The following is a 72,089-nucleotide window of genomic DNA, read 5'->3' as shown; positions in this document are numbered from 1 at the left end:
GACTAAAAGAAAAAATACATATCATCTAATTTAGATGCAATCATATAGCCGAAGCTAATAGCATTCATCAAGGCATTTAAAAGATACAAGATAACCCCTTTAAAATTCCACAGCCGCACACCCCTCAAGATATGACCATTAAGCACAAGTTCAAAAGAACTCTCTCCCATTAGATGTCATTCCCAAGGGAACAACAAGAGCGACCTTAATTTCAAAGAAAATAAGGATTTTTATTGGACACTAAAAACCATGAGAATGATTTTTTTATATCCAAAAACTCAATCAAATTAATCACAAGTAAACCCATGATTAATTTAATCGAAATACGCAATCAAATTAAACACAAAAGTGATCAACTTAATTGATTATGCTCGACATAAGAGAACTTACGGAGCATACGACTAACATACCCATCAGAAAATGAATAGTATAGTCGTTCATATACTCAACATAAGAGGAATCTTACGGAGTATGAAAATACTCAACTAGATTAATTACAAGAGAACCCATAATTAATCTAATTGGAATACACAATCAAACTAATTACAAAAGTAATCAATTTAATTGTCATTTGTTTTGCTCGACATAAAAAGACTTATGGAGCAATAACTAAATAATCAAACAAGATGATTAATTTAGTTCAAGAATGTTCAACATAAAGTATCATACAGAACAACCAATAAAGCTAATCAAAAAATAATCAACTTGGTTATATCGTGCTCAACATAAGACACATTACGGAGCCTCACAGTATTACATAAAATATGGATCAGTGAAGATCAATACTGTGGAATACATAAGGATTCATTCTATCTTCCATCACTATTTGCATAACGATTTTTAATAGACATAATCCTTGAACACAGAAGATTTTAACCTATCTTCCATCAAAGAATTGACAATATAGGCTTAACTTTTGTATATGTCAAAAGTCTATTCATCCTTAATACATGAATACCGATCATGAACGACTTTACTTTTGACAAAATATGGGACAACATAGTTCACAAACGTAAACACCAATATCTCATAACAAATTGCAATCTAACAAATCATAAAGATTAAATACTGCAAACCATCATCCTCCAAATATTTTTAGAATTTAATACCAATAAACCTAAAAAAAAAAAGAAGATGAAAAATAATATCTATGTGTAGTCACAATCATTGCTATTTCAAGCACTAGTTATTCTTCCAACTAAACCAAAAAGAAGACATACTAGGCAACAATATCTTTGAGAAATTCCTTATCATTCCCGAACTCCTTGTCCTCAACAGCCTTTGGAATATAAGGTTCGTGGAGGAAGGAGTCAATACCAACAAACCGTCTTGGCTGATGATGTCGAACCAGGGCCTTCTGAATTTCCAAAGATCTTAAAACGCAAGCCTTTATTTCACTAATCTCCTTTCTTACTTCCTTCAACTCATCAAGAACATCGGAAAACTTCTGAGAGTTAGAAGGGACAACCCTTGGCTTTCTTATATTCCTCCTCTTTCTTTTCAAGGAAGGAGTTACTAAAGATTTCTCTTTTTCCTTGATTGATGGCTTAACAATCATATTGACATCTTTTCCATCCAAAGACATGATGCTTAGAGAACAGTTATAAACAACTGGTTTTTTGTGAGTGGAATTCACAATCTCATTAAGCAGTCTTAAGATATAAAAGATACCAGAGAGGAAAAAGGATAGGGTTCGCAACCTTTAAATAGGTTCATGGACACCCAATTCTAAACCCTATAAAGAGTAGAATTGTCGATAATAACCCTTTACTTTATTTGATAGACAGGAAAAAAAAACCTAAGAAAAAAACTTTTCCTAAAGCCTGAGCGGTACACAATCTTATCTCTTTTTGATCAGAAACATGAGACAAGATTTACCAAACAACACAATTAATTTGTGCTGTGGTGAACAACAATTTGTCCACCATTTTCCTCTTGAGAGGAATCCTCAGACTTCTGTCTATCAAAGCGATTTGACCATACCTTCTTCTCTAATGGTCTTATTTTGTCTTTGGAAACCAACTTCTTAGACGAAGATAAAATCCTATATACCTCAGCAGTCTTATGAGCAAGTTTAAGCTTCCTTGCCAATCGATTTGATCTTCGTTGAAGTTTGTTGGCGTGCTTCACTTGATGTTTGTACTTGTAACATCTTGATAGTTCATGAACCTTGTGAGAACAAAACGAGCACGTCAAACTTGGATAGTATTCAGGCATATGTGGTGTGAAAGCAGCCAGACACGTAGTAGATCCTGAAACATTACAACCACAGTTTCCAAAGGATGGGTCAATTGATTCTTCCAGCTTGATTGGATTCTCTTCTTCACCGAAACCATCAAGGTTGATATATGTATTGCTACAATTATTAAAATTAATGTTTTCACATAGAAGACCAACACTTGATTTCCTATCTTCATCAGAATCATAGATCTCAGACATCTCATCAAGTGTTACAGCAAGACCTTTGTTCCCAATGTATTTTCTACGATTTGGGCACTCGTTTTCAAAATGACCAAAACCTTTATACTTAAAGCACTGTGGCATATCCTCGTCATCAGCCTCGTCAGCATCCCTGTTTTTAGGAGGGACGCGATTGTAAGGTTTATCTGACGACCTAGGTTTGTCTCTTGAAAACCGTTTACTTCTCTTCAATAGAAGGTCCCTAAACTGTCTTGTGATCATGGAGATTGATTTATCAATATCTTCATCCGAAAAATCACCCTCAGACTGATCATCCTCAGAGACATAAACACTTTTACTTTTATCAAGTAACTTAGTGTTCTTCTGTGCTTTAAAGGAAACATCCTTTCCGATTTTGGATGTATGCTCATGATCAAATATCTTTAGCTTTCCAACCAATGTATTTCTAAAAATATTATCAAGGTTATTTCCCTCAACGATGGAATGCTTCTTAGACTCGTATCTAGATGGCAGCGATCTGAGAATTTTAATCATAATGTCCTTTTCAGGAATAGTCTTACCCAATGCAAAAGATGCATTAACAATTTCAGACACTTTGTGATTAAACTTATCAAATGAATCTTCATCTGCCATACGAAGGTTCTCCCAATCGGAATTAAGGTTTTGAATCCTAGCTTCCTTTTCACTGGAGTTACCTTCAAATACGGTTTCTAATATATCCCAAGCATCTTTAGACCTAGTGCAATTTGACACATGGTGCTGAAGATTTGGGGTAATGGCATGTATGATGGCATTCAAACCGTCAAAATTTTACTTTGTAGCAAGTATCTCGGCAGGATTATATTCACCAATATTCTTGGGAACGTTTACATCTCCAACTGCCACAACGGGAGCATCATAGCCATTAACAACATATACCCACGATTGAAAATCACGTGTTTGAAGAAAAGCTCGCATAGCAATTTTCCACCATAAGTAATTAGAGCCATCGAAGACTGATGGTACGTTAATAGAGATAACACCTCTGTCCATAGAGTCAGATCGCTACGAACACAGACTTTTGAGGTCTTGAACGTGTTTGCTTGCTCTGATACCAATTGAAAAAGCGGGGGTCTAACAACACCACCCAATATTTCGCTTAGCAATCTGTATGGACTAAATCCGAAATACTTTCTAGAGAATCAACTAGACAGTCAGATTCAATCTAGGTAAAAGTATCTCAAGGAGTTAATATCTCTCTTTTGTTTTGATTTACTCAAGCTAATAGAAATCAGCGAATCTTTAATCAAACACAAGGAATAACTTGGACGGTACCAAAGACCAATGTACAAGGACCAATCAATGACAATCAACAACCAAAGGTTGTATTACTCTAATTGATGATCTAACACACAACCTGCATTATTTCAGTTATAAAGATAAAACAATATAATGCGGAAACTGAAATAACACAGACACCAGAAATTTTGTTAACGAGGAAACCGCAAATGCAGAAAACCTCGGGACCTAATCCAGATTGAACACACACTGTATTAAGCCGCTACAGACACTAGCCTACTCCAAGCTAACTTCGGACTGAACTGTAGTTGAACCCCAATAAGTCTCCCACTGATCCAAGGTACAGTTGTACTTCCTACGCCTCAGATCCCAGCAGGATATTGCACACTTGATTCCCTTAGCTGATCTCACCCACAACTAAGAGTTGCTACGACCCAAAATTGCAGGGTTTGACAATAAATAAATCTGTCTCACACAGACAAGTCTATCAAAGGATCAAACTGTCTCCCACAGAAAAACCCTAAAGTTTTTGTTCCATCTTTTGATAATATCAAGGTGAACATGAACCAATTGATAATCCGGTGTTATATTCCCGAAGAACAGCCTAGATAAATCAATCACCTCACAACAATCTTAATCGTATGGTAGCGAAGCAAGATGTTGTGGAATCACAAACAATGAGACGAAGATGTTTGTGACTACTTTTTATATCTTGCCTATCAGAGATATTAATCTCAAGCCAATCAATCTGATTGTACTCGTACGATAGAAGATGCAAGATCAGATCACACAACTAGTATCGGTCTGGCTTCACAATCCCAATGAAGTCTTTAAGTCGTTAACCTGGTTTTAGAAGAAGAAAACCAAAGGTTAAAGGAGAAACGACTCGAGCACGCAAACTAGTATCACACGTGAGGTGTGGGGATTAGTTTTGCAGAGTTTCTAGATGTCCCATTATATAGTATTTCAAATCAGGGTTTCGCCTTGGTCACAAAGCAAACAATATCCACCGTTAGATGAAAACCTGATTTAGATTCAAGCTAATATTTCTCAACCGTTAGATCGAAAACTTAGCTTGTTATACACAAATGAAATGCACGCTTCTAGGTTTGTTAACCGTACCAAACGTGTACATTGTTGGTTCAACAATAGTTAACCAAAAGGTTAGCCATATGAGAATTTCATACCAACCATATTCTTCTTCACCATAACTAGTTCAAGTGACTCAAATGAATTAGTTAGAGAGTTTTTCAATTGCAAGGAAATCTTATGTACTACACAAGACACAATTGAAGCAAAGATGAGTTGATTCACTTGAATCGGTTCATGACTTTATAGCCACGGTTTGCAATCTGCATTCCTTAGTCTTTATAAGTTTAAGTTCATAAATCATCTTCATATATATAACCTTCTTAAGTTCGCACACTAGGTTCACGGACTTAAGCAACCAGGCAGAGTTTACAAACTCCAGCAGAAAATCTCGGAAAAGACTTTCCGCCGGTTCGTGGACTGGATTCGCGGACTGGTACTCACGCAACAAGTTTGTCAACTCCAGCAAAATTTCTCGGGAATGAGAAGTTCGGCATTTCGCGGACTTGGAAACAAGCCATTCTTCCGGTTTCTCTTGATCAGCAAAATTCGCAAACTTTGGTTCAAGGGATAGGACTTATTCACATATATGTTTCCACAACAATACTTATGTCCATTATTGGTTATGTAATCTAAACTCTCATTCCAACCATTGAAACATTCTTAGAGGACGTTATATAGTTGTTACACCATTTCTCGTCAAAACAATTTTCAAAGTGATTGAAACATATCATGACTTTCGTCACTAGGTAAACATAAACATGGTCGAAGCGAAACGCTTACCAACACATATTTCAAGATATAGATAGGCGAGGTATACTCGGCTCGAAATAACAAATGTGTATAATCTAAGTCTATATATAGTATACGACTTTTTGTCTCAAAAAGTAGGAGATAGAGTAGATAGAATTTTAAGTGACAGATAAGTTCAAGTCTTCACATACTTTTTTGTCGAGAAGTTCCACCGGTTCCTTGAGTAGTTCTTTTTCTTGTATGATGAATCGCCATGAAGTCCTTGAGCTCAACTACACTTTCTATCCTAGTCCGAGACTTATCTATAGTAGACTAGAAATCAAAACTTATAGTTTTGATCACTAACATTGACAAACATGCTTGAGATAGAAACGCATGCGAGTTCGACCGAGCAATGATCTAACACCATCAATCATGAACGAAAAAGATAAATCTCCGGTACCTTCTTCCTTGAAAAGAAAAAGGAGGAATGTAAGGAAACCAAGGGTTGTCCTTTCAAATCTTCAGAAGTTTTCTGGTGTTGTTGAAGAGTTGAAGGAAACAAGAAAGGAGATGCAGCAAATAAAGGATATTGTTTTTAGGACTCTTGAAATTCAGAAGGCCCTGGTTTGGCATCAGTCAAGAAGGTTTGTTGAAATTGACTCCTTTATTCATGAACCTCATGTTCTAATGGCTGTTGACGACAAGGAGTTAGGGGACGATAAATAATTCTTCAAAGGTCTTAATGTCTAGGAAACTTCTTATGAGATTTTTTTCCTCGTGTTTTAAGAATGATAACTAGGGTTTGTAATAACAGTTATTGTGAGTACACATAGCTATTACCAACAATTTTCATCTTGCAATGTTTTTAGATTTATTTATTTAAATTCTAAAGTTTATTTGGAAGATAATTTTGCAGTATTAATTGTTAGAGCATTGCTTGGTCGAACTCGCATGCGTTGCTATCTCAAGCATGTTTGTCAATGTTAGTGATCAAATCTATAAGTATTGATACAATTGGACTTTGTCACTGTGTAATAATACTATGACACTGTATAACAATGATCGAGACCGATGCTTTCTCATTGTTATAGCTACGGATCTTCAACAACAGTGATGCTAAACTTACAACCTTTGGGATCATTGAATACTTGGAAGCGACGAAGATTTCGAGGAATGTTGAAGATTAGACATGTGGAATATGATCTACTAAAGTTTCTTTATGCTTTTGTGTTCCATATGTATTGATAGTTTTGTCACTAAAATTGACAAAGGGGGAGATTGTTAGAGCATTGCTCGGTCGAACTCGCATGCGTTGTTATCTCAAGCATGTTTGTCAATGTTAGTGATCAAAACTATAAGTCTTGATTTCAAGTCTATTATAGCTAAGTCTCGGACTAGGATAAAAAGTGTAATTGAGCTCAAGGACTTCATGGAGATTCATCATACAAGAAGAAGAAATACTCAAGGAACTGGTGGAACTTATCAACAAAAAGGTACGTGAATACTTGAACTTATCTATCACTCAAAAGTCTATCTACTTTATCTCCTATTCTTTGAGACAAGAAGTCGTATGCTATATATATATATATATACTTTGATTATACACATTTGGTATTTCGAGCCGAGTATACCTCGCCTATCTATATCTCGAAATATGAGTTGGTAAGCTTTTCGCTTTAACCAAGTTTATCTTTACCATGTGACGAAAGTCATGATATGTTTCAATCATCTTGAAAATTGCTTTGACGATAAATGGTGTAACAACTATATAAAGTCCTCTAAGAATGTTTCAATGATTGAAATGAGAGTTTAGACTACATAACCAATGGTGGACATAAGCATTATTGTGGAAACACATTTATGCATAAGTCCTATTCCTTGAACCAAAGTTTGCGAACTTTGTTGATCAAGAGAACCGGAAGAATGGCGTGATCCAAGTCCGCGAACTGCCGAAGTTCTCAAACCCGAGAATTTCTGTTGGAGTTGACAAACTACTTGCGTGAAACTAAGTCCACGAACTGGCGAAGTTCCCATGCCCGATAATTTCTGCTGGAGTTTGTAAACTTTGCCCGGTAACTTAAGTCCGCTAACCTAGTCTGCGAACTTGAGAAGGTTATATATCTGAAGATGATTTCTGAACTTAAACTTAAAAAGACTAAGGAATGCAGTTTGCAAACCGTGTCTATAAAAGTTCATGAACCGATTCAAGTGAATCAAATCATCTTTGCTTCAACTGTGTCTTGTGTAGTACATAAGATTTCCTTGCAATTGAACAACTCTCAAACTAGTCATTTGAAGTCATTTGAACTAGTTATGGTGAAGAAGAACATGGTTGATATGAAATGCTCATATGGCTAACCTTTTGGTTAATTATTGTTGAACCAACAAGTGCATACGTTTGGGTACGATTAACAAACCTAGAAGCATGCATTGTCAAGTGTGTATAGCAATCTAAGTTTTCAATCTAACGGTTGAGAAATATTAGCTTGAATCTAAATCAGGTTTTCATCTGACGGTGGATATTGCTTGCTTTGTTACCAAGGTAACCTAATTGCAAACCCTGATTTGAAAGACTATATAAGGGGAACTCTAGTATATGTGCAAAAATAATCCCCACACCTCGCGTGTGATACTAGTTTGCATACTAGAGTCGATTCTCCTTTAACCTTTGGTTTTCTTCTTCTAAAACCAGGTTAACGACTTAAAGACTTCATTGGGATTGTGAAGCCAGACCGATACTACTTTTATAGTAGCTGTGTGATCTGATCTTCAATCTTCTATCGTACGAGTACAATCAGATTGATTGGATTGAGATTGATATCTCCGATAGGCAAGATATAAAAAGTAATCACAAATATCTTCGTCTCATTGTTTGTGATTCAGCAACATCTTGTTTCGCTACCATACAATTAAGATTGTTGTGAGGTGATTGATAACTCTAGGTTGTTCTTCAGGAATATAAGACCGGATTATCAATTGGTTCCTGTTCACCTTGATTATTATCAAAAGACGGAACAAAACCTTTTAGGGTTTATGTGTGGGAGACAGATTTATCCTTTGATAGACTTGTATGTGTGAGACAGATTTGTTTATTGTCAAGTCTTCGACTTTGGGTCGTAGCAACTCTTGGTTGTGGGTGTGATCATCTAATGGAATCAAGTGCGCAGTATCCTGCTGGGATCAGAGGCGTAGGGAGTACAATTGTACCTTGGATCAGTGGGAAACTGATTGGGGTTCAACTACAGTCCATTTCGAAGTTAACTTGGAGTAGGCTAGTGTCTGTAGCGGCTTAATACAGTGTGTGTTCAATCTGGACTAGGTCCCGGGGTTTTTCTGCATTTGCGGTTTCCTCGTTAACAAAATTTCTGGTGTCTGTGTTATTTCAATTTCCGCATTATGTTTTTTTATCTTTATAATTGAAATAATACAGGTTGTGCATTAGATCATCAATTAGAGTAATCCAACCTTTGGTTGTTGATTGTCATTGATTGATCCTTGGATATTGGTCTTTGGTACCATCTAAGTTATTCCTTGCATTTGATTAGAATTCGCAGTTCCTGCTTGAGTAAATCAAATCAAGAGAGATATATAAACTCGTTGATATACTTTTAATTGATTGAGTCTTGTTGATTCTCTTAAAAGTATATTCGAGTTTGTCCATACAGATTGCTAAGCGAAATATTAGGTGGTGTTGTTAGACCCCCTCTTTTTCATTAATCTTTATTGGTTTCATATATTGCAAAAAATTATTATCGGATATGTGTGTTTGCGTCCGTGAACTATGATTGTCCCATATATGTCAAAAGTTAAGTCTATTATATGTCATTATGCAAATATTGATGAAAGATATAATGGACTTTTGATAACAAATATTAAGTCTATGGTATCATTATGCAAATATTGATGAACATAGAATGAATCTTTGTATATTCCACGGTATTGATCTTTCACTGATCCACTTCTTTGTGTAAGTATTGTGTAGCTCCGTAAGTTCTCTTATGTTGAGCATTTCCGATTAAATTAATCATGGGTTCTCTTGTGGTTAATTTAGTTGAGTTTTATGGATACAAATTCATGTTTCATGTGATTTTTTAATGTCCAAAGAAATCCTTTTTTTTTCTTGCAAAAGTAAGGTCGCTCTTATTTTTCTCTCGGGAGTGACATTTATATGGGAGAGTTCTTAGTTGAACTTGTGCTTAATTGCCAAATCTTTGTGGGGAGTGTGGCTGTGGAATATTGTAGGAGTTATCTAGTATCTTTATAAACTCTTGATGAGTACACTAAGTTTCGACTATGTGAAATCATCGAAAAAAAGTTGATATGTTCTCTTTTAGTCATGAAGTATCCCTATGAGAATTTCATTATGATCCCGCTAGTTTTCGTACCTTTGCCAATTTATATTGACGAAAAGGGGGGAATTGTTGTGTAATTCACACTACAAATATATTGTGAGATGAAGTATTGACTAGGGGGGAGTGATACATATCACCATAGTATTGTTGTCAAAGTTGTGATACAATTGTACTTTGATGTCGTGTAATAATACTATGACATTGTATAACAATAATTGAGAGCTACTGTTTTCACATTGTTATAGCTACGGATCTTCAACAACTATGATGCTGAGTTGAACAAGTTCAGAATCACTGGAGTACTTGGATGTGACAAAGATTTAGAGTAATGTTGAAGAACCAAGGAAATCAAGCATTTGGATGAGAAGCTACAAATTTTATTTATTTTGCAATCCATATGTATTGATAGTTTTGTCACTAAAATTGACAAAGGGAAAGATTGTTAGAGCACTGCTCAGTCGAACTCGTAAGCGTTGTTATCTCAAGCTTGTTTGCCAAGTTTAGTTGCCAAAACTATAAGTCTTGATTTCTAGTCTACTTATAGATAAGTCTCGGATTAGGATAAAAAGTGTAGTTGAGCTTTAGACTTCATGGCGTTCATCGATTGAAGACAAAGAACTACTAATGGGAGCTTGTGGAACTTCATCAACAAAAGGTATGTGGAGACTTGAACTCATCTGTCACTCAAAAGTCTATCTACTATATCTCCTATTTGAGACAAAAGTCGTATAGCTATATAGACTTCAATTATACACATTTGATATTTCGAGCTGAGTTTAACTCGCTTACATATTTCTCGAAATATGTGTTGGTAAGCTTTCGCTTTAACCAAGTTCATCTTATATTCTTAAAGAAATCAAAAGATGATCATGTGAAAATCGCCTGGTAACATCTTACATGATTTGTGTGAGACAGTCATTTGATGTAGACTCAGAATGTTTCGTATTGATCTATCAATCACTTGAAAATTGCTTTGAAGCTAATAGTTTGTGTGAGATAGCTATTGTCGTCTTCTAAGAATGTTTCAATAATTGAAATGGGAGTTTAGAACAATTAACCATGATTAGATATAGCACAGTATGCGTACTTGTATGCTAACTGTTGCAAGTTATTCCAAGTCTAGGAACCATAATATGCATACCCGTATGCGTACTGGTTGGTTTATTGAAAGTCCGGGAACTTAGTATGCATACCCGTATGCGTACCGGCGTAAGTTCAAACCTTGGAATTCAAATGAGTTTGGGGGTATGCATACCCGTTCACATACTGGCAAACCCAAACTAAGTCCGGCCACTTAGGTATGGGTACCTGTTTGCATACTTGAGTAAGTTATGTTCTAAAATCGGTTTGTTCATGAACTAATACATATATATATTAAGGAATGCAATCTTTTGGAAACCGTGTCTATAATGTTCACGAATTGATTCGAGTGAATAAAAATCGATTTTACTTCAATTGTGCCTTGTATACTTCTTTGAGAATACAAACAATTGAACAACTCTAGAAATAGTTTCGTTTGAGTCATTTGAACTAGTTATGTTAAGATGAACAAGGTTGATATGAAACTGTTCATATGGCTAACTTTGTTTAACTATTGTTGAGCCAACATGGTGTACACGTTTAGGTACGGTTACCATATCTAAATGAAGTCACTTTTCATCTGTGTGTAACAAGCTAAGTTCGATCTAACGGTTGAAAGATATTAGCTTGAGTCTAATCAGGTTTTCATCTAACGATAAATATTGAATGCTTTGTTACCAAGGTAACATTGATTGCAAACCATGATTTGAAGACTATATAAGGGAGAACTCTGGCAACTGGGAAACCTAATCCCCACACTTCCTTTGTGATACTAGTTGCGACTAGAGTTGATTCTCCTTTAACCTAGGTTTTTCCTAAAACCATTATAGGTTAACGACTAAAAGAATTCATTGGGATTGTGAATCCAGACCCAACTATTTTCTCTGTAGTTACTTGTTCTGATCTTGCTGTATTGTATCGTATTGAGTATTATCTTCTCTAAGATTTTCTCGAGATTTAAACTCAATAGGATAGATAAAAAGTAGTCACAAACATCTTCGTCTCATCGTTTCTGATTCCACAATATCTTGTTTCGCTACCATACGATTAAGATTATTGTGAGGTGATTGATATTACTAGGCTGTTATTCGGGAATATAAGCCTGGTGTATCAATTGGTTCATGTTCACCTTGATTTATCAAAAGACGAAACAAAACTCGTAGGTATTTCTGTGGGAGACATATTTATATATTCAATAGAATTTTCTGTGTGAGACAGATTGGTTTATCAAGTCATCGACTTTGGGTCGTAGCAACTCTTTGTTGCGGGTGAGACCAGCTAAGGGAATCAAGTGCGTAGAGTCATGTTGGGATTCAGAGGCATAAGGAACGCGACTGTACCTTGATCAGTGTGAGATTGGTTAGGGCTTAACTACATTCCAGTCCGAAGTTAACTTGGATTAGGCTAGTGTCTGTAGCGACTTAATACAGTGTGGTGGTATTCAAATCTGGACTGGGTCCCTGGGTTTTTCTGCATTTGCGGTTTCCTCGTTAACAAAACTTATGGTGTCGGTGTTATATATTTATTTTTCGCATTATATTTGTTTATATGAATTGAAATATCACAGGTTGTGCGTAAGTTCAATCAATTGTGAATGCAACCTTTGGTTGTTGATTGAATTGATTGACACTTGGATATTGGTATTTGATACCGTCCAAGTTGTTTCTTATATTAATCAGGCTCACGAATTTCCATCAGTATAATTTACTGATTACATTAAGAAACGGAGATATAATTCTTAAATAGATTTCTTGATTGAGCTCGCTTTGTTAGTTGGTGCTCTCAGGATTATTTTGGAGTTAGTCCAAACAGATTGCCTAAACGAAATATTGGGTGTGGTTGTTAGACCCCCGTTTTTTCACAAGCTGGTTCCAGTAATCAAATTATAATTGTAGCAGAAGATGCTCCAGAAAATAAGGAGTAATCTTCTTAGGTGGAAGGTGCAACGGAGGATGATGATGCAGATCATGGGTAGTATTAGAATAAGATAAAGAAAAATTTAATACCTTGTGCACCCTTATTTTCTCTGGTAGTTTAGTTAGTATAAACATGAATCCTGTTAGAGAATTGCTCGGTCGAACTCGCATGCGTTGCTATCTCAAGCATGTTTGTCAATGTTAGTGATCAAAACTATAAGTCTTGATTTCTAGTCTACTATAGCTAAGTCTCGGACTAGGATAGTGATTTAAGATTTTCCGTGGTTGTAGTAATGAGGTTCAAACTCTCGGACTTGTGAAGGATAATTTTTTAGAAAATAAATATATATACAAATATTGACAAATTGGTAGAGAGGTACTGGGACTAATGATTCGGCCAATCTTCATAACATAAGGCTTAATGATTTATTCTCAACAATAATAGCTCAAAACATATATGGACTCTTATTTTGCCAAAGTCGATTCTCAAAACATTGGTTGTAAATGTTAAGCATGGAACATCAAATCACCTAAGCTAAGCATGACCCATCTAATCAAATAACACCCAATTTAATCAAATCATATTTCACTTAATTTTTAATGCAAAAGTCTTAAAAGAATTAATAAAATTACCCATTTATGAAGCTCGGCCTCCTCCGTCGCCCCAGTGTTGGGGTTTAACTCATCATAGTAAAAATGCTCTCAAAATATTTCATTGATGCTCAAAAGTGTTTTACAATGAAGAGAAATACAAGAAATTGATGTAAAACAGAACTCTGCGACCCACAGAAGGCGTCCAGAATCAACGACAGAGTTGAGGTGCTGTTGTCGTTGAAGAACTACGACCCACAAAGGACAGTCGATGTTGCTGTTGAAGAACGACTGCTTCTGGGAGTCCGTTCTTCGTGTTCTTCAGGCGTGTTAATGGCAGCAGCAGCAGCAGGTAACTTCTCTGCAACTCCTCCTGCGCCTCTCTGCTCGCCTCCAAACCTCCCCAAACTCTCGACAGCCTCTCTAGTACTCCCAGGGAACATATTTATACACCTACAGCTCGTTGAATCTCCCTCAATTACTCCATATAATCTTCATTACTCGGTGTTTAAAGAAAATATTTTCCGAATATTTTCTTCCCTGAAATGATTCTCCACGCGTAAACAGCCTCTGATACTCCCTTATTTAGCTTCTACACGGTACAAAAGTGTGCTAGAGTCCTCCATGCATCATCATAACACGTCCGAATCCCTCAAAAAATCCTCTCAAACCCGTGACTGCCATGTTCTCTGATGATGACTTGTTTAGCCGATTCTAGCCAAATTCGATCGATTCTGACACCCATACTGTATTTCTTAAGCTATATCACATCTTCCTACCAATTTTTAGCCATTGAATCGCACCACAACACCTTCATTTTGTTGATTGAAAATCTGCCAGAGAGAGAATATATTTTCCCGCCAAAAATGAATTTTGAATTATGAGAAGAAAAGTGTCCTCCCCCTAATCCTGTACGGGTGTCCCTTTAGCAATTGGGGTGGAAATAGTAATTTTTCTGGGTTCCTCCGGTACATTTCTGGGACGCTTCCGGTGCATTTCTGGGGTGCCTTTAGTACTTTTCTCCGGGGTGTAAATCATCACTTTTTTGAGCTCATTTCGCCGCAAAGGCTTATTTCTCTAAAAACATCTACAAAAACACAAAATAACACAATAAGTACTTAATCAAGTCTAACAATACAGAATATTGAGAACAAAATAGACACATAAATGCGTCTATCAAATACCCCCAAACTTATTATTTGCTAGTCCTCGAGCAAAATTTATTCTTGAAAAGTGACCGAGTTAATCTCGGGTGGGTTTATCAGAGGTGTACCCACAAAAACCAATACTCCAGACCCTAGCTATCTACGCAGAACCTTGGAAAGCACTAAAGAACCTCCTTGGTTGGCATACAATTATTGACTCTAAGAGGAAGAACCCTGATGCGAAATTCCAATTGCTGTACACGAGTTTGCACTCAAGCATACTAAAATTCATATAAGTGACAGAGCTCTACTAAGATAGTTTCACGATGGACATCATACTCGGAGTCAGACTAATCACATGAAAAGATTAAGAAGATGGAAAAAGAAAAATGTAGATGGTTGAAAAGTGAACGGTGTTTCCCATATCTGTCTGAAGGCCTCTGCCAAGATGAACCTAACCTAAATGACTGAGATACCGGTCTGACTAATATTAACACACTGGCATATACAAGGGAACCAGTGGTCAATAACTTAAATCTAGATCAACAAACTGGCAAATACAAGGGAACCAGCAGTTGACTACACATAACAATAACCATTTTTTTTTTTTTTTTTTTTTAACTTAACGGCATGAATAGATTTTGGATCCAAGCGCATGCTTCTTGTCAGCAGATTACACGATAGTTCCCACGGGTCCTGCATTCCACGCTTGCTTAGGCGACGGAAACAGGGAGAACACACGCATATTGCTATCCAAGTGTTAATACTTATTCCGATTGGTCTAACTGGTCCGGTCTTTTTTTTTTTTTTTTTTGAAAAAGGTAACTCAGTCACTCTATTTCACCCTAGAAAAGGTAACAACTTGAATCGTGTGCCCCACCAAATCACTTGAAACAAAAGAAAACTAAAAATAGAAAGTGAAAAGGACTCGACAAGATATGGCGAACTATCATGTTATTTCTAACACCTGAGCTCTGTGCTTTTATGAATAGACTCTATAGATGTTTCCATCTAGTCAGATTGGTTCCTCAACTCCTAAAACAAAAATGTTTCTATCCACTTAGATTGGTTAGTGCTATCCTAAATACGCATAAATTTCTAGGCTCTGGAGTTTATTTATTGCAACTAAAAAGTTTCTCCCATACCCCCAAACTTAAATCTAACATTGTCCTCAATGTTCTAAAGATGAAACTAAAAGCATGAACAAGGAGAAACTGTTACCATTTGAAGCGAAAGAGTTAAGGAAAGATATTACCGTGTTGCATGAGATTGGGTTACCTCCCAAGAAGTGCTAAGTTTAAAGTCTTCAGCCAGACTTAGGAAAGGATTAGTCAACTCGAACCATAAAGTAACAGTCGAAATAACTGTGGGTCTTCAAAACGAAAAAGAGCTGACCAAAGGAAACTGCAGTGAACCAAGAAAATGTACAAGACTAGCATGCCCTTACCTAGTTTCCTGATAACTATCGCTAATTGTGGTTCAGGTTCAGGTTCTATGAAAGGGTCTAAATAGAATATTTTCATTGGCTGCGTTTCTTCATAGGTTGGATCCAAATTATTAGGTCTTAGAGTCTGTAAAAACTCAAATAAGAACTTAGAATCACAAAATAATAACCTAAATAATTGCGGATCCTCTAAGTCAATCAGATATGACTTACATAGTTGACCACAATGAGAGTAGTGGTCATTCTTAGGAAAATGTGTCGATTCCATTAACCTAAAGTACTTAGGCTTAGTCTCAGAACTTAATAAGTGACACATTTGAAATCTATACGTTCCCACAATTGGAAGAAAACTATTTGGTGGGAAAACAAAATCAATCTTGGTATTATTGCATGGGTTAACCACATCAATCAGAGGATGGGTTTCTAACATTTGAGACTCTTGTTGGATATCATTAGGTTCTGGAAAACGATTATGAAGATAATCTTGTAAGATGGTTGAGGCATTGATGTCAAGTCCCAAGTGAGGGACCTTACTAAGAGTTTAAAGCACATGGAGAATGATACTCACCCCCAAACTTAGAGTTTTCGGCGTCTCTAGATAGACTAGTCATAACCTCCCTAATTTCTAGGTCGGCAATTGATTTTTCTAAGTCAGGTTCATCCTCGCTAATCTCTACGAGTTCATCTAAGACTATTGTTTCTAAATCGTTTGACTCGATCTCAAGATAAACTGGTTCCTCTAAACCATCATCGGTTTCGTAAACAGGACATACTACATCGTCTGAAACGGGGGTATCTCTAGTCAAATCCTCGTCCTTTTGAATAGGTGAATAATTTTTAAAATTATTAGGATCTGAATCAGAAATAATATAATCATTATAAGGCTCAACTGGGGTAACAAATTCCTGATCACTATTCCCACATATTTCAGATTCTTCATCATCACTATCCTCATCATCATGATACAATTTTTGAAATTCAAGAATTCTCAATCTTTGTTCCAAACTACATGGTCTATGTTTATAATATTTCTCATAGATCGTTAGAGGTGATTCCTCAATAAAAGTTGGAGTATCCATATATCGCTGCCCACGCATATATTCACCAAGAGTCATTTCCGAAGACGTCTCTTGATAACGAGAATTTCTAGACATATATTCTCGCAACGTCATCGCAGGTGGCGTCTCCTCAAAAGGATTCATCACCGAAGAAATATAAACTACAGAGGGATTCTATACAATCACAAACAAGGCCGACTCGACTCCACCAAAGCAAACCTAAAGATTTCTAGCAAACAAAAAGCATGATGGCTCCACTTAGATTGTTTCTAGACCAGCTTCTATCTTTCGAAAGGGAATTCGTTGTAATTTGAGCAAACCCCTCTGGAATCAATCCGAGTCAAAGTAAGTTGAATTGAGGCGAGGGAAGCTCAGTGGAGCTTTGATACCCAAGGCCTCACCGCTATCACAAGGCGGCGCAGTCACGCATTCAACTCACAGAAACCATCATGAACTTTGGAGTGTGCTTAAAGAGCAACCAATATTTTCGAACGAGTTTCCTATTAAGCTCGTTACCCTATCGGTCTCGTTCTATTCCAAATTTTAAAGCTTAGGTTCGCGTTCGGTTTTGTTTTCCTAAGGCGGGCAAGAAGGAAACGGTGATGAAATCCGAGTCCTTATCTTGATTTGGCCAGGCCTTGCCCTTTACTAGGAATTTAAAGACATTCCGGTTCGTCCTCAAACAATTATCACCTTAAGGCAGACAGTAACCCGCTTGCAGGAGATTCGCGGGTGGATTGGACTTACCTCCCGTACCAGATGGGCGATGAACCGTTGTCGTCGACTCGGGCCACGACTCTTATGCCGTGTGCGAACCCGAGGGGCCGAGACGATATAGTAATCGTCGTCCTTCCCTGCAAACAGTTTGTATTTAATTTTTTTTTTTTTAATTTATAACCCTTCCGTAGGGTTTTAAAAATAATGTCCAAAGTCCAGAATAAAGTCCAAATAAAAAAGAAAGTCCAAAATAAAAAAAATTACAGTTTTCCTCACACACTCTAAAAAAAAAATTAAAAATTAAATCCTAAAATTGTCCTTTTTTCTTCTCTTTTCGCTTTTCGCTTTAAGCTTTTTCCTCTCCAAGTCCTTAGTGCTCCACTTCGAACCTGTAAATCAAAGACAAAAAGACAAAGTAAAAAGGAACAAATAATTCTAAAAAAAAATAGTAAACCTAAAAAAAAAAAATATTCTACCTAAGCACAAATCCGCGTCGGCGGCGCCAAAATGATTAAATATTTTCCGTGGTTGTAGTAATGAGGTTCAAACTCTCGGACTTGTGAAGGATAATTTTTTAGAAAATAAATATATATACAAATATTGACAAATTGGTAGAGAGGTACTGGGACTAATGATTCGGCCAATCTTCATAACATAAGGCTTAATGATTTATTCTCAACAATAATAGCTCAAAACATATATGGACTCTTATTTTGCCAAAGTCGATTCTCAAAACATTGGTTGTAAATGTTAAGCATGGAACATCAAATCACCTAAGCTAAGCATGACCCATCTAATCAAATAACACCCAATTTAATCAAATCATATTTCACTTAATTTTTAATGCAAAAGTCTTAAAAAGAATTAATAAAATTACCCATTTATGAAGCTCGGCCTCCTCCGTCGCCCCAGTGTTGGGGTTTAACTCATCATAGTAAAAATGCTCTCAAAATATTTCATTGATGCTCAAAAGTATTTTACAATGAAGAGAAATACAAGAAATTGATGTAAAACAGAACTCTGCGACCCACAGAAGGCGTCCAGAATCAACGACAGAGTTGAGGTGCTGTTGTCGTTGAAGAACTACGACCCACAAAGGACAGTCGATGTTGCTGTTGAAGAACGACTGCTTCTGGGAGTCCGTTCTTCGTGTTCTTCAGGCGTGTTAATGGCAGCAGCAGCAGCAGGTAACTTCTCTGCAACTCCTCCTGCGCCTCTCTGCTCGCCTCCAAACCTCCCCAAACTCTCGACAGCCTCTCTAGTACTCCCAGGGAACATATTTATACACCTACAGCTCGTTGAATCTCCCTCAATTACTCCATATAATCTTCATTACTCGGTGTTTAAAGAAAATATTTTCCGAATATTTTCTTCCCTGAAATGATTCTCCACGCGTAAACAGCCTCTGATACTCCCTTATTTAGCTTCTACACGGTACAAAAGTGTGCTAGAGTCCTCCATGCATCATCATAACACGTCCGAATCCCTCAAAAAATCCTCTCAAACCCGTGACTGCCATGTTCTCTGATGATGACTTGTTTAGCCGATTCTAGCCAAATTCGATCGATTCTGACACCCATACTGTATTTCTTAAGCTATATCACATCTTCCTACCAATTTTTAGCCATTGAATCGCACCACAACACCTTCATTTTGTTGATTGAAAATCTGCCAGAGAGAGAATATATTTTCCCGCCAAAAATGAATTTTGAATTATGAGAAGAAAAGTGTCCTCCCCCTAATCCTGTACGGGTGTCCCTTTAGCAATTGGGGTGGAAATAGTAATTTTTCTGGGTTCCTCCGGTACATTTCTGGGACGCTTCCGGTGCATTTCTGGGGTGCCTTTAGTACTTTTCTCCGGGGTGTAAATCATCACTTTTTTGAGCTCATTTCGCCGCAAAGGCTTATTTCTCTAAAAACATCTACAAAAACACAAAATAACACAATAAGTACTTAATCAAGTCTAACAATACAGAATATTGAGAACAAAATAGACACATAAATGCGTCTATCAGATAGAAAGTGTAGTTGAGCTCAAGGACTTCACGGCGATTCATCATACAAGAAGAAGAACTACTCAAGGAACCGGTGGAACTTCTCGACAAAAAGGTATGTGAAGACTTGAACTTATCTGTCACTCAAAAGTCTATCTACTACTTCTTGAGACAAAAAGTCGTATGCTATATATAGACTTAGATTATACACATTTGGTATTTCGAGTCGAGTATACCTCGCCTATCTGTATCTCTAAATATGTGTTGGTAAGCGTTTCGCTTCGACTTTGTATATCTTTACCTAGTGACCTAAGTCATGATATGTTTCAATCACTTTGAAAATAACTTTGACGAGAAATGATGTAACAGCTATATAACGTCCTCTAAGAATGTTTCAATGGTTAGAATGAGAGTTTAGATTACATAACCAATGATGGACATAAGTATTGTTGTGGAAACACATATGTGCATAAGTCCTATCCCTTGAACCAAAGTTTGCGAACTTTGTTGATCAAGAGAAACCGGAAGAATGGCTTGTTTCCAAGTCCACGAACTCAGTCCGCGAACTTCTCATCCCTAGAAATTCTGCTGGAGTTGACAAACTTGTTACGTGAGTACCAGTCCGCGAACCGGCGGAAAGTATTTGCCGAGATTTTCTGCTGGAGTTTGTAAACTCTTCCCGGTTGCTTAAGTCCGCGAACCTAGTGTGCGAACTTAAGAAGGTTATATATCTGAAGATGATTCTGAACTTAAACTTATAAAGACTAAGGAATGCAATTTGCAAACCGTGGATATAAAGTTCATGATCCGATACGAGTGAATCAAATAATCTTTGCTTCAATTGTGTCTTGTGTAGTACATAAGATTTCCTTGCAATTGAACAACTCTCTAACTAGTTCATTTGAGTCATTTGAACTAGTTATGGTGAAGAAGAATATGGTTTGTATGAAATGCTCATATGGCTAACCTTTTGGTTAACTATTGTTGAACCAACAATGTACATGTTTGGGTACGGTTAACAAACCTAGAAGCGTGCATTTCATTTGTGTATAACAAGATAAGTTTTCTATTTAAAGGTTGAGAAATATTAGCTTGAATCTAAATCAGGTTTTAATCTAACGGTGGATATTGTTTTCTTTGTGACCAAGGCGAAACCCTGATTTGAAAGACTATATAAGGGGACATCTAGCAACTCTGCAAAACTAATCCCCACACTTCACGTGTGATGCGTGCTAGAGTCGTTTCTCCTTTAACCTTTGGTTTTCTTCTTATAAAACCAGGTTAACGACTTAAAAACTTCATTGGGATTGTGAAGCCAGACCGATACCACTTTTATCGTAGTTGTGTGGTATGATCTTTCATCTTCTATCGTACGAGTACAATCAGATTGATTTGCTTGAGATTAATATCTCTGATAGGCAAGATATAAAAAGTAGTCACAAACATCTTCGTCTCATTGTTTGTTATTCCGCAACATCTTGTTTCGCTACCATACGATTAAGATTGTTGTGAGGTGATTGATTTATCTAGGATGTTCTTCGGGAATATAAGACCGGATTATCAATTGGTTCCTGTTCACCTTGATTATTATCAAAAGACGGAACAAAAACTTTAGGGTTTTTCTGTGGGAGACAAATTGATCCTTTGATAGACTTGTCTGTGTGAGATAATTTTTTTAATTGTCAAAGCCTGCGATTTTGGGTCGTAGCAACTCTTAGTTGTGGGTAAGATCAGCTAAGGGAATCAAGTGCGCAGTATCCTGCTGGGATCAGAGGCGTAGGGAGTACAACTGTACCTTGGATCAGTGGGAGACTGATTGGGGTTCAATTACAGTCCAGTTTGAAATTAGCTTGGAGTAGGCTAGTATCTTTAGCGGCTTAATACAGTGTGTGTTCAATCTGGACTAGGTCCCGGGGTTTTTCTGCATTTGTGGTTTCCTCGTTAACAAAATTTCTGGTGTCTGTGTTATTTCAGCTTCTGCATTATATTGTTTTATCTTTATGATTGAAATAATACAGGTTGTGCGTTAGATCATCAATTAGAGTAATCCAACCTTTGTTTGTTGATTGTCATTGATGGATCCTTGGATATTGGTCTTTGGTACCATCCAAGTTATTCCTTGTATTTGATTAGTACTCGCAGTTTCTATTTGAGGAAATCAAATCAAGAGAGAGAGATATAAACTCGTTGATGTACTTTTAATTGATTGAGTCTTGTTGATTCTCTTAAAAGTATATTCGAGTTTGTCCATACTGATTGGTAAGCGAAATATTGGGTGGTGTTGTTAGACCCCGCTTTTTCAATTGGTATCAGAGCAGACAAACACGTTTAAGACCTTACAAGTCTGGGTTTGTAGAGATCTGAATCTATGGACAGTAGTGCTATCTCAATAAATGCACCACCAGATCCAGGGATTTCAGAATTCTCTTCCATGTCTGATTTTTTAATATCTATGGAAGAAAATCTATTTATAGCTCCACCAGGTACAAAATCCCTTGAAATCTTTTCTGAAATTGAAAAGAAACTTGAAACCCTGTCTTCTGATGTTGACATGTTTCTCCAGAATGAGCAAGAATCTCTTGAAAGGCTAAACCAAGCTATGAAAAATAATATTTATGTAGATGTTGACATTGATTCAATTATCAATGAGAGTTGTGCTCCTCCTCTGGGATCTTCTAGCCTGCAAGATTCTGCTCAAGAGGAGTTTAATTCCCAGTCACATAAACACCTTGTTACAAATAAATTTTGTCATCTCCTAATTCTTGACAATTGATATCAAGACAGGTTCAGCCAAAACTTTTTTCGAGAACAATCTCTGATAGGATGGAGAAAGGGATATCAGATCTTTAATATCTTGATTCTGATGATACTATTGTATAATCCTATGATAATTATGTTCTGGAAACATCTCAGGTCTTCGGGATGCAGGAGATGTTGGAAAGAAGCTCTCTCATGGTGTTATGGTGTTCAGTCACTGTTAGACTAATGTCCTCCTTATACCAAACACGTCCTTAGGGGTCACACAAGCGGTTCACACGTGTTGGTTCAGGAACTGTCTCATGAACGAGTCCAGTGCGCGAACGTGGCTAGTGTTTTGTTTAAACACCAAAAAGGGAAAAAACCCTCTTCCTCGTTCTTTTCATCTTCATCTTTCACAGTTCAAGAACTTGAGAGAAACACCAACAGTTCGCATACCTCTTCATTCTTCTTGCTTGATTTCTCAATCATTTTTCAAAGTGTTTATATCTTTGAAATCGGAAGAGGACGCTGCATCTTGGGTCGACAATGGTTTGTGGTTTCAAGTTCCTAATCGTAGTTCACCATTAGCATCAGTCCGCGAACCAAGTAAGTTTCTCTACCTTGTTTTGGAGTCTTATTGCCATGGAACATAGAAGAACTAGACAAGTAGGTATCTCAAGCCGACAACCAAGAGATGAATCTTTTTTTGATCCAAGTATAGGTGCTAGCTTTATTAATCCCAGAGATCGTGAACTGTACTTAGAATTCATGAACAAAACACCCATTCGTGAACGGTACTTTGACCCATATAAAATTAGAGTTCCTCATTTGGACGACTTCTTTAATCATCATCATTGGGGAATCATTCACAGACCCTTAGGTACTGTTCATGCTGAAATAGTTGCTCAGTTCTATGCAAACATTCACGGGGAAAATACTGATGACTACTCCTTCAAAACTATGGTAGGAGGTACTGTTATTATCGTGAATAGGTCAACCATCTTATGCTTGCTAGATGCACCCATTGGAGGTGCTAGGTTTCCTCCACCTGAGTATGAGAGACTGTCACTAGAAAATCTTTCCAATATCTTGTTTGATCAAAACCTTGTTCGAAATGATGGTATGGTGTTTGTAAAAGGAGATAGTCTACATCTCAAAGTTGCTGCAAAACTCATTGTGGCAAATATGATGCCAAGTACCTGTGATAGCAATCATTGGACCAGGGATCTTACTGAGTTCATTTACCTTATTGTTGAAAGAAGGTAACTTGATTTTTGTGGAATTATCATTAACTCTATGATTAGTGTCAGACACAGTGACAGGAAACCTGGGTTACCTTGCCTCATCTCAAGGATTTGTGCTAACTCCAATCTTCAGATGATTGGGTCCAATCTTGGAGGACCAGCTGTGCTGAAGATGTCTAGTATTGAAAACATAAGGCCGTCTACTGTCAGAAACGTCCCATGAAATCCATCTGTCTCAGCTGCTGATGAAATTGCTCGTCTCCAAGAAGAACTTTCCCAAGCAAGAGAAGAAAATGATGTTCTCCGAGAGAAAGTTGAATATGCCGGAGATGCTTTTCCGGAACTCTTGGAAAAATTCTATGAGATTGAAAGAGATTATTACGGTTTGAGTGATTAGTACCTGAACTTATTATTCTGTTTATTGTTCTCGTGTCAGTTTGAACTTATCTTAATACTTTATGGGCTGTAATAACTTTTATGTTTAGCTTTTGAATGTCTATATTTCAAAATTAACTTGCTACATAAAATGCCCATATGTTGTCTAATGTTAACTCTTTCACCTGTCGATATGCGAATATTGATACAAGATCGATGAACTCTTGACAACAAATACAAAAGTTAAGCTTAAATTGTCAATTCTTTGATGGAAGATAGGTTAAAATCTTTTGTGTTCAAGGATTATGTCTGTTAAATATCGTTATGCAAATAGTGATAGAAGATAGAATGAATCCTTGTGTATTCCACAGTATTGATCTTCATTGATCCATATTTTATATAATACTGTGAGGCTCTGTACTGTGTCTTATGTTGAGCACGATACAGCCAAGTTGATTAATTTTTGATTAGCTTTGTTGGTTGTTCCGTAAGATACTTTATGTTGAGCATTATTGAACTAAATTAATCATCTTGTTAGGTTATTTAGTTATTACTCCATAAGTCTTTTTATGTCGAGAAAAAAAAATGACAATTAAATTGATTACTTTTGTAATTAGTTTGATTGTGTATTCCAATTAGATTAATTATGGGTTCTCTTGTAATTAATCTAGTTGAGTATTTTCATACTCCGTAAGATTCCTCTTATGTGAGTATATGAACGACTATCTTATTCATTTTCTAATGGTTATATTAGTCGTATGCTCCGTAAGTTCTCTTATGTCGAGCATAATCAATTAAGTTGATCACTTTTGTGTTTAATTTGATTGTGTATTCCGATTAAATTAATCATGGGTTTACTTGTGATTAATTTGATTGAGTTTTTGGATATAGAAAATCATTCTCATGGTTTTTGGTGTCCATTCAAAATCCTTCTTTTCTTTTGAAATTAAGGTCGCTCATGTTGTTCCCTTGGGAATTACATCAAATGGGGGAGAGTTCTTTTGAACTTGTGATTAATGATCATATTTTGAGGGGTGTGCGGCTGTGGATTTGTAAAGGAGTTATCTTGTATCTTTAAACTCCTTGATGAATGCTAGTAGCTTCGGCTATATGATTGCATCTAAATTAGATGGTGTGTATTTTCTTTGAGTCATGAAATGTCTCTTACGGAAATTTCATTATGATCCCGTTCTTGTACCTTTGCCAATTTTATTAACAAAAAGGGGGAGAATTAGTATGTAGTTCACACTACAAATACATATGGTTTTTGGACCATTGTGTAAAGGGGAGTGGTTTCCATGTGAGATGCAGTATTGACTAGGGAGAGGGGGTGATACATATCACCATAGTATTATTATTGAAGTTGTGATACAATTGGAATTTGACACTGTGTAATAATACTATGACACTGTATAACAATGATCGAGACCGATGCTTTCTCATTGTTATAGCTACGGATCTTCAACAACGGTGATGCTAAACTTACAACCTTTGGGATCATTGGAGTACTTGGAAGTGACAAAGATTTAGAGGAATGTTGAAGATTAGACATGTGTAATAGGAGCTACTAAAGTTTATTTATCTTTTTTGTATTCCATATGTTTTGATAGTTTTGTCACTAAAATTGACAAAGGGGGAGATTGTTAGAGCATTGCTCGGTCGAACTCGCATGCGTTTCTATCTCAAGCATGTTTGTCAATGTTAGTGATCAAAACTATAAGTCTTGATTTATAGTCTACTATAGCTAAGTCCCGGACTAGGATAGAAAGAGTAGTTGAGCTCAAGGACTTCATGTCGATTCATTATACAAGAATAAGAACTACTCAAGGAACCGGTGGAGCTTCTCGACAAAAAGGTATGTGAAGACTTGAACTTATCTGTCACTCAAAAGTATATCTACTCTATCTCCTACTTCTTGAGATAAAAAGTTGTATGCTATATATAGACTTAGATTATACACATTTGGTATTTCGAGCTGAGTATACCTCACCTATCTATAGCTCGAAATATGTGTTGGTAAGCGTTTCGCTTCGACCTTGTTTATCTTTACCTAGTGACGTAAGTCATGATATGTTTCAATCACTTTGAAAATTTCTTTGACGAGAAATGGTGTAACAACTGTATAACGTCCTCTAAGAATGTTTCAATGGTTGGAATGAAAGTTTAGATTACATAATCAATGATGGACATAAGTATTGTTGTGGAAACACATATGTGCATAAGTCCTATCCCTTGAACCAAAATTTGCGAACTTTTTTGATCAAGAAAAACCGGAAGAATGGCTTATTGCCAAGTCCGCGAACTCAGTACGCGAACTTCCGAACTTCTCATCCCGAGAAATTATGCTGGAGTTGACAAACTTGTTACGTGAGTACCAGCCCGCGAATCGACTGAAAGTCTTTGCCGAGATTTTCTGCTGGAGTTTGTAAACTCTGCCTGGTTGCTTAAGTCCGCGAACCTAGTGTGCGAACTTAAGAAGGTTATATGTCTGAAGATGATTCTGAACTTAAACTTATAAAGACTAAGGAATGCAATTTGCAAACCGTGGATATAAAGTTCATGAACCAATTCGAGTGAATCAAATCATCTTTGCTTCAATTGTGTCTTGTGTAGTACATAAGATTTCTTTGCAATTTAACAACTCTCTAACTAGTTCATTTGAGTCATTTGAACTAGTTATGGTGAAGAAGAATATGGTTGGTATGAAATGCTCATATGGCTAACCTTTTGGTTAACTATTGTTGAACCAACAATGTACACGTTTGGGTATGGCTAACAAACCTAGAAGCGTGCATTTCATTTGTGTATAACAAGCTAAGTTTTCGATCTAACGGTTGAGAAATATTAGCTTGAATCTAAATCAGGTTTTCATCTAACGGTGGATATTGTTTGTTTTATGACCAAGGCGAAACCCTGATTTGAAAGACTATATAAGAGGATATCTAGCAACTCTGCAAAACTAATCCCCACACCTCACGTGTGATACTAGTTTGCATGCTAGAGTCGTTTCTCCTTTAACCTTTGATTTTCTTCTTATAAAACCAGGTTAACGACTTAAAGACTTCATTGAGATTGTGAAGCCAGACCAATACTACTTTTATCGTAGTTGTGTGGTCTGATCTTGCATCTTCTATCGTACGAGTACAATCATATTGATTGGATTGAGATTAATATCTCCGATAGGCAAGATATAAAAAGTAGTCACAAAATATTCGTCTCATTGTTTGTGATTCTGCAACATCTTGTTTCGCTACCATACGATTAAGATTGTTGTGAGGTGATTGATTTATCTAGGCTGTTCTTCGGGAATATAAGACCGGATTATCAATTGGTTCTTTTTCACCTTGATTATTATCAAAATACGGAACAAAAACTTTAGGGTTTTTCTGTGGGAGATAAATTGATCCTTTGATAGACTTGTCTGTGTGAGACAAATTTGTTTATTGTCAAAGCCTGCGATTTTGGGTCGTAGCAACTCTTAGTTGTGGGTGAGATCAGCTAAGGGAATCAAGTGTGCAGTATCCTGCTGGGATCAAAGGCGTAGGGAGTACAACTGTACCTTGGATCAGTGGGAGACTGATTGGGGTTCAACTACAGTCCAGTCCGAAGTTAGCTTGGAGTAGGCTAGTGTCTGTAGAGGCTTAATACAGTGTGTTCAATCTGGACTAGGTCCCGAGGTTTTTCTGATTTTGCGGTTTCCTCTTTAACAAAATTTCTGGTGTCTGTGTTATTTCAGCTTCCGCATTATATTGTTTTATCTTTATAATTGAAATAATACAGGTTGTGCATTAGATTATCAATTAGAGTAATCCAACCTTTGGTTGTTGATTTTCATTGATTGATCCTTGGATATTGGTATTTGGTACCATCCAAGTTATTCCTTGTATTTGATCAGTACTCGCAGTTTCTGTTTGAGGAAATCAAATCAAGAGAGAGAGATATAAACGCGTTGATGTACTTTTAATTGATTGAGTCTTGTTGATTCTCTTAAAAGTATATTCGAGTTTGTCCATTCAGATTGTTAAGCGAAATATTGAATGGTGTTGTTAGACCCTCGCTTTTTCAGATCCAATTAATGTAACTTTTCAATCTCCCTTTCTCGTGGATTTCTTTTCTTAAATTTACTCTGCAGAAACAATAAAAAAGAATAAATTAGATTGATTTGTTTGATTTATGTGATTATCTTTGAATGTTGTGTTCAATATGAGAATTTATTGGATTTTGTACCTTTGAATCCAGATCTGAAATCTTATGTTCTTCATGAGATAGAATCTATTTGAATAAAAAAAACAATTACCATAAATTTTACTAAACATTCATGTGATGGATTATATGCTCAAATAATGGATCATGACCTCATAATTAATTATTCTAATGGTTACCAAATGGGCTTTCTCATTATATTTTTCCACTTCTTTCTTTATCATGTTCATAGCCTTTGTTTTTCATTCTCCTTAGTCCTCGACCTTTGCCGTTATTATTAGTCATTCTTTATTTTTTCCGGACTTCTCTTTTTATGAGTGTGAATGTGATATTTTCTAGACGTACTTCTCTTTAACTTATTATACCCATTATTACGTACTTTCACTACTATACATGTGAACTATATTGGGTGCAAATTTCCTTTTTACTGATCTTCAGAATCCAGTGACCACCTGAAAGAAGAGTTTGTCTCAGTTTCTCTTAAATGAAATAATGTTCTCGGTTAAAAATCAATTCTTCATGTGTGTTACCTAGGTTTGTGGATTTTCGATCCCAATATTTCACTTTTTCTTCGTTTTGTTCATCAATCATCAACTACTAATTAAGATCAGTTTTTAAATCTCAAATCCTTATGTTTATAATCTTTAATTGTTGTTTTTCGTGTGATGTTATTTTTTAGACATGTTTCTTTATGAGTAACTAATTGTATGATTTTTAGTATTCATTTGTGATTTTAGTAGTGAACCAATTGTGGCAATTTGGGAGCAATGGTGCATTTGAATCTATTCCATTATGTAAAAAGTGGTGTTTATTCCATAACATATATGGAAATATCAAGAGTTACTGAAAGTTGTGGTATTATATCAACATTAATGTTAATATTGTATTAGTTTGTTATCTGGCAATCGAAATAGTGGTGTTCAATACCATTCACGAACCCTTTCTTCATCAAATCTATTCATGATCAATATCTTTGTTCAAGCTTGCAGAAAGGAAAATACACGCCTCTGACCATAAAGGGAAATTTCGGAAAATTTTATAAAAGCAATACGTTTTCTTTTGGAAATTCAAAAAATTTAATCTCGTATTCATATATTAAAACCATATATCTCTGCTAGTTTCACTGATCAATATCTTCGAAATGGACAATCATATGAAACTAATTTTGGTAACTTTATTTATCATTCATCTCACCCTAACCCTAATCCTAAAACTCCATAGCAAATTCAAACAGTTCTCAAAACAATCGTAAACCCCTTGTATTAAAAATGTCTCAAAACTCCCAAGTTCAATTAGCAACTAGCACTAGGAGAATCCAAGGATATTGTTACGCATTTCTTTTAAGAGTACGAGAAGGAGATTAATCTCTGACAAGGAAATGGATGAAGCTGCAAACATGTAGAAATTTTCTCATCGGAAAAAATATTGTGCTAGTCTTCACGACATATTGTGGAGCAACTCCTAGGGATGTAAAAGTCAGTATCTAGAGGAATCAAGTAGGTAGATTCTTGCGAGGTCCAAGAAACGTAATGGCACAAATGAACCATAGTAGCTTGGAGGTTTATTCCGTCTCAACCACATTTCCGAGCGAAGTCTTATATAATAGGATAGTATAGAGGCTTAATACAATGTATGTTCAAACTAAACGTGGTACCTAGGTTTTAATAGCGTGCATGATTCCTCGTTAATAGGATCATCGATGTCTTGTTTAATCTTATTCTCCATATTATATTGATTTTATCTTTAAAGTACAAATAAGTTGTACATATCTAATTTTTGTGACTCAAGAATCTCTGTTCCGTGGATATTTTCTTGTGTGCTTTAATCTTGTATTGAAGTTCACACAAAAAAATACCATATATAGTTTTTGTTACAATTGATGATGTAGCTGGGGCCTTGCCCGCTCCTTTTCAGGCCCAAAAAAGTCTTTAATATTTTTGGGGTGGGCTTAATCCCACCTTAGCCTTCCCTTGTTTTGTCACAAATTTGTTCACATTTTTTTCATTATTATTATTTTTTATTTGGAGTAAACTCTAATGTTTACGTGTTCACATTTACATTTGCTATATAGAATTTGGTACTCCTTCCGTCCATCTTATATTGGTAGAGAATTAGTTTTTGGTTGTCCATCTATATGGGTATAGTTCTGGTTCCTAGATGACTTTTTCTAAAGATGCCCCTATTTATGATAGTAATATTATACTAATGTTTCTAGTTTTCATAAAAGCAATGGGTAAAACAGGAAAGAGAAGATATTTATAAAATCAATATAATTTTCTTAGTCTAAGAGAATTGGTTTCTCTGCCTATATAACTTGGGCAAAAGGAGTATTATATCTAATTACATGTCTAGTTTTTAATATGTGTTTTTAATCTGTTGTACTTTAATAATCAACGTCATATTTTTACAACAAAAATTGAATAACAACATTTTATCCATTGGAACTAGAAATTACACTGCTAATATTAAAGTAACTTAAAATTCCAACGATGACGCGGAAGCTGATAACCGTATTTTCTTAGTGTTATTCCATTGTATCTATACAAGCTTAACATATGTAAACATGCAAAATATTTTGTATTTTTTTTGATATATTCAAAAGACTAACTTAGGGAGTTAGTAACCCTTACATCAAAATGAGTAGAGCTGTCTAATGATAGGTTATGAGCAGCTTCCTTATCATTAGAGATATCTATTTCCAAGGCTTGCACAATACAAGCTGGAGGGACATTCCTTCAATCTAAAATTGTTTTATAAAGTTTAGCTTCCTTTGCTAGTAAGTAAGCCACATTGTTTGCTGTTCTAGGAACAAATATAAAGCCCAAAAAAATGACAATTGCCAGTAAGTTGCTTTACTTCATCCATTATGAATTGATTCTGCCATGATATCTCTGAAGGAATACCGTTTAAGTAGTCAAAAAGCTTTTTGCAGTCCCCTTCCATGCTGAAATTAGTGAATTTTTCTTCAACTTCCCATTTAGCTGCCTGGAGCAGACCTAGTGCTTCTGCCTCTTCTGGAGATGTTGCTGCAATTGGTCTTGCTCTCCCTTGTTCAAATTGTCCTGCATCATTACAAAGAATTATAGAGAAACCTGCATATACAGTTTCAGATATCCATGCTGCATCCAAATTGAGTTTTTTCTGCAGAGTTCCAGATGCTTTCCAAATGTCATTCTTAGTGGTAGTAGTATTACTTGATATAACTGAAGTTATGAACTTTTCTTTATGCCAAAAGTTCAAATGTCTCTGGATTTCTAAAGCTAATTGTACATGTGTTTGTTGTTGGTTTTCAAATGTTTTGTTACATCTTTCCTTCCAGATAAACCAAGTTTTGGTCAGAATAATTTCTATAGGAATAGTAATACTAGCTTTTCCTAACCGGTCTTTACAGATATCCAAAAAAGTAGTTGTAGAGCTAAAGTTGAGATCTACAGGGTAGGGACCTAAATCCCAGACAGATTTGGCATATGGACAATGGAAAAGAACATGTTCTAAGAATTCATGAGCATTAATTACAGCCAAAAGTGCAGTTAGGTGAGACATCCTGCATAAATCTAGCTAATTTGAGGTTAGTAGACACTGCATTTTGAAGACATTTCCAAGCAAAAGTTTTGATTCTTTGTGACACTCTTAAGGCACATAGGCTTTTCCCTAATGCATCTGTTAAACCTAAATCATAGTTATTAATAGTTCTTTCATTTAATTTCATTGGATCAATAATGTCCTTCACAAGTGTTAAATGAGAATTTCTAGTGTTCTTATATTGGCTGAGTTTCCCTGTTAATTTGGGAATCCAGTTGTCCTCCCAGATATTTATACTAAGACCATCACCTACTTCTCAAATACTATTTTGTTCAATCAATTTGATACCTTTGCTGATACATTTCCAGATCCAAGAACTAGTAGTGGTTTTTTTAACTCTAAATGTTGAATTCTTTCTAAAGTATTTTGGTTTTAGTTGAGATACCCAAAGTGTTGTAGGTTCAGTAAGCAGTCTCCAATCTAGTTTTGTTATAAGTGCTAGGTTAAATTTATGCGCATTTATGAAGCCTAAACCACCCTTACTGATGGGTTTACAAAGACAAGAGTAAGAAACATGGTAGTATCCTTTGTGATTATCCTCTTTTCCCCATCAAAAGTCTCTCTGAAGTGCATCTATTTTGTTAGTAATCTTCTTAGGGATAATGAAGCAACCCATTTGGTAACTTTTCATACTAGCTAAAGTTTCCTTGTTAAGGATCATTTTACTAGCCTAAGCTAACAGTTTGCCTTTCCAACCTAGAACTTTGTTTTCCATTTTCTCAATTATTCCTTCAAAGATTTTTATCTTTACTTTATCTATGAATAGAGGGGCACCTAAATAAGAATCCTTTAGGTCAATTTTTTTTTTATTTTTAATAACTTAGAAAGCAATCTCTGATGTTTAGGTTGGACTTTTTTACTGAAGAAAACTCCAGATTTTTCAAAGTTAATTAGTTGCCCAGAAGCTTTACTAAATGTCTCTATAATCTGAAGGATTGAATGACACTCCTTAAGATCTTCTCTAATAAATAAGAGGCAATCATCAACAAAAAAGAGATGGGAGATTGGACTATTCTTAGGTGTCATTTTTATACCATGAATAATGTTCTCTTGTTCCTTAGTTAAGAGCAGTCTAGAAGAAATCTCCATACAAATGATGAATAAGTAAGGAGATAAAGGATCTCCTTGTCTAAGCCCTCTAGTAGGTTTGAAAAAGGTTCCTGGATTTTCATTGAGTAGAACCGCTATAGATGTGGTTGAGATACATTGATAAATGAGGTTACAAAAAGAGCTGTCAAAACCAAAGGCTTTAGGAGCTTCCATCAAGAAATCCCATTTGACTCTATCAAATGATTTGGACATATCAATTTTGATCCCCATTCCAGCATGTTTAACTTTTTCCTTTTTGAAATAATGAATGATTTCTTGAGCTATAACTATATTATCAGAGATTTGTCTATTAAACAAGAAGGCAGACTGGAAAGTAGATATTAAGGAGTCTAGGTGTATTTTAATTCTACTGGCTAGAATTTTTGCTATTATTTTGTATATGGTATTACAAAGACCAATTGGCCTAAACTGACTTGGGTCTTTTGGGTGTCTAGATTTATGGATCAGAAATAGAAAGGTTTTGTTAAAGTCAGAATGCAATTCTCTTGTTTTAAAATATTTTTGGATAGAAGACACCACTTACTCACCTACTGTCTCCCAGTTTTGTTTAAAAAAACTAGCATGGAATCCATCAGGGCCATGGGATTTGTTTGGTTTTAAAAACTTAAGAACTTTCAAAATTTCATCAGGGGAAGGAACAACATTTAAGCAAATGTTATGTTCTTGAGAGATAGTAGGTTGAATATACTGAAAAAGAGAGGGATCCAGAGGATCAGAGTCAGGATTTTCTAAAAATAAGTTTGAAAAGAAGTCTGAGAGAATATTTTTCATCTCAGTTTTGTTAGATGTTATTTCCCCATTTTGATTAGTTAGGCATTATATAATATTCCATTTCCTACGTTTTAGAGTTTTAGTATGGAAATATTTTGTATTTTTTTCTCCTAAGTTTACCAAGTTATCTCTAGATTGTTGCTTAGCTAAGGCTTCCTGAGTGTCATAGAGCTTCTCTAGTTGTAACAGTTTTTCTTGAATTTTTTCCTCTTTTCTATAAATGTGACTAGAGGCGTTTAAGTTCTCAATCTGGGATAAGAGTTTCTTAATTTCTTTTGTTGGTTTGCCAAAAATATTTATTTTCCAGAATTCTAGGTTTTTGCTTAAGGATATTAGGTTATTTACTAGTGAGTTGGAGGGATTATCTTTAATAAAAAGATTCCAAGAATCTTTAATAGTTCGAATACAAGAAGATTCTTTTTGCCATGTGTCATAAAATTTGAATGTAAATTTAAATTTAACAAAACTAGCATCAAGACAAAGAGCAATGGGACTATGATCAGAGCCCACTGCCACCAGATGATTTAATTCAGCTTTTGGGAATTGAAGATTCCAATCAGCATTAGCTACTGCTCTATCCAATCTTTCTTGAATGTTGGCTGAGTCTATTCTATGATTGTTCCAGGTAAATTCATAACCAGAGAATCTTGTATCTATCAGACCTGCATTGTTTAGTATGTTTTGATAATAGTCACAGTCAGATTTTTTAAAAGGCAGTCCTCCTAATTTTTCACTTTGACTAAGGATCATATTCATATCCCCTAACAAGATCCAAGGTAAATAGTTACTATCAACGTGTTCTGATATTTGAGTGATATAGTCCCAAACTATCTTCTTATTAGAAGGGTATGGACTGCCATAGAAGCAAGTAAGTAACCATTTCTTAGACAAAGGATTAGTATGTACCAAAATATTAATCATATTAATATTCCATTGAATAATTTCAAAATGTATTCCATCTACCCATGCTAAAGCCAGTCCCCCTGCTAAGCCTATTGGATCTACAATGTGAGTATTGGGATAATCAGACAACAAAGATTTGACTAACTTTCTTGGTGATTTCGTTTCAGATAAAAAGAGAATCTCTGGTTTTTCTAAACTGATAATTAGTGAAGATGATTTTGTGTAAATGGGTTTCCACGGCCCTGCGCTTCCAAGCAATAATTTTCATTATTTTACCAAGGGAAGATTATCACTAGTCTAATAAATATTCTCTAGGTTAAAATAAGGTAGAGTCTAATTAAATTTCTAGTAAAGAAAGAACAATAATTAACTAAATCTAAATTAACATCTAAAATAGAGACTTATCAAAATAACAAAGCATAAAGAGTAGAGAAAACAGAGGAAGAGGAATACTTGGGTTCCATCCTGTTGCTCAGATGGAGAATTTAGTGTTAGAGCATTGCTCGGTTGAACCCACCAAGCGTTGGTATGTCAAGTTTGGTTGTCATATTTTAGTGAATCAAAACTCATGTTAATAGTCGCTTGATTATGTACTAGATTCAACTTTGTGTAGGTTAACTTGAAAGTATTAGGATATGAGACATTACAAGTAGTTGTAATGGTTCAGTCGGGGATGGGCTTTTTAATATTGCTGCCGTATGGACGTGCCATTTCATATTGACGAAATAAGGAACTCTATACCGTTAGGGGTTAAAAAAAACTTCGTAATGACCCGTAAGTCCTTTTGGTGTACAGGACAACAATGGGAATATCAACCATTAGTCATAGACTCATGGCGGGAATATCAGTGATAAGTCATACGGGGGACACGATCGGATCATCGGAAATCAATTGCTCCTCCCGCATGACTTATCGCTCATACTACCGTGTTTATATATCGCTCATATCGGTTATTATCGATCGTATGACGAATGATAAGTTTGCATAGAGTTCATATAGAGATCGTTGGGGTTCTGAAGGACATGCTTGTGTCTATTGTTCCGAGGGGGTCATCCGAATCACCGTCATAAACTATCCCGTCCTAATTATCATTCTCACAAAACTTTTTCTCCATCCTCGCTATCCTATTCCTCAAAATCCTCAGTTTCTTCATACAACCAACGTCCGTAAGTGTCAACAAGGGAAAGCCTTGTTACAAAGCTTGATAGAACCCCCTCCTACATCAAGATGCGAAAGAATTCATGTACCCCTAACCTCTATTGTCATTGATCAAAAAGTACGTCTGGAAGTAGAAGAAGAACAACACTAGTTATCTTGTAAACAGCTGGAGCAAGCATCAAGATATTTGAATTCCTTGCGTTATCCACTCCTGTTCTTAATTGAGAGGTATAACCTATGTAAATCTGGTAAAGGAGCTTGACATAATCTATATATGTTATTGTGTACGGGTCCTCAAAATGCAAGAGTGGATTTACGGAAGGGGTTAGTGGTACAGAAGATTTCGAACAACAAAGTACATGCCTCACCAATCACCATCCGTGAAACAAAAGGCGTTCCATGATATGGGGATTCTCTTATAAGTATTGCGAAGTCTTGAAGATGTGAAGAAGCAAGGAGCTACAACGACAACAATCATCCTTCTACTTGAGATTAGTGATATTTGACTTGAACTGTTTCATTCCCTAACGTATCTTTCAAGTCGTGCATACTGAAAACATAACTGCGAAGCATATTTGAACTCTAGATAGACATAGTATTAAGGAATACAATACGAGGTTTATTTCTTAACCATTAAACTTTGTAGATAAGACATCGCCATAATCGTTTGAATGTTATTGTGATTATGTATGAGTATGAGGTGGGGATTTCATCCTAGGGAACAATGTTTTCATGTGTTCTAAGGAAGTAAGTTCATAAACTTTTTTGTGAACCGAAAAGGAAATTGCCAGGTGTTATTTGTTTTGTTATTCATTTCATATCTTATGAACAACCAATATGTGTGATAGAGTATAATCGCTCACACCTTGTTGTGTTCTTGGTAGAAATATTCACAAAGCCCTGACTTATGTATTTGTATAACTTTTATTAGTAAAATCGATCTTAAGTAATCACCTGTGGTATGATCGGATTTTGTATGTCTGACCAATTAAAAGGAAAGGGGGAACCGATCCTTGTAAAGGGTGCATTACATCAAAGGGAACCGATCCTTGTATGGGGTGCAGCAAGGTTTATAACATAAAGGGGAACCGATCCTATGGAAATGTGCAACACGTATAAGTTAGATACCATATATATATATATATATATATGTGGGGAACCGATCCTAGTACCTAGTCAACCGAATTTTTGGAAAGCTAGTGTGACTGTGCACAATACTCACATGGAGGTAGAACCAAAACTTGTTTTGGTAGAACCGTAAACCCATGATTGTGATTGAATGTTGGTTTGATCAATCACATAGTTCTTGAAAGTCAGATGAACCAATTCTAAACTTGTTTGGAATTGTGGCAAATCGGTTTCAAGGTTGTAAGTGTGAAAGAGAACTTACAAAGTTAAGATGTCGACAAACTTTGAACACGTGTTGTGAATGTTTATTTTTTTAATTGTTCAAAGGTATTCCTTACCGGCTAAGGGAAGAGAATCCCAGGATCGAAAAATAAGTAAGTTAATAATCATTTAATTAAGGTTATTAATTTCATTTTGTAGGGAAATTACAGAATTAGTAATTTGCAGTTACTAATTAGATTTTCCGAAAGATTTCGATTGTTATTTTTGGACAAAGCATTTCCAAGAATTATGGAATCCGAATGAATATCTTGAGAATATTTTCGGTTTTGTAAATTCCTTGGTGTCCAAACTTCCTTGTTTATAAATACTTGAAGTTTGCCTTTCTAGCAAACCAATCCTTCATAACAACAGATTTACTCTTTTGTTGTTGTTACTGGTGTAGCCGCCTATTCAGAGAGGAGAGTAACCTAATTAGGCGAAATCTCTTACGGCCGCTCAGTTTAAAGTCTTATTTGGGATTGGGAATCTCTAGCACGACCCGCTGGTGGGAAACTAGATAATTGCGGTTTATCTTTTGTTTTCGATTGATTTGATTGACTAACGGTGGTTGAAATCTGATTGCACCTAGTTTTTTTATTCTTGAGAATCTTCTCTTCTGATATAAGATTCACTCAAACTAGTTCAGAGTTTCGACAAGGATCTTTAGACTGTTGTTAGTCCTAAAGACGATCTTGTGATAATCCATTGTTAACAGACTCCGTTCTGTGCGTGATTGATCACAAGAGATCAAGTGATTGTGTGTAGGTTTTTGTTGAAGATTTAAGAAGATTTGAAGACAAAGAAGATATTGAAGATCTGACTTGGGTTTTATAATCTTTGGTGTGCACAATACTTGTTTCGGTAAAAGAGGATCCAATTAATAAATGGTTTATCCTTGAGGTAGATTGGATTGATTAATTGAGTAGATCGGCATCAACACGGTTCTTCGGATTAAAGGTGTTGTTGGCTTAATCCTAATCGATTACCTTTGGGTGATTGATTATAAGATAGATCTAAGGACCTGACGGAGGAGTTTATGTTGAGACAAACGGAAGAGCCTTTGTCCGACTCATATCACTTGGTTGAATAGAGTTGATACCAAACAGATTTGTTGTTCCTTTACTATTTGGAATACGAACCAAAGGAATTGTTCCAAGTACGTAACTTATTTATAAGTTAGAGGCGTGGGGATACAGAAGGAACTAGGTGAACTATAGGTTTAGTTACTTGGTATCAACTGTACTAAGTTAGTGTAATTTTGTGTAGCGGCATAATCCTGAGAGTATTCAATTATGGACTAGGTCCCAGGGTTTTTCTGCATTTGTGGTTTCCTCGTTAACAAAATCTTGCTGTGTCATTTACTTTTATATTCCGCATTATTATTTTGTTTTATAATTAAAGTAAATTACACAAACTTTAATTCCTATTTACTTGATAATCAATCCTATTGTGTTTGGTTAAGTCCGAAACTTTGTATCAAGTAAACATACTTCGTTGTTGTATTGTCTCGATCTCGTATCCATAGACGATCACACGAAGTGTGAACCGATTAGTTGCATTGTCTCGACTCAGTCCATAGACAATCACTTTCGGAGAAAGGACTTATAGGTAGGAAAATTTTTAGCTTGAAGTATATTTTGGTACCGTCGCCTTTCCATTTAGCGAGAAGGGGACTGGTATATATAGATCCTTTGCTTGAGTCCGATATTTGATATTTTATCCATATTGGTCAATTTTTAACAAATTGCCCTTATCCATTGAGAGGATACAAAGCCCCTCCGAAGAGGATGAAGATGGGAAATATGGGATTGAGATTTAAAAAGGTTATTTTGGTTAAGTTTGTGGAGATGCAATGGATGCAGAAATGCAAATGTTGCTAGAATATTTACTGGTGCAATTAACAAAAGAAGGACAAGCAGAAGAAACAGTCTCAGAAGATAATATGAATCGGTTGGAACCAAGCCCTGAACCAAGCAAGAAAACAAATAAAGATGGGAGAAAAGCAAGGAATGTAGAGAGCAAACACAAGAAGGGGAAGGGCAAAGGAAAGGGAACCAAGTATAAAAAGATATATCTCAGAGTAAAATGGGCATTACTCAAACCCGTGAACCAATTTAAAAGAAAATAAAATAAAAGTTAACCTTAAAAAGAACCTCGACCAATCCAAGAGCAACATCACTATTATGGGAGAAGTTAACAAGTTTATTATAGAGTCATTTACGAGGAAAGATGAGTCGAAAAGAAAACAAGAAGTTAGGATAGCCTTATATCACGTCAAATCATGCCAGCCGAGATAAGGGAAAGATCAATAACAATACGCAGATCCTAGTTAGATTAAAACGCTAGGCAAAATATTTATATTTTGATTGACTAAAATTGGGTTTTGATAACCGTTTAAGGGGACAATCAAGGGATGCTACTTAATCAGGCCAGGTGCAATGTCTATGTCTAATAGCACTATAGACTCAAAAGAGATAATGTATCAAATGCCACTAATCGCAAAGAAGCTGAAAAAGGGACACGAGGGGACGAAACGTAAGAATGTTACTAATCACAATAAAACTAAAGCGTGCACAAGATGAATTCGAAATTAATGCTATTAACCGGAAGGTAAAGGGAAATGAGTATAAAAGAAAATGCAAAGAGAGTATCAGATATCGTAAGAAACCTAGGCAGAAGAGAATGGAAAATCAATCAAACATGGTTTGCAATCATTTTAATATTCCTATTGATGCTCGAATTTCTTCATCCAGAGTTATTCGATGTCGAAATGTCCAGGTACACCGGATTCAGAATTGTAGATGTGCTATATGCCAAGAGGAGGCATTTCTCTATCCTACTCAGGCACAAAGGTTGGCACTTTGCAATAAGAGTGACGAAGAAAAAGCAAGACTAGGGAAAGAGAGGATTAAGGAGATACAAGAGAGATTAGTCGCCGCATGACCCGTAAGAGCTTCAGAGTTTTAAGACGAGCACCCCTTGGAATGGATAGAGCTTATGTTTTGACAAGGCCATCGTGTATCAACAGACACGAGAAAGGGTACTCATAGAGATTGAAGAAGACTGAAATTAAGAAAGATCATGTTTTAGAGAATCCATCGGTGATCTATACTCCATTTTATCTAATAAGTAATAGGACTTGGTTTAAGATATTTTCAGTTGTTTCAGTCTATCTTATGAATGTAATTTATTAAGATATATGCTAAGAAGCGAGTTTGGAAATTTGTATTTTAATTGTTAAGGTTTAAAGACGTATTAGTTAATAACTTTTGTTGATTATTAATAACCAAAATAACTGTAACAGAACCTTAAGGAGAGGTAAATGAACATCTAATGAAAATTAACAAGAAACATATGAAGGAGAAGTAGAGAAAAGGATAGAGAAGATAATCCTTAAAACGTGTAAGGAAAACTGCGGATCGACCATAAAGGATAAAGAGAGATTTTCGAGAACAAAATTAAGAAGACAAGAAACAAGATACCCAAAGAAAGGTTGAGTATGGCAAATATTTAACATAACTCGAAGAAGGCCAAAAACAAAGTCCTAATGAAGATCTAGAATCAGAAAATTAGTAAAGGAAAAAAAAAAAGACTGAGAAGAAATGAAATTAAACGCTGAGAGCATAATACTAAGACAATAATCATGGAATGAGAACAAACAAAGAAGATCAAAGATACTAGTGAATTTATGAATGGATACAATTTTAATGGATGCAGAAAATAAAAAATCAATCCCAAAATTTATCATACATAAGTGGATTAATCAAGAATCATAACAAGCTCAGATCAATCTTTCCTTCTCCTAATTCCCCATCTGGCTAGGGACTAAACCCAGATGGGAGGAATTACTCAGGAATCATAGGAGATAGTTGAAAGAATTGATTGGAAAAAATTTCAGAAAGAGCCGTTGAGGAGGAGAGAGGGCAGAGCGTTTTTTTTGAAGAAAAAAAATTGTATACTCGCATTAAAAGAATAAAATTTGAAAAGGTTTTGTAAACCGATCATTGACATTGCAAACAATAAACAACTATAAAAAAACATGAGAGATAATATGTTTTGTATTGGAGAAAACAAAAACTCACTGATTTTTTGAATTTTTCTATATACAAGTGCAAACTATGCCTTCTCCTAGGTGTTGTCAAGGTGTCAGAGATCTAAACAAATCAAAAATTCGAAACAAATCGTCTTTATAGAGGCAGACTAAATATGGATCAATGCCCTTCAACCATTAGATTTACACCTTATTTGTTTTTTCCTGATCATCTGAGTTGTCTGGGTCTGACTGATATCACCTGATTCATCTGGATCTGACTTAATATGTTTGTTTTTTTGAGTCAGATCTGACTTATCTAACTTAAAAATATGTGAATCAGTGGCTTGGTCCCATGAATCCGGGGCATTTTATTCTGACTCAAACGGGTCCAAATCACTAGTCTAATTCAAAATCTGAATTAGATCTGACTCAATATAAAAATTAAATATTATGACGTCTGACTCGAACCGAATAAGGGACCCGGTCAGATTTAGACACCGATTCAGCAAGAAAACAAACACATGAGGTTGGGCTCGTTTTAATGCTATCAACCGTGTTGGTCCCCTCTATTGGTTAAATAAAACAAATAAATAACGTATCCCAAAATTCCACTTTAGTTACTATCTAACTAGACAGTCATTCCAACTCGATATCTTCCTGGTTATCCACACTACACAGTAGTCTATATTGGTGGTTAGTTTTTTAATCGTTTTATAGGGTTGCTACCTTAACACTTCCTAGATGCTATTGGCCTATAGATACAATCTGTAACATAGTATTCCTATTTCTATGTGTGTTTTGATTGTGATAGACGCTTTAGTAGATTTTACCACTATTCCTTTTGAAAAGAGTTGGTAAGTTTGGAATTTTCTCACTAATTCCTATTTTGGTACCAAAGGAATATTAGCTTACGAGGGGTACTCTAGGTAATATAAACAAACACTAGGGATGTTAAACTTCTAATATTATTATACTTTATTCGAGACTTTGGAGTCTTCATTTATACATTTCTAGGATGATTCTCTTCTTCTTCTTCTCCTAGTGATGCTACTGCAGTAAGTAGTTGATCTTCTAAATCTCTTTTCAAGTTCTCCTCATCTTAAGTCTTTTTGTCTGAAGCTAAAAAGCAAAAACAAACACTTCTTCTAATAAAATTCTCAAAGGTATGTATGATGTTGAAGTTATCATATGACTTAGATTCTGTCTTCTGTTTTTTGGACTTTTCTTATCATTTTTTTTTCATTCTTGAGCTGAAAAGACAGGGTTTTGGTGATTTTGGTTTGGATTTTTGTTGCAATTTGAGGGTTCCGTTCCAGATTATCAGAAAATTTCATGCTTTGAAAAGTGGGTCGGTGAGGGATTTGTGAAAGATATAGTCTTTTGCATCTGAGGCGCAAATTCTGTTGATTTTGTCCTACTTTTTTTTGTCAAGACTTGGTAGTAATTGAGAGGGTTTTGTGGGATATGGGTATTTTGTTAGGTGTCATTTTTTCTGCTTCTAGGCGAATTATAAGAAAAAGAATTTGTATTGGTGAATTGAGTTTGATGAAGTTTTTATTTGTATTGAATTTGGAAATAGTGCCTTTAAAAGTAAGTGATCCTAGCATTGATAACATTTGTCTAGGTTGAAAATTATTGCTTGAGGTATGAACTGTTAGCCTAAAGGTGTTGAATCTTAAAGAGATTTACTTTAGAAACCCATTTACAAACGAGTTGTTCTGTTGATGTACATAGGAAACGTCTGTTCATGGTAAAATAAAACATCTATGGTTTAGGAAATTAGATTTCTGTGACCTAGCAAGGATTATTACTCTCTATTAACAGTTGAATGAAATTCGAAGTTTCCTTCAGTAAGATTAAGTTTGTGAGATGCTGTTGTTAGATATGCTTAATGGTTGGGTCATTGTGTTGTCAGGCAGAAAATTTGGCCTTCACTTTTAGCTGGTAATGAGTCTAATGATTTCCCTTTTTACTATTTAACATGACTACTCACTTCAAGTTGGAGTATCCGACTGTATCTGCTTGAGCATCGGCAAAGGGTTTAAGGGCAGTGTTGAATTTTCTGATCCACGTTTTACATTGACCAGTCCTATGTCTGATCAGAGGGAGGTGCGTGCTTGGACGGTTCTCTAGACTTGTAAGAACAATGACAGGGATAACTGTTTAACTTACCAACTATCAAAACACTGGAAAGAAACATAGTTTTCAATCTCATTCTACAGATAATGTTTAGTTCTAACAATTATCTTGTGTCATTATCTCTGGAAGTCTTGTTTAGACCTCACTATGTGGTTCAATGGTGGGTGATGTGATCAGGTGGGGTCCGGGTAATTAAACAGTCTTAAGAAAGATAATAGGGTCTACTTTACCAATGTTAAGTTGGGTCGACTAAACAACACTTAATGAGAGGGATCTTGTTTACATCTCATAGTTACACCTGTCGGCTGTCGCATGTGTACAACATATACATTGTTGTAAAGATTTATGAACTACTTCTGTTCTGGCATTATAATAGCAGTGTCATATTTTTTTTCAATGAGTTTGAATCTCTTCTTTGAGCAATCTTTGTTGCTCTAATTGATAAATCTTTAACTATAATTATTGTTATCCTGTTTTTCCCACTTTTTAATTTCTGTGGGAGGAGTTAGTGAACATTGTAGTTTCGTGTATAGTCTTCTAGGTCTCATTCATTGACCTGACTTAATGTAAGTCCATTTCTTAATCTGTTTGGTATGCCCCTGAAAGGTGTTTGGATGTCTTCTTGTGTCTAGAAGACACTTCTCGCAACAAGTTCAGTATAATCCACTGAATGCATAAGAAACATCGGTAGAATTGCTCGAGTTTCTGGCTTATATGTCGTAGATCGTTTTCGTTTCTTCCCGAATCTCTTTCTCCTTTAATGAGGTATTTCCTCATGCATGTTTTTTTTTTGTTAAGATACCCTACTTACAAAGCATGTTAGCACAATCGCCTGTAGTGGCTCTCTTCTGAATTACTCCGGAATTGTAATCAGATACTTTTGATTTAAGCTTTATTCGGATGGTTTTTGGTCTGGTGTAAAACCAGATGTCTTTCAGATCATGGTCAGTCAAAAGGGTCAATCCTCCCTTCTCTCTCGCTGATTATGCTCACTGTAGTTAGCAGATGCTTGATGTTTCCTGCGTCTCGTTTTCTTTGCTAGATTAAAAATGGCCTCTATATCACTAGTGCTACAGTTGTGTTATGTTTTTCTATTTTGGATCATTAAGGTCTCTTACCTTGCTTTCCTGTCTTTTGCAGATCGGGCGATATCACCTCATTGGACATTCTCTCTTTGAAGTGGACGAGGTTTAGGGGCTGGAATTTCTCTAAATTGGTGTCATTGAAATCAACTGGTTAGTGCGTCTCTCTATGATGTTTGAAGAATAGTCAGAAGATTGCATAAATTGTTAGTTCTTATTAGATGAGTTCTCAGCTAAGGTCCGAGACTAGTTTCTCAACAAAAGATTACCAATGTTACTCAGGCTCTCAGGTGACTGGATTAAGTCATTTAATGGGTTATTCTTCACTGCAAGCTGCTTCCCAGAAACATGGGGGTTTTGTTGGATCACAGAATACTTACGATCAAGAGTTGCAGTCTAATTATTTCCCGCAGAGTATGCGAACTCTAGATGAACGCCGTTTCACCGACGAAACCAGCCATGAAATGCACTATCCTGCTCAGACTTCTAGCGAACAGTACTGCACCTTAGAGTCATCTTCTGCAACTGGTGGTTATACGGTTTATAATACCCCATCCACTGTGAGTTTTTCACCGAATGGAAGCCCTATGTCACAGCAAGAATCTCATACATACCCACAGGAACCAAATCATTCTCCTTATGATGCTAATGGATCTCCTTTAAGTTTGTCCTGCATAACTGACAATGAGAATGATATGTGGAGCAAATTGAAAGAATTAGAAACTGCTATGTTGGGTCCAGATACAGATACTATGGACAGTCCTGATAGCGCATTTCAAGGTGGATTAAATTCAGACCAATCCGCATTTGATTGGAATGAAATGATGGAAATTATGAACCCTAAACGAGACCTGAAAGAAGTTCTCATTTCATGTGCAAAAGCTGTATCTGACGATGATCTTCCAAGGGCAAATCAGTTGATCGGTGATTTAAGGAATATGGTATCGGTCTCTGGAGAGCCAATCCAACGACTGGGAGCTTACATGTTAGAAGGGCTTGTGGCGAGGTTATCCTCCACAGGGCATGGTATCTACAAATCTCTGAAGTGCAAAGAACCGGCTAGTGCTGAACTTCTTTCTTACATGCATATCCTATATGAGGCCTGCCCATATTTCAAATTTGGATACATGTCGGCTAATGGTGCAATAGCAGAAGCTGTAAAAGATGAAAACCACATCCACATTATTGATTTTCAAATTGCTCAAGGCAGCCAGTGGATTACTCTAATGCAGGCTCTTGCATCTCGACCTGGTGGTCCCCCTCACATCCGAATTACAGGTATTGATGATTCAAATTCTGCATATGCTCGTGGTGGAGGACTTCAGATTGTGGGTCAGAGGTTATCAAGGCTTGCCGATTCTTGTAAAATTCCTTTTGAGTTTCACGCAGCGCCTGTGTCTGGTGTCGATATTGAATTCAGCAGTCTTGAGGTTCGACCTGGAGAGGCAATTGCTGTGAATTTTCCTTACGTGCTTCATCACATGCCTGATGAAAGTGTTAGTACTGAAAACCATCGTGATAGGTTAATAAGGCTGATTAAAAGTTTGTCGCCCAAAGTAGTTACTTTGGTTGAGCAAGAATCTAACACAAACACAGCTGCATTTTTGCCGCGTTTCCTTGAGACGTTGAATTATTATACAGCCATGTTTGAGTCAATAGATGCGACTCTTTCAAGAGATCACAAGGAGCGGATTAATGTTGAACAACACTGTTTAGCACGGGATGTAGTCAACATTATAGCATGCGAGGGGGCAGAAAGAGTTGAACGGCACGAGGTTCTTGGGAAGTGGAAATCACGGTTTAGAATGGCTGGGTTTACTCCATATCCTCTGAGTTCAGTGGTAAACTCTACAATCAAGACTCTGCTGGACAGCTACTGTGAGAAGTATAAACTTTACGAGGATGATGGAGCTCTTTATCTTGGTTGGATGGATAGAGATTTGGTTGTTTCATGTGCGTGGATATGAATTTAAAAAGAAACCCGAGCCTTCGAACAAGGTAAATACTTGTAATCTATATTAATGTTTCTGTTATTACAAGTTTCAGTCCTCGGCATATATATTGATCTAACCAGTAGCTGCTCTTTCCTCTTTTCAACTTTATCGTGTTTCATAAGCTTTTGTTGAGAAGTGAACCAGCGCGAGAAACCATTGTTTCATTTTACAACAATTCTGATGTTGAGTTATTATTTTCTTACTTTCTGCGCTACCGTAGTTTGAAATGTTTATCTGAAATTAGATGGGCTCAATCTTTTCAGGTATCATAGTTAGAGAATTTGACAAAGAAGCTAGGTTTTTCCGTAGACAGAAGTATCAACACTTTTTCTTTATAGTTACTGACACAGTGTATTAGTGCTTCGACCGAGCAGAAGAAATTGAAGTGAAGACAGAGTTATATTTTCAGCAACTCAGCAGTCCTACTATTGTCAGAGTTGGAGTCGGGCACCTTTTTGTAAGAAGAAGGTTATACTCGACTATTTGGAATACTGAGCAGTAAGCCTTAGCTGTGCTATTAGCATGTATGTATAATTATGTATGTAATAGTAGGGATGAAAGTAGAACAGGCCTTTAGTATATATTCTACTCTGAGACTGATGTATATCGATCGTGTTTAAACAAACTTTTAGGACACAACTGTCTGTTCTAAGAAAACATTCACAGAATCAGCAAATGTTGTTGTGCGTCTGCATCAATAATTTCATCTGTTTTTGTGTCTTTTTTCTTTAAGTATCCCAGTTTTTATACTAAAGAACAAAGACTGGCAATTCTTCAGCAATGCTTTACCATTATTATCTTTAAATCCTCACCACCAAATCTCGTTTTGTCTTCTCGAATCCATTGATTGAAAATGTTGAACTGGGTAGCTTTCTGCTCCTATTTATCATCAAAAACTCTTGTTCATCATGAACGCAGACCAACTCCATCACCATCTCTACAGTCAACAGAGTCCAAAATCCATGATTCATTTCAGAACCAGCAGAAAGTATAGATATTACTGTCAAAGCATATAGTAAAGCTCATTTCAGAACCAACAGAAAGAATAGATATTACTGTGAAAGCATATTAGTAAAGCATTGTGCGCGATCTACATAGCTGGGCCCAACAGCAAAAAATAACAAACAGTTTCATATTCACGACAACTTATTAAACTGCCAGTGCCCAGCAATTTATTTCCATCAGTTCCAGGGATGGCAGAGCTAAGACAAGGAACTTGTTTTCTTGTTTTCTCAACTCTGCACTTCCTTATTCTCTTTTCTTGTACTTGTTTTCTTCAACTAAGACAAACTATACATTACATTTCTGTTCTAGAATTTCCCACAGATTCCTAGCATTTGTAATCACAAATTGTTAGAAGAATAAGTGTGGAAACTTGTTACATATTTTGTATCTCTCTTTGCTACTTTCTTCACCCCAACAGGGAGAGAAGCCTTCATCTTATAATGAACCAATGGTGATAGTAAATCCTCTAATTTGTATAAACTCAGCTGCTGCCACTTGATTTGAGATAAATTCTTGTCTATCATACCAAGAAAAGTTTTTTCAATTCCAGTATGTCTATTCCTTCTTTCTTCCTTTTTCTTTATTAACATACTAATCTACATTACCGTCAGAATGCTGTTGGTTATTTGAGATGCAAATGGACTTTCAGGGAGATTTATCCCTTGGCTGCTGCATAAGATTAAAAACATCAAGGAAAAACCAGTATTAGAAAAACATGATCACTTGATTAAGTAAGAGACTTTATAGACTGTGTTAAACGTAGGTGCAAAGCCGCAATGACGTGATTGTGAGGATTTAATAAAGCACCTAAAACTGTAAAACAGAAAGGTAGTTGAATTTACGGCAAAGATCCAACATGGTGGGGTCTTTAAACCATAGAACAACAAAATCATAGTGAATTTGCTGAAATTCAATATCTGGATTATGCCAGTAAGTAACAAATCCTTGAAAGTTTGGCAAGGTGCAACTATATGAATTTTTAACATGGTGTAATTGTAAGAAGTTTGCTCAATTTTTGTGTGGATCAGGCAGAGTTGATTGTAATTTGCATTTCGCTACAAAGTTGCAGGCAAGAAGGCTGTGAGATTCATATCATCTAGAGCATGCACATTTTCACAGCCTTTTTACTTCTTATGAGCGTTCAAATGACAAATTACAATCTCCATGAATGACCCCGTACAAACTCAAGGCATTTTTCACATTCCAAGCAAGCATATAACACATTCCAAGCAAGCATATAATATCCTAACGAATTTTAGGCATGTTTTGCATTTGAGTCGAGCATATTTTCCAGGCTACCAGGTGCAGCCAAGAATGTCACACACCATGCTTCACGGACACTATAATGTATTTCAATAAGCAATAAGTTGCAAAGACTTACCCCTCCTGCTCACCATAATTAGAACTGCAATTCCCTGCTTTGTCATCAGGCACAGAACCACTGTTTAGCATATCAAGAAAATAACTGAAACGATCGGCTGTGGATGCGTACAGACTGTGATCTGCAAATGCTAGAATATAAGAGTAAGAAAAATGGAAGTGATTGGAAACTAGCTAGTTGCTCGCCATTCCATCCCGGGGGTCTAGGGCCAGTGGATGGTGGACACTGAGACCTCGAGCAGCTAGCTAGTAATTAGCTGTCAAGCATGGCTAAAAGGAAAAGTAAAAAGAAAAACTTTCAAAAGAAAAAAGTTATGGGATAGTTTATTTTACTTTAAATTGGATATTAGAATCTAACAGTGTTTTATGGAGGAAATTGGTAGGTACCTTCCGAGAGTCTAACGTCATCCATGAAACCGAGATAGGGTTGGTGTGCCAATGACTTGGTTGCTAAGTGCATCTCTGAGAGACGTCTTCTCTCGAGCTCGAGTAATTGTTCATGCTCTTCTATAAACTGCTTCTTAAGTAATCTAGAGGTATCATATACTCTAGACACTGAAGAACAAATAGCTATTATTAGAAAACCTTAAGTATCCTAAGGCTATGCTTCATACTCTGGGAAACCTGTCCTTGAATCAACTATTGTTTGAGTCTAACTCACCTGAGTAATCCTCGGGATCATGCACATCTAGAATGTGAGATGGATAGTACATTGAGTTGTCAATTTTCTCAGAATACTTCCTGTGACATTAAAATGTTTCTAAATCAAAACTCAAAACACAGTAACTGAAGAAAGCTAAACACGTAAATATAAAGCAATACTGAAAGCATAGCACTAATAAGATTAATGGCTTAGAATCTTCCACGTCACTGAGTGGATACAATACCTTTTAGTCTTATAGTCGCCACCAAGGAGCTTAAGAACTAACTTGGACACTAAAAATATAATTAGTTTGGATTTGCAGAAACATACCTGTCAGCTACAAGCCTAGACTTCTCTCGATATGGCTTGACAAGAACTCGAGCCCCACAAACAAAATGGGGATTACCCTGTGATAAAATAATCTTCACAGTCTCCTGATAGACAAAGGTAACAAAACCAAACATCCTTTTTTGCTGGCAAGGAATCCTTACATCTTGAACAGGTCCAAAGCCCCTAAATTTGAAAACACACAACATTAGAACTTAAAATGTTATCTTAAAGAAGCATATACATTTCCATGTTAAAAATCCGTACTTGAAGTAGTTGGAGACATCTTCTTCAGTAAACGTGCTATCGGCAGGAAAAGTCAGATAAATCTGTCGGGACCCAGCAGAAGTTCCACCTGAATCAGTCATCTCACCACGGTACTTCATGTAATTAGGAGCATCTTCAGCCAAAACCACCGAATGCTGTCCGTGAGGTCTGTTGTTCAATCAATGAAGTCCCACCATTACGTAAGTGTGTTCCAAAACTTATATACTCTTTTATCATCGAATTCTTTTGTAATTAAGATTCATTTCCGAGATACTAGGTACAATCTATCATAGATTAAATAGTCTTTACAAGAAGACAGCCATTAGATTGTCCAACAATGTGGTGTAAACAGTGTCAACATGGCACTTACCAAAAACTGATGGGCATGTCCCGTGTTTACGAAACTAATGAAGCTGCGAAAAAAAATAACACTCTAACCTGTCAATAAGCCGAATACTATTCTTCAACCGAGCAAGAAGCTTTGTAAGACTGTAACCAGCTTTCCCATGTCGCTGGCTTTCAGTTAGGTAACCCTCGGCTTGAAGAATCCTTCCATACTTTTCATAATACATCATAGGTAGTGAAGCAATTGATACCGGCAATCCTCTTCTTGATCTCAAAAGCTCTGTCAGTTCTAACTCCAACTTCTCAAGAGACCCAGGAGACATGACATTTTCTTCTCTAAGGAGTTCACCACCATTCAAGATATGAGAAAAGCTGTCCTGTAAGGGCTGGCCATGGAAGTACCTACAGCTGCTACCATGTTTACAAAAACCTTTGTTAAAATAATGACAGATTTTCAAAGGGAATTCTGGCAAACTTCCGGATCGCCGGCTAACTCGTGATTTCAGATTACCCAATGCAGATTCTTGGTAGTAATAGTCATGTCTATGCTCTAATCGATCATCTAAACTCAAGAACTGAGCTTGATTTGGGATATGGTAGTCATCAGCGACCAAGTCAGAACAATTCTGAGGATTGAAATCCATGTTGCGTATTGATTGTTGATCCACAATGACTTGTTGGTCCCAGTAGGAAGCTGCGGCTCGGAAAGCTGGCGGAGATGATAATGAACGCGATGAAGCAGGGGAGAAAGGGGTGAATAATGAAAAGTCTGAAACTGATTCAGAGCTCATGGTAGGTGAAATTTGAGGCGAAAGTTGTTTGGGCGATAATCGTAAGACATTTTTGGCTTTGGTAATTAAAGAGAGGATCAGATTGTCAGGACCAAATGCCAAACGAATCATTTCTCGGTCACTATGTTCTTGCACCAGAAGATATCCAATAATTTTTGAAGCATTTTCAGGCTCTAGTTTTTGAATCCTGTTAAAGACAATTATCATAGACTCCGAAAGATCCATTTCACAGCAAGTGTCTCTCTGAAACAACAAGTCACGGAAGTGAACAATCAAAAAAGAGAGTTTGGTACAAATATCAAACAAACAACAGATGACAGTCAAGGAACAATGCAGGAAACAGATTCTCCTGCAATATGATCCTCACTGAATTCCATTCATTTGTGTGAATTCAGAATCGAAATTATGCAACAAACTCAAGGATGACCACTAAAAATACTACTCTAGTATAGCAACACAACCACAGATGCAACATAGAAACATAGAAACATATGTATGACTCATAAATCAAAAGAAAATAACATAAGTTTTGAGCATTATCCTGAAAATCTGAAACAAAGTCAATATTCTAAACTCAGAAAATGCCCTTTGTCCCCCCTGAGGAAACTGTCAACCATATCTGAATGTGAACCACAAAACATTCTTTAACCCAGAAAATAATGTCATTTTTAACCATTCTCCACAAACTTACTTTCTACAATTTCAAATAACGATCGAGAAAAGAAGGTCAAAAAAAATAAAAAAATAACATTTTTATAAGCAAGAGAAGAAACCCATGTCCTTAAAAGCACATATCTTCAGAGAAACCATGCAAAAACTAGCTTACTGTAAATAATTTGAAGAACCGGGATATTGCAATATAATTTAAGCAAATTCACTAAAAATCTTGAAAGAAATTAATTATAACAATACATACCTATGAATGAATTGGCAAAGAGTATTCTTTCTTTATTTCTCCAATGAAACAAACCCTAGCTAAGGAGGAAGAAGAACCAACCAATCAACAGCTTCTTGTTGCAGTTCCATGCTATCCTCTTAGATTTTTTCTCCAAAAAAATGACAGACAGAAAGTGATTTCTTTAAAAGGCTCTATGTCTTTGAGTTCAATTCAAAATGTATAAGAAAAAAAAACTAGAAATTTTCTGTCCAGAAGTTAATTTAAGGAATCTAAACTCATTCTTATAGTTACTGTCAAGTTAGTCAGAAAAACAAACTTTTCAGTTTCTTAATTACAGACTGTACACTTTCAAGTCAGAAATTTTTGAGGAAATCTACTCTATTTTCGGTTTCTCTAATAATCATAAATCCATTATAATGACCGTAATACCCTTATAGTCATTGTCAATAAGTCAATGGGTCAACATTTAAGTGTCGGTCAAGGACACACTAGTGGCTAATATAAGATAAAATGGGGGTTGTCAAGATCGACATATTAGTATATTAACAAGACTTTAAGAGGAATTTAATGCAAAATAAGAGTTTATGGATGATGTGATTAATGAAAGGAAGGAAGGGTAGTTTTGGTATATAATTTTTGTGGTCATCCTTATCCATAGGAGATGATGACCAGACCAGATCAGTAGCCAAATTTAGGAGTAGGTGAAAAAACAAATGTTAAAGCAAGTGGGCACAGTACAAAAAGTACAGTAATTAAGAACTGTGGTGTTTTAATAATGGGCTTTTGACTGAAGACCTTCCATTAGACCCCCGCTCGGTTCAACTACGAAGAGAACTAGAAGGACAGATGTATTTGGCTTGGAAAAAAGGACCATAAGCTTGATATTGTATTGGCATTGCAATGTCCTGGCTTGGACAGTATTCTTTGCAAAAGAAAAAAAGTAATCACAATGGTTGATGCAAAAAAAAGGTCGGGCAACAATTAGGAAAAAAAAAAAGAAAAAAGAAAAGGAACTTAAAAAGATAAGTTCCGCATTATCCATTTTCATGAGTGTTCTGCCATTTAGCTTAGCTCTTGATTTCCTTTTTTTTTTTTTTGTGATGAAAGTGGTCTGTGGGTTTAACACAGACATAAGTTGAAATTGAACTATAACCTACAAGCTTTACAACACAGATTGACCTTCCATCAACCTCAGTGACAGACTCTAGCTCTCAAGTGTGTACGATCTCTTATGGTCCAAATTCTACCTGGACTAATTGATCCAACTTTAAATGTCTATAACCTAGTGATCACACAAAGGTGTATACTTGGTCCTCTTTATAAAACCAGCAGTTGACAGGTCTGGCGAGGCTTTGCAGATGGCACAAATTTTCTGCTCCATCAACCATCGCGTAATGCAACTCTATGGTATTCATGACCACAATCAAGTTTGGAGATCTTGTCCCACCTCTTATATTCAGTCTGCAAAAAAGAACAAAAGCAAACATTAAAATTCGATAAGCAATTATGATTCGAATTTCTGAACTTTGTTGAAATATGTAACGATATCTCGATATTTTACCAGACAAATGATGCAGACTTCCTCAATTATATCTTTGGATGTTGAAGATTCAAGCTGAACCCGTGTCTTCAAATTTCTTGAGATGGTTTCTTTTAATCGTTCAGCTTTTTCAAACCTGCCGTATTCCGCAAATTCTAATAGCTCCTGCAGCATGCAGTAGTAAACACTTGTTTCACTAGCTAAGATTGAAGAAAAATCACATATATAAAAGAGAGGTAAGAGCAATAAAAAAAGTAGCAAAAATATCTAATCCAAATAGATATTATCACCTCATATGTTAGGTTTCTGTTCATCCTGCGACTCATAAGGTCATCAAATGATTCCTGAACATCATATACATCTCTGAGTTAGTTTGAAGCTCAGAATCTCCAGAAAAGTAGAAAAAAGCAAAACAAACAAAAAGAGAGTGTACATTACATCGTCCGATGAGCTGCCTAGAGCACTTTCATCAACTCGGCTGGATTGCCAAATACTCTGCCTAGCTTCACTACTTGTCTCAAAATTTCTCAAAGAAGAACTAGGATCTACGGTTACATGATATCCAGTTATAGCTTCATATATTATTGTTAAAACATGATTGACATGTACAAGGTACTTTCTGTTCGGTCTTAGCATATGGAGAACTCGTTGACAATGTTTCGCATAGGGAAAAAATTTCAGCACCAGCACCACCATTACCATCACCCATATAAACAGGCAAAGGATGTGCTGCATTAAAACTAAGCCAACATTTAAAACATGAAGAAACATTCATTCTGATAGAACTAGTTTTCACCCGTGCGATGCACGGGTCTGTTTCTCGCCTATGAAATATAAGATTCATGTTGGGAGATTACTTCTTTTAGGTCTTCCTTCAAGGCTACTGCCGATATTGCAGTTCACAGTTTAGACTAATCATATAAAATAAACTAAAATACTTTCACGTCAGATTGAGATTGAAGGCAGAATGTACAATGGATAAATGATATGTTGCTAAAGCCAAAATTCAAAATTCTCAAAAGGTTAACAAATTTTTCATAAAGCTTCATGCAAACCTGGAATTGGGGTAATACTGATGCATGAAAGCCAATTTGGAGGGATTACGACAACTATGAGTGAAGGAACCAAAACATAAACCTTCGACAGAGATTTGTTTTTTTTATTCCCATGGATGCATTATTATGCTGATGCTAACACCACATTGAATTGGTATAACTAAATTGGGTTAGGATATATGTCTAAGCACATAGGCCTGTGGGGGCAGCAAAGACATATGAATACTAACTAAATTCAGTTGGTTTATTAAGCTTCATATTAATAAACTTCATATTCGTAAATCTGTAATATGTAGATAGACTCTGGATCTCCTATATGACTCTATGAAGATCTCCATTAGCTGCTAATACAACATTATGCGCATCAAAATTAACGCAAACTTGTTGTAAAGCTAGCCTCTCTTCTCATTCCATAGCTTGCAGCAAGCCTTCTGATTCAGCATGCTTCACATCTAAGTATTCATGCGTATAGATACATCGTCTCACTCTGTGTGATATTTTTTTATGGTGTAGCTACAGTAAGAGGCGTATCATCTCTGTATCGGGTCATCATTTGTTGAAGATGCTCAATGATAATGACATTATATTTACATACCCAAAAATTAACAGTACTTCACATAGCCACAAATTAACACGGGACCATTAATACTGAAATACAGATTGCATTGTTTCTCATTTATGGTTCCATTTTATACTCGATATATCCCTAGCCAGTAAATAAACATTACTAATTTCATCAAAAATAATGATAAGATAAAAATAAATATGTCTTTCATTTCAATGTATTTTCCAGATCGACAGATACCCAACCACGGTCGATGCGGATGACATGGTAGTATGGTACGAATATTAAAGATTATTAAATTGGATTATCTTCTACCAAGTGAGCACTTTCCTGCGAATGTTAATAGTATTTAGCTCTACGGTAACATACAGTTGATTAGGTTAAATAAAATCCATTTGGATGTAATTGGGAATCCTACGTGCGCCTTTAAATTTTTTTTGCCAGTTTAATATGCTAAGTGTGTTATATTTTCGGGATTTAATTTAATATGCTAAGTTAAGATGGAATCATTGGATAACAAAAGAAGAGAGATAACCTTAGTATCGAGTATTGTACAACATCCTCAAGGTGAGGTTGAGTTGAGAAGACCCGGCCAGAATCGCTTGTTTATAACTTTATATATCTTTTTTATACACTACATTCTTGCAAAGTATTGTTGACTCTTCATTTTTATAGCTGGGGTAATTTGCCAAGATATTGTCGGTAGGAACATTAAGGTAAATTACCAAACGTCTAGCATTCCCTCACGCTTGGCGCCAATGAGCTAAGAGACTGTTAGTAGGAACATTTACGCTTTTAGTATTCAGTGTCGGTTTAATGAGCATTTTATGTTCCTGAATCAGTATTTATATTTTTTTGTGTTCTTCTTTCTGTTACTGTTATTTGAAATATTAATGTGCAAGTTATTTGGAAATGCTAAACCATAAGTCCCTTAGATTTTTGTCCACCCGAAAATTCACACATCAAATTCGGTCTCGTCTCTGTTTTTGTCACATGCACACACAAACACATCCATTCAATTTCACTCCCTGTAAAAAATTTATATGATGTAAATTGGTAGCCATGCAATAAAAACAGGAAAAATGTGTAATATATTACTCATATCCCATTTCTCCGGGGATTGAACTCAAGATAATAGTTGTACTTGTAAAAGTTCAAATGCAACGCTGGAGGGCAGACCAATTTGAACCGGTGCATTATGACCACAACATCCTCTGTCTGGTTCACTGGCTCCGCATAAATGTAGTGAACAGATTAAAGTATATGGATGATTAACCAAAGATCTGAAGAATCTTATTATTACACCAAACTGCTATAAATGACCCAAAAAATACACTTGGATGGTTGCAAATTGAATTTGGTTTTGTTTAGAACTGTCAAGCAAAACTAAAAGAAACAATAAAATAAAATACAATTATAACCCTCCTTATATTCTAGAGATCAACTGTTATAAGAATATAAATTTACTATCATCATCAAAGCACGTAAAGTAAGTTTTAAATGTCAAAGAAAACTCAAACCCAGAATCCCATATGGTTACACCATATGTGGCTCAAGGAAAATACAACATAACTATAAGAGTAAGACACACAAACCCATTTCCATTATAACCAAGACATCTTGAAATTTAAAAAGTCATATCATCATTTTATATTAACAAAGATCTAGAGTATAATGAAATTGGTTCGTATAAAATAATCGGATACCGGCTAATCTTTAATTGTTTCTTTGGTGAACATTGGAACATTTAATTATATGAGTTAGTGTCCTTTGATCAATTCGTTTTGTCTATATGAGTTACAGTTACCACAATCAATATAGTACAGAAAGATCTTAATTTATGTCAAGAGCTTAGAACTTGAAATACAACACAAACTAATTTATAATATAAGCTTAAAACCTAAGCTAAATGGATTCTACAATCATTTAATTTGCAGTGTGAAACTAAAACGTCATTTAGAAAACATATATAATTGAATAGATAAAAATACTCCCAAAAGAATATTGGACAGTATTTATAGATGTGCCAGAAGCGAGATTGTGATGGCAATCGAAGATTCTGGATATTAATATGAACCTTTAGATCTTGCTATTAATCAGAAGCAGGTAACCTAAGAACCAGGACTATAAAAAAGAAAAACAAACAAAAAAGAAAAATTGAGAGAAACAAAACTGTCGAGACATCAAATGAGGCTCAAAACCACATATTGGTTATAAAAAAGGAAATGTAGATGGAATAAATATCAATTCAAACAAAAAATTTCTAACAATCTTTGGGATTTATGAGTCTAGACATTCAGAGTGAATATCAAATGAAGATGATTGCCTTTCACCCCATGGGTAATCTCAAGCTCAGTCTACAGGCATAACCAAATAACAGTCAACCCGCCGACTAATGCTATATGGATACAAATGAAAATATATATAAGAAAGACTGGATTATTATTAAGTGGTATTAACCGAACTGCTCCTTTGGCCTGATTGCTTATTCGGCCGCCCGTGAATCCCTGAACTGCAAATCAAACATCCAACCAAACAAATATAAGAGAACATATAATTGAAATGGATGATTCTTAATTTTTTGGAATCATCTATTTTAATCTATGAGTTCTATGACTAAGTATAAATATGAGGGCCAAAACTTATCTTAAAAAACCTCCAAAAAAACTTAAAGTTAGGGGTTTAAAAAAGGGGACTACAGGACTACCACCGGCTTTCTTCTCCGTAAAGGATATCGACAACATGTACTTGATGACTATTACTTCAACAACTACTTGTGAGATTGAGTCCCTTGTATTATACAAACGAAAACAAAATAGAGAAAATAAAAATCAAATAACAAAATTTGAGATGATATTGTTGATATTATTCTCTTGCCACAAATCAAAATAAATGATGTTATTCTCTTACCGAAGCTACAAACACAAAAAAATCAATGGTGCAAAAAAAATATAATAAAAATATAAAAACCAAAAAAAAATGATAATAATCATCTGCATTACTAAAAAACTGGTTTCATCTTTGTTTAAACATGGGTGAAACCAGTTTCAACACAATGCAGAACTTAATGAATCTTGTTTCATCTTAGTAAAATATCAACTGCATAAATATTTCCGACACGACATCTTAAATATCTGAATATCCAATTCCATTATTAATCAACATAGGATGCACCTGAGTATTGTTAATTGATATTCTTATTTCAACATATAATGCACCTGTACACATCAAGTAATGACACAAGATGCACCTGGATGCATATAGTGTTGCTACTATTTTTCTTAACAAACGATGTAACCAGGTGCATCCAATGACAACTCGTGATGTACCCAGGTGCATCCTGTGAAAATAGGATGAAACCACAAAATGAAACCAAATTACGCAAGGATACACACAATTACATCAAATTCTAGACCAAGATGTAAACAAATCCACAAATATAGTCATTGTATATACAGGTGTATCAAAAGAGACATAAAGCTTGACTAAAAGAAGATATCAGTGTGCAAAATCCTAATTTAAATTGAAACATAAATAATCAGATAGAAACTGAAATTTCAGCAAACCAAAGCAAAATAAACTGGGTTTCATGTATTTATGGTTCCAATTTAATTAATATTGTAAAATACGATGTACACAAGTGCTTAAAAAAGAGATTTAGGTTTAGGAAAATTATGATTTTTAGGATAATCAACCATCAATATATGTTCTTCATTGGTCATCTTGTGGAATTGATCGAAGAAGAAACCCTTCTACTAGTTTCCATGAAATTTGAGAAATCTTAATTAAATTAGGGCATTAGAAGAATAAATTGACTGTTTACGGCAGTGGCAGTGATATAGATCATTGTGTTACTGTGTTTATGGTAGTGGGGGTGATGATGTTGTCGATGATGTTTTTGGTGTCTCTGGTAATAGAGATGGTGGAGATTATGTTGTTGATGGAGGAGAAGGAAGAGACATTGTCGATTTCTTTTGGAAGAAAAACTGTTTTGGTAAGAGACATACAATACAAGGGTAAAGTTCCATGTTTGAAAGTTACATAATCCTCGTCCATTTAACCCAAACCAAGTTTTACTCGTCCGTCACGACCAGACTTGGAGGCTTTCTGGGTATTTAACCAATTTTCTCTAAATCCGACTACAAATATAAATACTGATTCATCTGAAAGAGTCAGAACAATAGAAATACAAAATTCTATTTTTATTTTACATAGGAAATCAACCCCAAATACTCGATTCAACATAAGTTAAATTTGATAATACATAGTCATACCAACCTGATAGATGTTCTTCATGACTGCTAAATACAAAATTCCTATTCCTTTCTTAACTGAGGATAGGAATTGAGGAGATGAGTATAAAAAGAATTGTGTTCCTTAACAAACTAAACACTGATGGTGAGATATCCACATAATTAGAAACTAGTTTGTTTTTTTTACGGAATCCATTAGCCCTAATTTGGAATTATGAAATCAGAAATGAAAATGGGGAAATTTGTTCGCTGGGTTATCGAAAAACACTATAATTTTGAAAGATTGAGCAACTATTAACAATTATATAGCTTAAAATACTTACTTGATCATTGTCTTCTCCTTTTTCATCATCTAATGGCTCATCCAACTCACCTAGTTCAACACAGTTTCGTAACTTTAATTGAAGAAGAAGAAGAAGAAGAAGAAAGTAACAATATGCTGCCTCTAGAAGGCATTAATTGTAGTAAGAGCAAGTCTTACGGTGGAATCCAACCTATTCCAAGTGTGGAAAATCCATGGAATGTCGAGTTTAATGGCTTCCAAGTTGAGGTCTTCCACAGAAAATCCAAGCAGGGTTCCATGATTTGGTGGAATGGTCCGTGGAATCCATGGAAACGCTAATAAGAATAGCGTAAAACGCTATTAAGAATAGAGCTTAGCTCCATTAAGAATAACGTTTTTTTTTATTCGTAGATTTAAACTCAGTTGTTGAGAATCCAACGGCTGAGAAAAAAGCTCTATTCTTAATAGCGTTTTTTTAGCGATATTAAGAATAACGTTTCTACTATTCCACCATTACACTTGCGCTTCCATCCACAGTTCCAAGTGCTGAGGTGGCGTGGAAGATGGAAGATGGATGGATTCTACCATAAGACTTGGTTTTATGATGCTATATATAATAATAGATGAACGGCTAAGTTTTATTATCACAATTATATCAATGGTTGAAGTTCCTTTTGAGCCCATTTCTGTTTGTCATACTCGATCTCCAGAGTTTGGCTATAAGGAGGAAGAAAATATCTCACGGGAGGAAACAACGTTTTATCCAATGGTCCACATCAGTTAATCCAAAAAAAAAACTTCTTCTTCCCTCCGTATAACAAATCTCCATGTTGGCCTTTTTGTGGAATTATCGGAGGTTTAGCCTTTGGGGAATAACCCAAGAATTCACGCACACTTCATTCATTTCTCATGGGTATATATCCTTGATCTCGTAATATATGGGCCTTTCCAAATGGCAGATAAAACAAACTTTTGGAGAAATTTGTCATTTCGAACAAATATTCTTGTATACAGTGATAAAGTCATTGGGTGATGACACCAATGATATGAGTTCGAAACTCGTCGGCATCAAATTCTTAACCGATCAGAAAAAGAAATTTGTCAATTAGTGCTCATCGGTTCCTCGGAAAAAAATTGTTGCATCAGTGACTTTAATGCAATCTTTTCTAGTAGAGGCAAAACATAAGAATTACACGTTTTTAACTCGATAATCAGTTCCTTTAATTTTTTATTGATCAAAATCATCTACTTGACTTGGGATTTAGTAGTCTTGCATGCTTATACATGGAATATTGGTCATGATCCTGACAAGCACATTTGTCAGAGGCTTGACACTTGACATAGAACTAGTATTTCATGAATGGTGTTTAACCTTTGTTCATGTTGATGTTTTGCACCTGCCACGGATTGTAAGTAAACATTGTTATACTCATCTCAGTATTTACCACTTCATTCCTAGAGTCAATCACCATTTTAAGTTTAGAGCTTTCTAGTGCAACCATCTTAAATTTCTTTCAACCTTTTCAGCTTTAGGTCTCAAAATTCCAATTCTAATCTCTAAAAACCTCTAGAAATCTTAGATTTTTTCCTTAGAATGCAGAGTAAGAAAGTCGGTTATGTTCGGATATTTTTTTTTTTCAAATCTTAAACTTGCTTTTAATCCCAAAGATCATCTAAATTTTCTTTCTGCGGGGATCTTATAGGGCGCAAGGAGAGAAAATAAATTGGAGAATGATTAGTGATAATGACACACATCAATTCCATCTTTCAGTATGTAATAGTATCAAATCAAGTAAGGTATGGATTTGTTCCAGAAATTAGTACATGGTTTTCCACAAAATGATCTCCAAGTAAACATGTTTTATTTATTTATGGATTTAATGACAAACACGTGCATTTCTCTCAAGCAGGCTTACGTGCTTTACTCGTATACGTGTATCTGGAAAGCAACGTATTTAGTGTCAGGATTCCCACATTAAGTAGAAACTCCTTGACTATTACCAACTATACGCGGTTTAGTGTGGCGAGTTTTGACTGAGACATCTGGTTCTACTTGGCGTCTACTCAATGAATCCAGCTTTAAGCCCATACAAGCCGCAGGTTATGTAGTATGAGTGGTCTTTGTATTTTGTGAAAAAGCGGAGGTCTAACAACCGCACCCAATATTTCGCTAAGCAATCTGTATGGACAACTCCAATATAATTACAAGTGAATCAACTAGACAATCAAACTCAATCAATGGAAATATATCCAAGATTTTGTATCTCGATTTCTCAATTCAATCTGCAATAAAAAAAAAATGGAATTTGCGAGCCCGATTGAATAAAAGAAATAACTTGGACGGTATCACAAACCAATATCCAAGTGTCAATCAATCCAATCAACAACCCAAAGGCCGGATTCAAGAACTGATTGAACTTAACGCACAACCTGTGATATTTCTATTATATAACAAAATATAATGCGGAAAAGAAATAACACAGACACCAGAAATTTTGTTAACGAGGAAACCGCAAATGCAGAAAAACCCCGGGACCTAGTCCAGATTTGAACTCCACACTGTATTAAGCCGCTACAGACACTATCCTACTCCAAGTTAATTTCAGACTGGAATGTAGTTGAGCCCTAATCAATCTCACATTGATCAAGGTACAGTCGCGTTCCTTACGCATCTATAGAACCACGTCGGATTATGTGCACTTGATTCCCTTAGATGATCCCACCCACAACCAAGAGTTGCTACGACCCAAAGTCGAAGACTCGATAAACCAATCTGTCTCACACAGAAAACTCTATAGAATAGATAAATCTGTCTCCCACGGATAAACCTATGAGTTTTGTTCCATCTTTTGATAAATAAAGATGAACATGAACCAATTGATATACCTGACTTATATTCCCGAATAACAGCCTAGAAATATCAATCACCTCACAATAATCTTAATCTTATGGTAGCGAAACAATATATTGTGGAATCATAAACGATGAGACGAAGATGTTTGTGACTACTTTTTATCTTGCTTATCGGATAATCAATCTCGAGCAAATCTTAGAGAAGATAGTACTCAATATGATATAACATGGCAAGATTAGAACACGCAATTACAGAGAAAATAGTTGGGTCTGGCTTCACAATCCCAATGAAGTCTTCAAGTCGTTAACCTACATGGTTTCGTGAAAAACCTAAGATTAAAGGAGAATCGACTCTAGTCGCAACTAGTATCACACATGAGATGTGGGGATTAGGTTTCCCAGTTGCTATAGTTCTCCTTTATATAGGCTTCAAAATCAGGGTCTGTAATCAATGCTACCTTGGTAACAAAGCATTCAATATTCACCGTTAGATGAAAACCTGATTAGAATCAAGATAATATCTTTCAACCGTTAGATCGAACTTAGCTTGTTACACACAAATGAAAAGCGACTTCATTTAGATATGAGTAATTGTACCTAAACGTGTGCACCTTGTTAGCTCAACAATAGTTAACCGAAGTTAGCCATATGAACACTTTCATATTAACCTTATTCATCTTAACCACAACTAGTTCAAATGACTCAAATGAAACTAGCTATAGAGTTGTTCAATTGTTTATATTCTCGTAGAAGTATATAAGATACAATTGAAGCAAAATATATTTTGATTCACTCGAATCAAGTCATGAACATTATAGCCACGGTTTGCAAAAGATTGCATTCCTTATTATATAAATGTATTAGTTCATGAACAGACCGATTCTAGAACTTAACCCACTCAAGTATGCAAACGGGTACGCATACTTAAGTATCCAGACTTGGACTGTGTCCGACAGTATGCGAACGGGTACGCATACTATCACACATCCAAAACAATAGTTGAATTAGTACGCGTACGGGTACACATACAAAAGTTCACGGACTTCAACTGAGTTCGCCAGTACGCGTATGAGTACGCATACCAAGGCTCCCGGACTTTACCTGACCTTCCCAGTACACATATGGGTATGCATACTATACCCTTCTTGGATCAACATTTATGCAAGTACGCATACTATGTCTACAATCCAACTATGGTGAGTGTTCTAAACTCTATTTCAATCACTGAAACTTTCTTAGTGGATGACAATAGTTTTTCACTAACTATTAGCATCAAAGCGATTTTCAAGTTATTGAAGTAATCAATACGAAACATTCTGAGTCTACATCAAATGACTGTATCACATAAATCATGTAAGATGCTACCAGGCGATTTTCATATGATCATCTTATGACTTTCTTCAAGAATATAAGATGAACTTGGTTAAAGCGAAATCTTACCAACACATATTTCGAGAAATATATAAGCGAGTTAAACTCAACCCGAAATATCAAATGTGCATAATCAAATATTATATAGTAATACGAATTTTGTCTCAAGAAGGGAGATAGAGTAGAAATAAATTTTCTGAGTGATAGATGAGTTTCAGTCTCCACATACCATTTGTTGATGAAGTTCCACAAGCTCTCCTTAGCAGTTCTTCGTCTTTAATCGAAGAACGCCGTGAAATCTAAAGCTCAACTACATAATCTATCCTAGTCTGAGACATTACTATAAGTAGACTAGAAATCAAGATTTATAGTATTGATTACTAAACCTGACAAACAAGATTGAGATAGCAACGCTTGCGAGTTCGACCGAGTAGTGCTCTAACAATCTCCCCCTTTGTCAATTTTAGTGAAAAAACTATCAATACATATATGGATTACAAAATAAATAAACTTTGTAGCTTCTCATCCAAATGCTTGATCTCCTTGGTTCTTCAACATTACTCGAAATATTCGTTACTTCCAAGTACTCCATGATTCTAAAGGTGTTCAACTCAGCATCATAGTTGTTGAAAATCCGTAGCTATAAAAATGAGAAAATAGTTGCTCTCAATCATTGTTATACAGTGGCATAGTATTATTACACAACATCAAAGTCCAATTGTATCACAACTTTGACAACAATACTATGGTGATATGTATCACTCCCCCTTAGTCAATACTTCATCTCACATGAAAACCACTCTCGCTTACATGATGATCCATAAACCATATGTATTTGTGCTGTGAACTACACATTAATTCTCCCCTTTTTTTTCAATAAAATTGGCAAAGGTACGAAAACTAGTGGGATCCTAATGAAATTTCCATATAGATACTTCATGACCAAAAGAGAACAACATATCTTTGTTTAGATGCAATCATATAGCCGAAACTAAATGCATTCATCAAGGAGTTTATAAAGATACAAGATAACTCCTACAATATTCCACAGCCGCACTCCCCACGAAGATTTGGCAAATAAAAACAAGTTCAATTAAGAACTCTCCTCCATAAAATGTCATTTCCGAAAGAACAACAAGAGCGAACTTACTTTCACAAGTAAAGAAGGATTTCTTTGGACATTAAAAAATCACGTGAAATATGAATTTGTATCCAAAATACTCAATTAAATTAACCACAAGAGAATTCATGATTAATTTAATAGTAAATGCTCACATAAGAGAACTTATGGAGCCACACAGAGTTTACACAAGGATATGGATAAGGAAAAGACCAATACTGCGGAATATTCAAAGATTCATTCTATTTTTCATCAATATTTGCATAGAGACGTAAAATAGACTTAATCTTTGTAGACAAAAGTTCATCCTATCTTCCATCAATATTTGCATAATGACATAATATGCTTAACTTTTTTTGTCAAAAGTTCGTTCTATCTTTTATCAATAAATACATATGATAGACTTAACTTTTGACCAAATATGGGACAATCATAGTTCACTTGCAAACACACATATCCCGTAACAAGTTACAATATATAAAACCACAAAGATTAATACTACAAAATCAATCTTTGCCCTTAGAAGGTAGAATCAATCTTTTTCGCACGGATTTACACCAAATAATGGCTACCAAAGGCATATAAAAAGATTTTTTTAACAAAGAAGAACATACAAAGTCATTAACGACCATGCACCATAGTTCACATAAGATGATTGTGAACATTCAAGAATCCCATAACAATGCGTACTACTGCCCATTTTTTAACTTACTTCTTTATGATTCACCAACAACATTCTTGTAAAAGCTACAAATGATCTTGGAAGAGTATTACTCCAAGAAACCAAGTTCCCAAGTCTAAGAGAAGTGGAACAAGTGCGATGAAACGGAGCACAACACTCAAAAACAAGAGACTGGACAAAGACCAACCTTAACTCATCCAAATTCAAGAATTCTCATCTCTATTTTGAATAGAATTCAAAAAGGAAAAGAATTCAAAAAAAATGAGGTCATCCCGAGTTCAGACGAAGAAGTTACGGCCAAAACAAGTTTCCCGAAAATCGACGTCTAAGGCCGGTATGCATACCGGTTTGCAAACGAAATTTCTTGACATGTGCAATATGGAAACGGGTTTGCATACATAAACCCCTGGATTTTGATTTTAAATTATGTTATGCATACCTGGTATGTGTACCATGAAGTCCAAACATCCCGAATTACTATTTTCAAACCTAAACATTTAAAACCTTAAACACAAATTAAGTTAGGTAGAAATGAACGATAACCAATGTATATGGATCATTATAAAAACACAAATATTGCTCAAGTTTATAGACATACCTTTTTAAAAGAATCCAGTCTAATTCTACATCCTTATCGAACATAATCTGTGTGCTCCAATTCCGTGCTTCCCTTACCGTATACATAGCAGGGCATTCCTTGGTGAAGATGCACTTATAAAACAATCAAGTTGTGTTGAGGTGAACAATGTCTTGTTCACCACAAATGACTTTTGGATTATCATGAAAGAGATCGCTTTTATAACCTTTCACATCCAAATCCGTTTTTCCAAAGAACTTTTTAAGTTCCAATATCATGGATACTGCCTTCTCCACAATCATGGAATTTTCTGGGAGGTTATTCCTTTTCACACTCAAAACATCATTGAATTTATTTGGTATCCACTTCTGAGTGAGTTTAGGAACAACCGGAACATTCTTCCCATTAGTCTCTTCTAGAATTCTCGGAAGAGAAATGGATTGACTATTATTTTGCAAGTTAGACTTTCTCCAATTGGGAGCATCGTATCTTGTCTTCGTCTTTACGAAGTTATATTTTTGATAACCATTATGATTGTGAAAAGGATTCGTATGACATTTATAGGTAAATCTACGTTTATCACAACACTGATTCGTTTGCCTAAAGGTTGGACAGTTACAACCTGTAACGTTAAGGGGATTAGTCTTAACATATGATCTTGGTTTCACAACTTTTTGTGATTCTCAAAAAAAAGAACATCATGAAGTTTCTCATTCCTTATACGGAAACGACATCTCCTTTCCAAGTGACCTTTACTTCCGCAATAGTGGCAAGCATAAGGAATATTCTTACCTCGATCCATGTGTGCTGACTTTGGAGGTTGATATACTTTGCTCTTTTGAACCTTAACTGTCAGTGAAGGTATTTAACTTTTTCCATCAGTGAAAACCTTTTGTTGAGAAGAATCACTAGCCTTGACAAATTTTACCTCTTTGCTAATACTTGGAAAATCTATTCCCATATATCCCAATCCTCGTGTATCACGATAATTTTTACTTGCTCCTAGCATAGTGGTTAATTTACTTGAATTAGTATTGAACCTTTTCAAGTCATATTCCAACATCTTGATTTTATCAAGAGCAGCAGCTAAATCAGCCTCAAGACGTTTTTCTCGAGCGAGAAAAACGTTTCTCTGTCATCAAAACTTGCTTGTTGAGAGCTAATCCTTGCTTTAGTTTCTGCAAGTTTCTCTTGAGTCAAGAAGTATTTTTGATAAACATTATCACATTCAAGTGACTTTCTACGCAGGTTTTTCTCGGAATCTTTCAGGACCGATACGCAAGAGCGATTCTAAGCATAAAGACCTCCGTAAATCCTTTTCAATTTCTTGTTTTGTCGATAGAGATAAGTCAGATAAGGTGTGACATGAGAAGTTGTAATCTTCTTAATTTTCAACGAATCCAAAAACTTAACATACTCTGAGACTTCCTCATCAACATCTCTATCAATATCTGAATCACCTTCATCAAAAAGTTCATCCAACTGTCTTCTAGGCGTGTTTCCCAATCAACAGTTTTTACATTCAGAGAATATTTCGATATTGACTTAGATGTGATAGTTCTCTCAGGTGAATTCAAGCTTTGAAAATTATCTGGTAATTTCTGACCTGGTACATTATTAGAGATAGACTTGTCAATAATAATCAGATTGCTACAAACACAGACTTATGAGGTCTTTAACGTGTTTGCCTGCTCTGATACCAATTGAAAAAACAGGGGTCTAACAACCACACCTAATATTTCGCTTAGAAATCTGTATGGACAACTCCAATATAATTCTAAGAGAATCAACTAGACAGTCAGACTCAATGAATGGAAATATATCCAAGAATTTGTATCTCGATTTGGCAATTCAATCCACAATCAAACTGCAAGCCCGATTGAATAAGATAAATAACTTGGACGGTATCACAAACCAATATCCAAGTGTCAATCAATCCAATCAACAACTTAAAGTCCGGATTCAAGAACTGATTGAACTTAACGCACAACCTGTGATATTTCTATTATATAACAAAATATAATGCGTAAAAGAATTAACATAGAAACCAAAAATTTTGTTAACGAGGAAACCGCAAATGCATAAAAACCCAGGGACCTAGTCCATATTTGAACACCACACTGTATTAAGCCGTTATAGACACTGGACTTCTCCGAGTTAACTTCAGACTGGAATGTAGTTGAGCCCTAATCAATCTCACACTGATCAAGGTACAGTCGCGTTCCTTACGCCTCTAGAACCACGTCGGATTCTGCGCACTTAATTCCCTAGCTGATCTCACCCACAACTAAGAGTTGCTACGACCCAAAGTCGAAGACTTGATAAACCAATCTGTCTCACACATAAAAGTCTATAGAATAAATAAATATGTCTCCCACAGATAAACCTATGAGTTTTGTTCTGTCTTTTGATAAATCAAGGTGAACATGAACCAATTGATATACCGAACTTATATTCCCGAAGAACAGCCTAGAAATATCAATCACCTCAATCGTATGGTAGCGAAACAAGATATTGTGGAATCACAAACGATGAGACAAAGATGTTTGTGACTACTTTTTATTTTGCCTATCGGAGAATCAATCTCGAGCAAATCTTAGAGAAGATAATACTCAATACGATAGAATATGGCAATATCAGAACATGCAACTACAGAGAAAATAGTTGGGTTTGGCTTCACAATCCCAATGAAGTCATCAAGTCGTTAACCTACAGGGTTTTCGTGAAAAACCTAAGGTTAAATGAGAAACGACTCTAGTCGCAACTAGTATCACACAGGAGGTGTAGGGATTAGGTTTCCCAGTTGCTAGAGTTCTTCTTTATATGGTATTCAAAATCAGGGTTTGCAATCAGTGCTACCTTGGTAACAAAGCATTCAATATTTACCGTTAGATGAAAACCTGATTAGACTCAAGCTAATATCTTTCAACCGTTAGATCGAACTTAGCTTGTTACACACAAATGAAAAGTGACTTCATTTAGATATGAGTAATCGTACTTAAATGTGTGCACCTTGTTGGGTCAACAATAGTTAACCGAAGCTATCCATATGAACACTTTCATATCAACCTTATTCATCTTAACCACAACTAGTTCAAATGACTCAAATGAAACTATATACAAATTTGTTCAATTGTTTATATTCTCATAGAAGTATGCAAGACGCAATTGAAGCAAAATTGATTTTGATTCACTCGAATCAAGTGATGAACATTATAGCCAAGGTTTGCAAAAGATTGCATTCCTTATTATATAAATGTATTAGTTCATGAACATACCGATTCTATAACTTAACCCACTCAAGTATGCAAACGGGTACACATACTTACATATCCGGATTTGGACTATGTCCGAGGGTATGCCAACGGGTACGCATACTATCACACATCCAAAACAATAGTTGAATTAGTACGCGTACGGGTACGCATACAAAAGTTCCCAGACTTCAACTGAGTTCGCCAGTACATGTACGGGTACGCATACCAAGGCTCCCAGACTTTTCCTGACCTTCCTAGTACGCATACGGGTATGCATACTGTACCGGTCTTGGATCAACATATATTCAAGTACTCATACTATATCTATAATCTAATTATGGTTCAGTGTTCTAAACTCTATTTCAATCGTTGAAACTTTCTTAGAGGATGAAAATAGTTGTTTTCACTAACTATTAGCATCAAAGTGATTTTCAAGTTATTGAAATAATCAATATGAAACATTCCGAGTCTACATCAAATGACTGTATCACACAAATCATGTAAGATGTTACCAGGCGATTTTCTTATGATCATCTTTTGACTTTCGTAAAGAATATAAGATGAACTTGGTCAAAGCGAAAGCTTACCAACACATATTTCGAGAAATATGTAAGCGAGTTAAACTCAGCTCGAAATATCAAATGTGTATAATCGAATACTATATAGTAATACGACTTTTGTCTCAAGAAGGGAGATAGAGTAGCAATAGACTTTCTGAGTGATAGATGAGTTTCAGTCTCCACATACCTTTTGTTGATGAAGTTCCACAAGCTCTCCTTAGTAGTTCTTCGTCTTTAATCGATGGATGCTGTGAAGTCTAAATCTCAACTACACAATCTATCCTAGTCCGAGACATTACTATAAGTAGACTAGAAATCAAGACTTATAACTTTGATCACTAAACTTGACAAACAAGCTTGAGATATCAACGCTTGCGAGTTCGACTGAGCAGTGCTCTAACACTTTGGTAATTTTACGATATCCACATTAAGTCCCCTCCATGTTTGTTTGCTAAGGCTTTTCGCCTTACCGAAAGATTATTTGCAAAACCACACCTTACTAAATGACCATTTGATAAACCGGACTTCCTTAGCTCCGGCTGGGTTACACCTGTCATATAGTGACGCCAATCCTATTAATTATTTCTAAGTTCCCTAGTATGAGACCAAAGGGTTAATGTAAGTCTTTTTAGTTTCTTGCATGTCGTTAAGTTGTAAGTTTCCTCATATTAGCGTCGTCCTAGTAACTTGTAATTCACAACAAGTTTCCTGGTTAGTGATTGAAGGATGGAGACAAATTTATTTTGGAGATTGTGAGTCTTTGGCTAGTCTTTGGGGAGTGACGAATTTTCATGCACGCCTCTTTCTTTCTTAGAGATGAATCTTATCACAATTTTGTTTTCCTCTCTTTCTCTACCAAACTCGTTTTTATCCACTATGAGCGGCTCTGGAAAAAAAGAGAGGCGTTATTCACCTAGCGGAGACCTCTTGATGTAAAAAGAAATAAGAGAGTTTCTTCACTCCAGTTCTAATATAAGAGGAACCTTTTCTCCTTTCTCTCTCTTCTCCCTAACCCCCCCCCCCCCCCCCCCCAAAAAAAAAAAAAAAAAAAACCTAGAGAAAAACTCATAAACTTCTTATTCCTTTGCTCAGATCTAGTCTTTTAGGGGCTAGATCTGGGAAAAAATTTATTGTTTTTAGTAATATTAGACATAGTTGTTTTTGATTTAGGGTTTATTTCATTGTTTTCAATAATTTCTTTGATATTAGAGTGATTTTTATCTTCGCTATTAAGGCGATTTTATCTACACTTTCATAGTGTTTCTTTCTAATGATTTGTTTGTGTTGGGTTATCTTGATACAAGTACATCACGATTCGGCACGGATAGGATCAAGTTCTTCTTCATCATAAAATCGGATCTAGGTCTTACGGGTTATTCACTACATATGAAGAATTTTGGGCAAATCATGGGAGCATCTCTTTTTCTAGAATAAAATCTATCAAAATGGTCGAATTATAATTTCTAGTACTATTTCTTTTCTAATCTCAAAATACAAGACTTGGGTGATATCGTTGTAGATCGCTCTTTCTCTTCGCGATTTATTTGCGGTTTGTACCTTTCTTTGTATTTATTTCACATTATGATGTGCTTGTTGTTCTTGAAAACCATCAAGTAAACGTTTCTATTTGGAATGAAATACTTATGGTTTAACGATCAAGGAATGTGTGTTTTCTTCGGGCAAAGGTAAATATTTGGCACTTCGGACGCTCAAAAAGCTGAGAGTATGCGTATTAATGACGCCGATTCTAATACCTCTTTCCTTGATAATCATTT

At 35.7% G+C, this 72,089-nt stretch overlaps 2 protein-coding genes across 10 annotated transcripts; one reads left to right on the top strand and one right to left on the bottom strand.

Moving 5' to 3' along the window:
- The first annotated feature begins 42,319 nt into the window (after positions 1 to 42,319).
- Positions 42,320 to 47,274, top strand: LOC113348489 (scarecrow-like transcription factor PAT1). 6 transcript variants are annotated; one of them, XM_026592281.1, is made up of 5 exons: positions 42,320 to 42,490; positions 43,327 to 43,436; positions 44,607 to 44,701; positions 44,831 to 46,546; positions 46,806 to 47,274. In XM_026592281.1, the coding sequence occupies exon 4, from the start codon at positions 44,860 to 44,862 to the stop codon at positions 46,513 to 46,515; it is 1,656 nt and encodes a 551-aa protein (XP_026448066.1). In that variant the 5' UTR covers positions 42,320 to 42,490; positions 43,327 to 43,436; positions 44,607 to 44,701; positions 44,831 to 44,859; the 3' UTR covers positions 46,516 to 46,546; positions 46,806 to 47,274. The 6 variants fall into 6 exon arrangements, with proteins under 6 accessions (XP_026448066.1, XP_026448065.1, XP_026448063.1 ...); XM_026592280.1 differs by lacking the exon at positions 43,327 to 43,436; XM_026592278.1 differs by having other exon boundaries at positions 44,607 to 46,546.
- Positions 47,275 to 47,655: 381 nt separating this feature from the next.
- Positions 47,656 to 52,544, bottom strand: LOC113348490 (zinc finger CCCH domain-containing protein 18-like). 4 transcript variants are annotated; one of them, XM_026592282.1, is made up of 8 exons: positions 52,217 to 52,544; positions 50,603 to 51,543; positions 50,165 to 50,332; positions 49,901 to 50,083; positions 49,589 to 49,668; positions 49,315 to 49,482; positions 48,929 to 49,058; positions 47,656 to 48,216 (listed from the first exon to the last, which is right to left on the bottom strand). In XM_026592282.1, exons 2-8 carry the CDS (start codon positions 51,523 to 51,525, stop codon positions 48,144 to 48,146), a joined length of 1,725 nt encoding a protein of 574 aa, XP_026448067.1. In that variant the 5' UTR covers positions 51,526 to 51,543; positions 52,217 to 52,544; the 3' UTR covers positions 47,656 to 48,143. The 4 variants fall into 4 exon arrangements, with proteins under 4 accessions (XP_026448067.1, XP_026448068.1, XP_026448069.1 ...); XM_026592283.1 differs by lacking the exon at positions 52,217 to 52,544 and having other exon boundaries at positions 47,656 to 48,213; positions 50,603 to 51,525; XM_026592284.1 differs by lacking the exon at positions 52,217 to 52,544 and having other exon boundaries at positions 48,929 to 49,049; positions 50,603 to 51,525.
- Between the last annotated feature and the right edge of the window lie 19,545 nt (positions 52,545 to 72,089).

Source organism: Papaver somniferum, chromosome 2 (genome assembly GCF_003573695.1).
Source record: "Papaver somniferum cultivar HN1 chromosome 2, ASM357369v1, whole genome shotgun sequence".
Lineage (NCBI taxonomy): Eukaryota > Viridiplantae > Streptophyta > Magnoliopsida > Ranunculales > Papaveraceae > Papaver > Papaver somniferum.
The sequence above is the reverse complement of the archived record's forward strand: the minus strand, read 5'-3'. Positions and strand labels throughout refer to the sequence as shown.

Excerpts from the sequence above, each read along its gene's own strand:
- LOC113348489 (XM_026592276.1), top strand. Across the intron at positions 44,702-44,830 it reads GGTGTCATTGAAATCAACTG|GCTCTCAGGTGACTGGATTA; the intron begins GTTAGTGCGTCT and ends AATGTTACTCAG.
- LOC113348490 (XM_026592282.1), bottom strand. The coding sequence starts at position 51,525 with ATGGATCTTTCGGAGTCTATGATAATTGTCTTTAACAGGATTCAAAAA. Across the intron at positions 49,669-49,900 it reads TCTAGGCTTGTAGCTGACAG|GAAGTATTCTGAGAAAATTG; the intron begins GTATGTTTCTGC and ends TTAATGTCACAG. Across the intron at positions 49,483-49,588 it reads TGATCCCGAGGATTACTCAG|TGTCTAGAGTATATGATACC; the intron begins GTGAGTTAGACT and ends TTTGTTCTTCAG.